This window comes from Quercus lobata, chromosome 6 (assembly GCF_001633185.2).
Source record: "Quercus lobata isolate SW786 chromosome 6, ValleyOak3.0 Primary Assembly, whole genome shotgun sequence".
Lineage (NCBI taxonomy): Eukaryota > Viridiplantae > Streptophyta > Magnoliopsida > Fagales > Fagaceae > Quercus > Quercus lobata.
Window position 1 is genome coordinate 41,835,980 of NC_044909.1, and position 72,089 is coordinate 41,908,068.

The window sequence follows — 72,089 nt, forward strand, 5'->3', positions numbered from 1 at the left end:
AGGTCCTCATATGATTGTTTGAAGTGCTAGACCAAGATATAGTCAATCTCCAATCTGTTCTCAGTAGTATTTCCATCAGGTGTTTGAAGCTGTAAAATCCTATTCGTAGCTCTTCTTTGCTTCACCACTGTCTAGAAGAAGCGTGTATTTCTGTCCCCCAAGACTATCCAGTCACTCCTAGCCTTTTAATCCCACATCACCTCTTCTCTTTGGAGCAAAATCTCCAGTTCCTCTCTAACAATTCTCTCCTCGTGAACATCAACAGTAAAAGAGATGGAATTTTGAATAGCTTGAAGTTGTAGTTGCTTTTGGTATATCTCACAGTCTATCTTTCCAAAAACCTATTTGTTCCAAGTGAGGAATTCATCCCTCACAGTCAAAAGTTTGTGCCTCAACTGAAAAGCTCTAGACCCTGCTGTATGACTATTCTAGGCTTGTTGGACCATACTCTTACAGGTTGGATGAGACAACCACATTCACTCGAATCTAAAAGGTCTTCTTCTGAATGGTTGCAAGTACTTAAAAATCAAGGATGATGGGCCCATAATCTGAGCGAAGTTAGGGTAAGCATTCACCCAATCAACACTGGCAAAGGCCCTATCTAAGATTTCTAAGAGCATAGTTAGGGTAAGCATTCACCCAATCAACACTGGCAAAGGCCCTATCTATCATTTCCATAACAATATCTTCTTCATCCCTTTTATTCATCCATGTAAATTTCTGGCTAGTAGAAGCAAGTTCACACAACGCCAAATTAGAGATCACTTCTTGGAATAACTCTGCTCCTGGGATTGAGCCAAAATTAAAGGAAAACTTATCATCACAGTTGAGGATTTGGTTAAAATCCCCAATACAAAGCCACCTTGGGTTATCTGACAATTTGAGGTTTCTAAGCTTACTCCATACTTCCTCTCTCTTAGAGTGATCAAGATTGCCATAAACAAAAATAATGGCTAGCAAGTTACCTCTGTTATCCAACAAGTCAGTGTGAACATGTTGCTTTGATTTATAAATGATGTGTAGGCTTTGTTTTGGCATCTAGGCAAGCAGGAGACCACCACTAAGACCATCTCTAGGTAACTCCCATCCTTCAAAAAAACCACATTTATCCTAGATTTCCTTTCGCCTGTCTTTCACTAACCGAGTCTCCATAAGAAATAAGATATCAAGCTTGGACTCGAGGGCTTTTTTCTGGCATTATAGAACTGCAGAGAGTTTGTTGAAACCCCTACAGTTCTAGCTGAGAATCCTCATGGTTGTTGGGGAAGCTGATGAGGGCCAACTTCCTATAACCCATTTGTATATATGAATTGTGGTTCATCCTGATTGACCTTAAGTACCTAGAGTTGGTTCTGATTAACACCTCCAACATTAGTAATATTCTTTTGATTGCAAAATAATTAGTATCAAGTTATTACAATGATTTCTTCAATTTAAGTTATTGCAAAAAAGAAAAATTAATGCAATTTTTGTATTAAAGCCTCTATTTCAACAGAAAATTATAAGTTATTGTAACTAATTATTATTAATGTAATAATTTACCACTTTTAAGTTACCATTGCAACAACTTTTAATTTGTAAATGAGATATATATTATGTCTAATACCACTATACTAATTTTGTTATATTAACATTTGATGTAATAGGCTAGTGACTAGTATCTCACAAACAAATATTTCTATGATATTAATATTAATCGATTGGTTTGCAGTTTATATATAATGCATTTCATAATTTTTTTTTCTTTATTATACAACAATAAAATATCTTGTACGTAAACCCACATCTCTGACATCCAGAATATAATTGAATTTTGACCTGCAATTTTAATTATGTTAGATGAAAAATTTTTATAAGATAATGAATTTCTTATAATATTTTATTTATACTGCTAATTGAAAAGGTGCAAAATGTGTTTGTATCAATAAAAGTGTGGCTCCATGTCCATACAATTTGTTTTTTTTAGCTGAGTTCAATAAAGGGAATGAAAATGAAAGGGTGAGACATTTATTTTTTGGAATTAAATTGGACACATTGTACAATTTTAAAAAGGGAAACCAGCTCATTGCCTACATGAAGCAACGATTGGGACATTGGCTGCAATAATTTAACTAGTGCTGTTCGAATTAATACGTAAAATATACATGAAAAGTAAACATTGTGGTGTCTTTAATTATTCCATTTTATATTCTATCACCTCACACTTTTTTTAACAAGACATATGGGTTACGACCTTATTAATTATTGTCAATCTGGGTTATGTCTAAAAATATTAGGATTTAGGAGTAAGATTGGAATAAATTTATTCTATTTATTTATTTGCATTTCTAGGAAGATTGGGGCAAGAGATGATTTATTTAGGGTATTCTATTGTTTTAGAAATAAAACAAGAATGCACATTTGGGAGGGTTCGCCTTTTCTTTTTGAAATAAAACGCTAAAAAGGCAAAAGTGAAAAAGAAAAAAAAAAGATGTATAATTAATCCCAATAATCAAACAAGCTATTCAAATTATGTAGGAGCTAATAGAATTTGCTTCGGCTCCTAACTATCAAATAAATCTAGGATCATCATTTTCATTTTTCTCTTTACTAAATAATGACGCCTAGGTTATTATACTTGAGTTTCCAAGCTAAATTATTATTTATTTATATTGCAATCATTAATAACACGTTTGAATAATTGAAGTATAAGCTTTAATAGCTTTGGGCTCCACCCTTACCAGTTACTTTTACTTATACAAAAACATATTAATTACGAACTCTACCTCAATAATAACCTAATAGTACTTAGGAGGGACATTGGTCTAGAACCCAAGAAATCAAGTCATCTGCAGTATAAGTACTTGTATGTAAATAGTGGGCTTTAGGGTGAACTAATAAAATTCAACTTTTAGTGTCTTTTTTTTTTTTTTAGAAATGGTTTCAACGTATGACATTTACTTATGATAATTATTCCTTATCATTAGAACAAGCACCAATTGGTTTTTTAGTGTAAGTGGGTCCAAACCCGATTACTTGAGATCTCTTATTCGACGACAAGAAAATTTGCTAGTTGAGTTAATTAGTGTCTTAATCTGATAATAAAAAACAATCATAATGAAGTGAGTTATACATACTACCCAAAAAATGAATTTGATGAAGCGATAGAGTGAGACATGGCACACATGGTCATTTAATTTAGGGTCATATTGGCATAACTACTGTTAGGTAAGTGTAGAAATTAATAATGTAGAAAAATATGGATGTCTTTAACATATGCTCGATACACTTGTATCCGTTTGTCGCATGTCACATGGAATTTTTATTTGGACAGTCCAAATAGTAGACAAAGTTGGACCACGGCCATAAAAGTTTCGCTTGTGTCAGTTGTGTGTAATGGATTATAACCGCACTTCAAAGTTGAAAAGTGACCAATACCGTCCAAAATTACCATGCAGAGACGTCGGTAGTTAGATGAGTCCAATTTTCCCAAATAATTGTGGATCAGACTTTTGATATTCATCATAGTTTCTACCTTACGAGACACAATCAATTTTATGGTAGGGTACACAGCAAAATCATCACTAATTATATGTCTTTTAATTAACACGTGCATTCCTTCAATATCTACTACTAGTACGTATAAATCATCACCATTTTTGCAGATTACCAAAGGAGTTCTTACAATGTGACGGACATCAAATAGTGACATGCTTATCTTATAATGGATTGTAAGACCCTCGTTAACTAAATTTTTTGTGAAGCTAACAATTGCGCCAATGCTATAGCTAGAAGAGGTGGTGATTCTAACCAAGATTTTATGATTTTTGATAGTCCACCACTCTGTCTATGGACTTATGTAGTATTATAATAACTCGAGGTTGTTCTATGAAAGGATATGTTGGGTCATGCTAATGAGTATCCTTAAGGGGCAATGGTTAACAATCTATTTTAGGAAAGTTTTAATACCACTTTTATGGAAAATATAAAAAACTGTCAAAATATTAATTACTTTTTTTCTTTTCCTATGAAAATTTTATTTAAATGGATTGTTAACCATTACTTTAAGGGAAAAATTATTAGGTACTTCCGAAGTACCATAAATGCGTACTCCCCCCTCTCATATAAATGGTGGGTCCCACCATGAATTTAATTAGTGGGACCCACCATTCATGTGAGAAGAGGAAGTACGTATTTATGGTACTCCGGGAATACACAATAATTTTTCACTTTAAGGACATCCGTTAGTATTTCCCTTATTAATTTTCTTGCTCTTTAAAGAGGAGAATAAGGAATTAATGGTGTTAGTTATTTTATGAGTAATGCTCAGGACACAAAAAAATGCACAACTTTGTACCACAACTCACCATGTGCTAAGTTGTGATTGGTGTAAGTGTGATGGTGGGTCATGTAGAGATACACCTACACTAATCACAACTCTCCATGTTGCACAAAATTGTACACTTTTCTTTGTCCTGAGCATTACTCCTATTTTATTAGCTTTAAATTCTAGATAGCTGTTGAAAAACAAGCTGTGGGTCCAAAGGTATTGTAGATATTCTCATACATTAAAGACCGAATTAAAGGAAATGACTGAACTTCATTTTCATGCCCATTCAAGTAAAATCAGACAATCAGTGACTGATTCTCAAAAAAAGAAAAAAAGAAAAATAGTAAAATCAGTGACCACGACCCTTCAGCTGCCTTATGTTCAGAAACTTATTGAGAATAGTTCTCGGGAGAGTTCATGAATGGCATTTGCCTAAGCAATGTTTTTTATGATTGAAGATTGTAAAAGAAGGTGCCAGATGAGAAAGTTAGTTGCGATCGATAGCTTCAGTGTCGGCTCATATATGACATTCAATTTCTTCATTAACTACTCTCTCTGTATTTTCCTTAGGTTTTATGACCCATATAAGTGTTAATTTGGTGTCAAAAATTCAAAATCGTGTCATATTATCCAAAAGAAAACCAAGTAAGGCATTGCTTCAGCTTTATTGAAAATTAGGGATGAATGAAAAACTATTTAATTAATACAGGCAAAGATGACAAAAAATAAAAAATAAAATAAAGGACAAATCAATATGTAGTAGGGCCAGCTCTAGTCTTAGGCCACTTTGACATAGGCCTAAGACTCCCATTACAAAAAGTCTCTAACCCTTCGTACAAAAAAGTCACTATCCTTATATTTCAAAAATGTCACAGTTTTATGATAAGTAGTTTTTAAATAGTTCTGTATTGTTTTTTTATGATTGATATTGTAGATATTACAAATTTTACTATGTAAGACTTACAAACTGATGCTACAGATTATAAAAAAGTAATTCAAACATTTATTAATTAGGTTGTTGAAGTTCACTAATCAAATTCATTACCATAATAATTTGTAAACATTTTGTAGTAGTTCTAGGATTTTATTTTTCTCACCCAAAAATACTAGATAAATTTAGAAACCTAACTAAATTGAAACCCTAAACTATTTGAAAAAAAAAATTGTAAATGTGCTCGATTATCAATGATAATTAATTTCCTTACTAGCTTAAGTTTTTTATTTTTGTAAACTAATATCCTACATGGTTTTTCTGTATGGATGAAGGATGTTCCACCATACATTCATAATGTATTTTTGTCCGATGCCGGCTAATTTTCTTTTTATGAGGATTTGTCTTTCTTCTCACAAAAAAAAAAAAAATCCCATTTAAACTAATCACCTTGGTTCTCAAACTATATCAATTTGTTCTTAATTGGTAAGATAAGACTTGATAATCAACAAATTCTATAAATAACATAAAATTAGTAAATAGACAATCATGGTAAATGTCTATTTTCTTTAATTAATTGGACGAAACTGGTCAATATTGCAACTTGCAAGTGTAATACATTAGGTTATATGTACAAGCTCTTGATCTTTGAATCTCTTTTACCGAATGAAGTAGACATCGTAGCAATTCCCATATACTGTAATTTTAGAATCTACGTTTCTCCTGAAAACATTATTACCGGAAATTATATTCTCGCATCATTTTATATTGTACCTTTACGATAAAATTGCCCTTTCATTTTGATGAAGCCACAAAAAATTTGAAGTATCAATATGGATAAAAGAATTGAAGAATCTATGGTACAATTATGGAAAGAGTGCATTTTCAATATTATCCTAATGGAAACGCACAGAGAGAGAGAGAGAGTTTTTTTTTAATGAATAAGAGAAAGAGACTTCCCAACTATAATATGGAACACTTTAATTAGTTCCTAAGTGATACTCAATTATACTGTAAAGAAAGGACAGTAATGAATGTTAATTTGATGTTATTTTTTTCAAATTAAAGGGTCGCTAACATAATGATTCAGGACCCTAAAATCAAAGGATGGAAAGACACATAAAAAAGTAAGATTCCTTGAAGTAAGATAATAAAAAGGCAATGGACAAGTGCACATGGATATTAGGGTCAAGAGGTTGGGCACAGAAAACAAGAACAGATTGGGATTTTCCCAATCTTGCATGAAAATTGGGGCGGCAGAAATGGGAGTCACATAAAGAAAGAGGACCTCCGTCTCCCTCCTTTAGGCTGAAAGTCCTTTTGGTTTGCTTTAAGTTGAACTTATGCACATAGCTACAAAAGGCGATTGAATGATTAAGGGCCTTAAGGGTGTGACCTCACTCAATATTCTACAACTAGCTTACATGTACGTTTTTCCTCCTCAAATTATAATATTTCTTTCTTTATTTTCAAATATGAATGATGCTTGAGTTTACTTTTCTTAGTGATTACAGTACAAGTTAAGAACTTTTGTTATCTTGTTTTTTACCTACATGCAAAAACTCTCGTGCATATGAATCATGCTTATTTTGAATTTAAACAATTTTTATTAATTATAAAGTTGAGAAATTTTTTATTTAAGTTGTTTGTATATAAATGAGGGCAATAAACATTTGATTGGTAGTATATAAATATGAATATATGGAGTACTATTCATTGAAATATGCATCAACTACATGCAATGAAAATTTAATGTATATACAAATGTAGTGGATTTCTTCCTCCCAATTTTTTAAACTTTAAAAAGAAAAAAAGTTTCCCTCTCTTTGTTGTTGGGCTCGGCACAACAAAAGATGGTACTTGAAACTTGAAAGAGTAAAAGAGAAAAAGAAATACAAATTTAATGATAAGCCAACAAGATAGTTTTAAGGCCTTTTATACTTCTTTTTTTTTTAATTAAAAAAAAATCTTAATTTCAATTTTTTACAACAAGAGTTGAAGCGGTGATTTGAATTCTTCTTCTCCTTATAAATGTGTTGATGCTCATTTTGGAAGCCCAGTAGCAGGAAGAAGTCCAGCAATATGAGTAGAGTAGAGTTGGATTAATAGAAAAATCATTAAACCCGAATGGCAAGAACAATGGATTATAAGCCCATAAAGTAAATAAATGGACCTTGAGAAAAGCAAATGGGCCTAAAGGAGCCCAGAGAGAGAAATAGTAAACTCATGGGCATTATGAGATGTAGAAAAGTAAGAATAAGCCGCAGTAAGCCTGAGGTAATGAAGTAAGAAAGTAAGGGATTGGTAGAAAACCCATGAGCCCCAAGAGTGAAGAATAAGGTAATTGGGCCAGGGAAGCCCAAAAGAATTAGTAAAAACCCATGGGAATTAAGAGTTAGAAAATGGGCCAAGGATGACGCCCAAGGAAAGCAAATGGGTCAAGGATGCTCAAGAAGAGAGAAATGGGACAAAAGAGCCCGCACAAGCAATGTAATGGGTTGAGAAAGCCCAAAGTAGCATGAGTATAAATCCAATAACCATATTGAGTCATTGAGAGAAGAACATGCAGCAGGCCCAAAGAGGCCCAGCAATCACGGGTCAAATAACACCACAGCAGGAATAGCAGAGTAGTATTACAGGAATGGCAACAAGACTACGGAAGGAGTAAAGAATGGGCTGAAGAGGGGAAAACTCACAATCCAATAAGGCCTGGCCCTTGAAAGGAGCAAGCTAATAAAGGAGGGAAAATCAGAAAACAGTTCACGCCATAAGAGGTCAAGGATGAGCAGCAAAATGCACAGATGCGCCTCCAAACCATGGCAAACGCATGAGCAGCAGACGAGTTTTTGATGTACACGGGAAGTGAAGCACACACAAGGCTTAGGCACTACCAACCTATATCCAACCAATACAAGAGTGGTGGGTCATAGGCTAGAGGTAAGAGAGGGTATGGTTTGGTGGTGGGGAGAAGGGAAAGCTTATTCTAGGGTTCCCGCTCATATTCTTTTCGGGATGATATCCTGCTGGAATGACATACCACCCAAAAAAAGGAAAGATGAGTTGGAACCACTAGGTGCATGCCATGAGGGATAGCAAGAGAGAATACCCACACTGTAGTGGATAAGAATGTTACAGTGAGCAAGCAAACAAAATAGTCTTATTTGTCTAGTAATGGGGAGTGGCACAGCCAACACAGGTAAGTGGTGGTGGCTGGATAGCTGACAAACCAGTGTGTGATCGGGAAGAATACCCTAAACCAAACAAAAGTGGTTAAAGGCTAAAATGGTAAAAACTAGTCATGGCAGACAGTATATAAAAGGGTCCTTACTGTGCACAGTAACACTAATCACAACAATAGCTACCACTAGAAGAGAATCACAGTATCACCATCACCATAACACTACACAAGTAAGTATTAAGAAAGAAAGAAAAGAGTGGAAAGAATCAAAGTAACAAAACGGAGAGAAAAGATAAAGAAGAGAAATAGAGAGTATAGAATGGCAGGCATGCACCAATAGGCTAATCTCTTCTCTCCCTCTAAAAGCCTACCCTCTGTTGAGGATAAAGAACTCGTTTGGGCACAAGCTATTCAGACCCGTTCCCTCAAAGTGGATAATTTTTACAACAAGATCCTCTTGTGAGATTACTCACGTTGAGGAAATGGTTCCCTCTTTGGCCTTAGCCCCGTAACACAATTGCACACGGCAAACTAATCTTTCATTCTTTGATTTTATCACTTATTGCTACTATTTCCTATTTCGTCCTTGCAATTCTGCCTATAATGTGTTCTTTTTCCCTGTTTTAATTAAGGATCTCTTGCTTGTTTTGCCTAACAGTAACGTATTTCTTTTATCACTATTTTTTATTGCATTTATCTACTATAACTCTTCTATAGCAATTTTTCCTATCATAGGCATGTGATTAAAGTTTCGGCAAATAGGCCATAGTTTGTGTGCAAGTCAGACCAATGTGAGTTGGTCCCAACTCTCTTATCTAGAACACTTTGGGCCCAGTATAGTAGGAGACAGTGCAGCCCAAAATCACAAAAGGCCCACCACAAAATGAGATTAGGTAATGTCATTAAACTATAGGATTCATGGCTTTTGTGCTACATCTCGATGAAAGACGGAAACAGCGACCTGAAAGTAATAATTAAGTATTTAAACCTTAAATTAGGGTGAAAAATGAATATTTATAGAAAATATCATAACTTTCTAATATTACAAAGTGCCACACCTTTTGTTTCTCAACAATCTTAGCATGGTGAAACATAAAATTTTGTGGAAGGAATTTCCCCCCCTCCCCCTCAAAGCAAAGTGCCTGATAGCTGGCCTAGCTATCTGAGGTGAGGCATTGGTTTCAAACTGAGTCTTCCTGGTAAAAAAAAGTGACTAAAAAACCTAGGCTTGGCAAACAGGTGGGGTTCGAGTTGTGTTAATCGGGTTCAGGTCAAAAATTGGTCATCTTAAATTGGTTGCAAATAGGTTGGGTTGATCAAGTTACATGTCAACCTGCATTTTTTCACATGTAAAAAAATGTGTGTGTGTGTGTGTGTGTGTGTGTGTGTGTGTGTGTGTGTGTGTGTGAAATATAACAAAATAGTCAAAAACAAAAGTTCAATAATATATAGATCTTAATTAATTTTACACAATTTAAATTTCACAAATGATATCGTCAGTATAAAAGTTAGGTGATTCGCCATTAAATGCCCAAAACAACATATTTTGGTTTTAAAAATTAATACATTCAAATTTTCATAAAATAAAAATTATAGAAATTTAAAAAAAGGAAAAAAAAAAAAACAATAAGTTATGATTACTTTGGCTGCATTTTTAGGTAACAACGATGCATTTTTTACTCTCTCCTCTCATATACAGATTTTGTTCAACTTGGAAACAGTGAAAGGGATGATAGTTCACTTGCAACAAGTGAGACTAATTTGAAGTGATTTGCTTGCTTATTTGGTCTTTTTTATATAAATTGTTTTTAAAAACGGGTCAAATCGTGAGTCAAATGGATTGACTCATACCTGACCCAAGAAAAAAGGGTCGGGTCTAGGTCTTTTCTTTTTTTTTCTTTTTTCTTTTTTGAGAAATAACTCAGTCATTTGGTTACTAGTAATCTAGTACTACACTACTACGTTATATAAGAGGAGATATTCATTTGTTTGGAGTTTACTTAATTAGATATGTTCTTTTCTTTATTATCTGTTTTTTTTTAAGAAGGGGAGGAGTGATTAGGAGAGGTTTGAGTTTATTTACATATGTTAAACTACTGTGGGGCCGTTACATTTTTTAATTAGCACTAAAAAATGTTAGTATCATAAACAAATGCTAATTAGGGACATAGTGATCATTGTGGGAACATATTCCAATTTCAAAGCCTTTGGTGATTGCAACGTATGATTGAAGATACTCAAGTTTAGGTCAAAACTATAAAATGGTGGTGGATCCAAGACAAATATATAAAAAAAACAAATTAAGAAATGGGAAAAAAGGGACTTGCATGGCTATAATTGTTATACTTTTACATACCATGGTTACGATCCAAAAGGAACAAAGAACTTTAGGTTTTGCTCTCTCTTTATGATGCTAATTGTTAAACAGTGGAAAGATGCGTAATTTATCAGTCTGGCAAAAAAGACATGGAAAAGAAAGAAAGTCAGGGAAAGAAGAAAAGAAAACGTGAAAAAGCGTAATGAAAGGAATCTAAAGAAATAGGAGTAAGGTTGAAGTTATAATATATAATTTCAGAAAACGAAATATATGTGGGTGTTGGTGCATATATATGAGTGGTTTTCAAAGAGGGATTCCTCTCATGTCCAAGACATGTTTTCTTTGCTAGTGCTCAAATGGTCCTCCCATTTCCCAAAAGCCATTCCTTTTTCTTTCCAAAGTCAGGCGTCAGACAATTTTTGGACCCTCCTTCCTTTTTAAAGTGACAGACTTTTGCGGCTTACGTGGTTTCTAAGCTCTTTTCAAACCCATACAAAGACTAGGATCCAGAGCTTATTGGGCACTGTATGGTGGCTACGTTCCCAACATGGTTTTGGTTTTCGAGAATGCGTTGCAATCTTAATTTGATCAAGGTGGAAGCATATCGGCAGCTGTAATTGATCGTGCAATATGACGAACTGGCCCATAACAGAACACAATGTAGTTATAAAAAAATAAAAACATTTTAACTTTAACTAGGGAAACTGATGAGATGTCATATCCATTACAGCCAAATGTGTTCTTAAAGTTTTTGCATAACTGTTAGTGATTGAATGATGAGTAGAAGTATGAGAGAGAAAATGACATGATAGTTTATGTTGTTCATGTTGTTTGGCTTAATGGCTTGCATCCTCAGCATAAAGCCTTTGACGACTGTATATGCCTATTAAGTTTTTTAATTTACAACGAACCTAATATAGGGTTTATATATTAGAGAAGTCTATAACTTTAGATTAACATTAAGCTAACTATAAACTAATCCAAAATTAATTTGCTTATTTCACAAGTATATGTGCCTACAATTGATTTGTGCCACTTAAGTTATAATAAGTCTAACTTGTATAACTTAACTTTCATTTTGTCATTGTAGTCAAACAATCTCAAACCTCCACACCCCTCCACTATAGGTGAGATTTAATTGTAATCAACATCAACAACCTCCATAACTCTTGTGGCCAAATTCACTAAAGAAAATTGTTGTAACTTGCTATTATTTCGTAAGTTGTAACAAAGCCCTAATCCCATGGTGGTTGCAACATGATTGAGATCCTCTAACAATGTAGTCTCATCGTTCTCGTCCAGTCCTTCACAATCTCAAATCTCCACAAGGTTCACTTAGGCTTCAACCACACTACCTAGAAACCCCTACCCTCCCCTTACCTTCTCGACCTTATCGTCATCTCATAATTATACTCCAAATGTGTAAATTTTATTTTAAAAGAAATCGTCAGTTCACTTCACGATTTTAAGTTAGGTCACTCTTTTGACATGTTAACTTAAACATGTAATAAAATAAATTGCATATTCCAAATCGATTTTACATCCATATAGGTGGAAAACATGGGTAGCTTTTTATTTATAGATAAAATGACATAATTCTATTTCTAAATACAAAATAATTACAAGGAAAAACAAATAAAAATACAGGAGTATATGTTGGGAGAGATTAGACTCTCAAAGAAAAATTAAAACCAAAATCATTCCAAAATCTGTTGAGAAAAATCCACACGATCTAGCAAACATTCTTTTGATCTCCAAGACACTTAATCCAATCTGGCAAACATTCCTATGTTCTCCAAGAAGAACATTACTATCTGACCAACTCCAAAGACACCAAACTAGATCTAGAAGAGAAAGTCCACTCCACCGTAAAGATAACGAGGCTTAGTGCAAAAAAGAGGAAAAACATTGATGCCAGGGAACCCATGCAAAGATCTCAATGATTTGGTGCTAAGAAACTTATATCCAAGTCAAAATTGGGCCAAAGACTCACTCCAGGAGCTTCAAAGGGTGGCTCAACTGCCACTAGCGGAGGAGACATAATTGATTTAGGTCAACACATTACCCAAGACAGAGATTGCGAAAGACACCACTAAGGGTAACGAGAGACCCACAAGGGGCCTAAAAAGGCTTATAAATGGGGTTGATGAAGGCTCACGTTAGGAGTAGTGTCTGTACAAGAATCAGGCGCACGTTAGCACAAAAAGCCTCTCTTTCTCTCTCAAAAAGTGTTAGTTTTACAAAAATGAGTTTCTTAAATCAAATCCAAGATTTTCAAATTAAACATCCAACTCGCTCAGACAAAAAGGCAAAAAATTTCCCTATACATTTTTCGTGATTTTTTTTTTTGATGGTGAAATTAAGGTGTGTTTACGTAATCTCTCTCTCTCTCTCAAATTGATGAGAACTTGTTATTCACCTTGATAATTGGTTGGCCGTCTCTCTCTCAAATTGATGAGGACTTGTTATTCACCTTGATAATTGGTTGGCCGTAAGGCATTGTCACAGCCATAAACATATTGGAAAAGACACATTGGAAGAGACCCACACAGGCTGACTGACGAACAATCATATAGACATTTTTTAACGTGCCAACATGGTCTCTCACTATCAACGCAACTGTGGGGGACTGGAATGAAGCAGAGCAGTAGTAGTCGTAGTCGTAGTACGCATCAACCTTCTTCTGAAACGTGGTGTGGGGGCTTCATTGCCATATTGCCAAGAAAATTTTATTGTGGGTCCAGTGGGCCCCACATCCTGGGCCAGGCCTAAGCCTAATGTCAGAGAGACTGGACCTTAAAGTACGTTCTCTTTAGCATCGGATTCCAAAACTTTGTCGTCCGGAGATTGGGATTGAAAAGGACTGGTCTTTTAATTTGGGCATGGGTTTCACTACAGTTTTTACATGGATGGGCTTGTGTCGAAAGCCTAATAATCCAAGCACAAAGTTCATCAGTTTATACGTCACTTGCCTATTCCACCCTCTTAAATAATTGTCCCCTCTCTCTCTCTCTCTCTCTCTCTCTCTTTTCCTTTTTTATATGGTCCATATGGAGTGGATGCTTTGAGTTTATACCCTTTCTTTTTCTGGGTTTTTTGTCTTGTGCAAAGTGGTAGCCTTGATTTGATTGGTTTGTGCTCTAGTGCAATTATACTGTGTGTAATTTATGATTTTTCCATGATAAATTTTTTTTTCTATATGGATTTGCTGCAGGTACTGTTTTGTATAAAACAAACAAAAAATTTATCACTTTGGGGGTTAATTTTAAAGGATAAACCTGTTGACCCACATGATTTTGGCTGGTCCAACTGCATGATGAATGTTGAGTTCATTTTGTGAAACTAGCATTATTTATGTTCCAAACAATCGATCAGATAATGTGAGGAAAGCATTCTGGGTCAAAATGAAATATGGTTTTTTGGTGGACAAAACAGGATTCGTCATATCAATGTGACTTTATAAAATCGAAATTCAATTTTATTCATTTAAAGAATATTAATAAGATTGTTTTTGTCGACTTGCTACGGTTTGTTTGTGAATGGGCTTAATCTTTGAACCCGTTTCAAATGGGGAGCTGAGCCCAATACTCATTATTTGTGAATGGGCTTAATCATCTTATTTTATTTTTAATATGTACTCATGTTAATACTTGCTAGTGGTGAACTGGTGATGGCTAATGCTATGCCTTGGACACATGGATGAAAACAAGATTTTATCTTAGGGAGGCCCTGGATTATGAACAATTTTTTTTCATCATTTAATAATGAGGATTATATAATCTAAAAAAACAAAATTTGTGCCAAGAGCTTTGTTAATTGGTATTTTCAACGAAAACGACTAAGATTCAAATCTCCTCCACTCCCAATTATCAATATATCAAAAGAAAAAAAAAAAAAAAAAACTTGGTGTTTATTCAGTAGTAACAAAATATAAATAAAAGAAAACGCAAGATAATTGTTTCTTAATATATTTCAAGTAAATCATCTATTAATGTGTAATAAATCTTATGGTTTTCCTTCACTCTAAAACTATATACTATACTAAATTCACTTATATGAATAAGATTATGTTGTCATATTGTGCCTAATACGAAATAATAATAAATAAATAAAACATTAAAACTGTCAACTTTGAGAACAAATATACACACATTGATATTTATGACAATAAAATAAAAATATATTTTTGAAAAAAATGAAAAAACTAAACAAATTGTCATGAATATAGCAAATTTAATTTGAATCAATCAAAAATATTTAGCATTATGTTTTATTAAGAATACATTAAAAAAAACATAATTTGTTCCCCATTTTCTTAGCTATATTAACACTCAATAATATATAATAGTTAACTTTTTTTTTTTTTTTGGAGAAAATTATAATAGTTAACTTACATGTTCATTATTTACTTTTTTTTTTTCTTGTAACTGGAAATCATAAATCAAGAGGGGAAAAAAAATAAAGAAAATGAAAAAGATATGATATATTTTTCAACACCAAAGTATGAATATGTTGTAATCAAGAAAGCAAAAATCATTAATAAGATTAATCCAAAAATTATCATTTTTCCAAAATCAATTCAAAGAGGGAGAGAGACCAGGAGATGGGGCTAAGAGCCCTTGTTCTAGCCAATAGCATGGATAAAATTGAGAGAATTTAAAGATATTGGTGATTTGTGGATGAGTTGGTGACACTTCTTAAGATAGCCTTTATTATGATATTGTCACTTGTGTAGGTATTTATTAACTAAAGAGACTTTTTTTTTTTTTTTCTTGGAGAGGGGCCATTTTCATTTTCAGGGTCTTTTTAGGTTAACTTAATACTTGAGAGAAGTTAGATATAAATTAATGAATTAGAAGGAGAAACGGTGAGGGGCGAAGAGAGCTCTACTCGTGTTGCCAAACAAGGTCTAAACTTAGTTAATGCTCCCACCTCCCAGTTGGTCATGCCTTAAATAGAGCCTAAATGCCAAAATCATCCTTTAGAGAATGAAGATGGCTTTTGGTTGCTGAATATTTTTATAGTGTGGCAACCTAGAGTCGTGGGCCTCGTGGCCCGTGGGCTTCATAGGAGATTGAGATTATTTGATTTGATGCCAATCTGGGTAAGTTGATAAGCCAAATTCTTAGTTGGCTTTAATAGAGAAGGGATTGGTCCCTCCAAAAGCTGTTAAATTTAAAATATTATATTAGTTGGTAATTAAATGATGGTAGACAATCGTTCAATGTTCGAAGGCAATTTGAACTAGAATTATGGTAATATAATAGGTATTGGGAGCAGGTTTAGCATATGTAATTGGGTTGCAAGCGCTTGAAGCATTACTTTGAAACATTCTTTTAGAGTTTGCAAAAAATTTCATAACTACTAATATTAGTAATGGACCCATATAATAACTTATAAAAACTTGTCAACATTTTTTTTTTAGAGTTTCAACTTACGACATCCGCTTCTGATGATTATGTTCTTTATTATCAAACTAAGATACCAATTGGTTTTTTATGTAAGCAAAGATTGAACCTTAGATTTTTTATTCAAATATCAAAGACTTTATCAGTTGAGCTAATTGGAACTAAAGCTGTAAACAAGTCAAGCTTTGTTGAGTATTGCATGTTCAAACTTAGCTTGAACTCGTGACAAGCCTAGAAATCATGTTTGAGCTTGAGCTCGTGGAAAAGCCAAAGAGCTTGAGCTTGGCTTGGCTTGGCTTGATTAATTAGTCAAGTAAAGCTCAAACTTAATATCAAGTTCAAACTCAAGCTCAGGTTAAGCTTTTGAGCTTAAGATCTAAGAAAATTACATTATCAAATGCTTAAATCTCTAAAATTAAGAAAAAAAAATAGTATATTCATTTTATCATACGTCTAGTCATACTTATAATTAGCCATTATTCAAATTAAAAATTTGCATAATTTAATTTATTCATTCGTCCTTCCTTGTCTACAATTTAACAATTGTTCAAAATACAATTTTTATGTTCATGTTAGATGGTAAAGAATTAGAAAAATACTAGTTTGTAACTATTATTAATGAAAAAATACTAGCATGTTTCATACCTTTACATTAGATGATTAATAGGGAAGCATCATATGTGATCCATTTAATTAATTTATTTATTTTAAATGTAACTAAAGTATAAAATGGCTCTTGGTCAATTTAGAGAAAAGGAAAAAAAAAATGAAGGTAATAGATAGTGGTCCCATGTTAGCCATGTTATTAAGATATGCGTAACGAGTATATTTAATTAACTCATATAAACTTATAAATGAATGTATACTTGAATTGTTTTGTATCAAGTTTTATAGCTCACGAGCTTGTTTGTGAACAATATTTTTTGCTTGGGCTCAACCTGTTTATTAAACGAACTCAAAATTAAAGTTCAAGCTTGGCTTATTTATAAACAAACAAACATGAATGAGTTTTTTATTGAACCGAACCCGAATTCGGAATTATTCATGATCGGCTTGGTTCATTTATAGTTCTAACTTCTGACAATATTTTATTCAACTATCTTTACTATCAAAGATAGTGTCAAAATATTGTGTATTTGGCATAATTCATTAATAAAACCCTTGTATTTTTTATTTATAACCAAAACTCCAGTTTAAAAAACAGTATTCTTTCTCTATACATTTTTGTTGGGTCAAACACAATTGCTAACGCCATCTCATCTGGGCTTGGGCTTGGTCTTGTTCTTGGCCTTAGTACAATCTATCATGACATGAGGCCTCATCCCACAGGCCTAATTAAATCGAAAAGAAGAAGAAAAACAAGCGAGAAAGAAAGAAAGGGTCTAGTCTAGTCTAGTAGTCCGACTAAAGTTCAAAAGAGAGAGACACACAAAAAATGAAGACCCATTAGCTTGAGGTGGAGAAGGAGAAGGAGAAGGAAGCAAGTAGAAAAAGATAAACAGAGAGAGAGAGAGAGAGAGAGTGAACGAATGATAAGAGGCGCTGCCATGTCTCTGACTCTGAGACCCACTTCCAGAATCCTATCTTCCTTTGTTGGAGACCGCTTCCTTCATTCAACACCACCTCTTCACCAACTCTTCCGCTACAATCCAGGTCCAGTTTCCAAACCCAAAACCCAAAAAAAAACAAAACAAAAAAAAATCAATTTATAGTTATGGTTATGTTGGGTGTTATTGCAGGAAGCAAGCATGTGTCAATGCAGCTATCCAGGACTTTTTCTGGCTTAACCGACCTACTATTCAACAGAAGGTGTGTGTGTAATATGCTATATATCTTTCTTATGTACACAAACACAAGGTGTTCATATTAACTTGATTATACTTGAGAATCGTTTTATGTTACTAATAGAATATATTCACCTTGAATTTATGTTTGCCCTTTCTGGTTGTATTTTTGTATTCTTTTACATATCAAAAACTGACCTTTGGGTAGAACTATGTTCTTTCTACAAATATATTCTGTGCAATATAAAGGATGCGTTATTGAAATCTTAGAATAGTTTAGTGGTTTTCTTTGGGATACTTAAAACTGAGATGTCAAAATACAATTTTGCACCAAGTGGATTCATTATTCATTAATTATTTCATATGACTGCCTTTTGAGCAAAACGTTATTTGATGAAGATTCATATTGCTCAACATGATATGATTCTGGGAGTATGGTTTTCTTTGTATGGTATAGCAGGCTTAACAGCTACGGGGAAGATTTTTTATGGGGTATAAAATCTTATTAAAAGAGGTATTATATTGGTAGAATGGTGTTGTATGTGTAAATGTAGTGGCAAAAAAATGGATCATTTGTTAGTCCATAGTAGAATTGCTTGTAATAGGTGGACATTTTTCCCCCTTTATTTGGAGTTCGTTTGCTGATGTCTAAGAGGAGAGGGTCGCTTTTAAGTTGGAGGAGTTGGTGTTGCAGATAGAGTTGTTCTTTTGTTTGGAATGCAGCTCCTCTTTGCTTAATATGGACTATATGGAGGTAGAGGGATAACCGTACTTTCAATTGTAATTCTTTAGGAAATTCTTGTGCACATGTCCTGTGTACATGAGCTATCTACTCCACTCTAATAAAATGTTATTACTAATAAAAATATAGATTCTAGGCTGGTATTTGGTCACAAATTTTGATGTGTACACAGAATAAGCTCTTGGGTTTGTATTTCCTGGTTCTTGATCTGGTCATGGTCACGCTTTGGGAATTATGCTGTAGGATTGAGGATTGGATTTCATCAACTATGAAATTTCACATCTTCTTTGGCCTTATACACATGACACAAAATTTCAGAAATAGGTATTTGACTGCCTTCCTGTTGAAATTAGCAGAAATGATGGATTGCCAAATACCACTCGTAAAAGACTAAAGCCTGGAAAATTGTCTCCTTGTCGGCCTGTTCCGGGTCATATAGAAAGGCCTCCTTATGTCAAATCTAAGCAACCACCTGGAATTGCAAGTGGACCTGAAGTGCATGATGAGAAGGGGATAGAATGCATGAGAGCATCTGGACGGCTTGCAGCCCAGGTTCTTGAATATGCTGGGACTTTAGTCAAGGTGACATTGTGATTCTTTGGTTTGCTATTCCTTGAGAACAGTTTTTAATTTGTAGTCTATTGTTCAATTTAAGACCATAAGGTTGTTGCCAGGCCCCTGAGTATGTATTCTAATAGACTTTTGATGATATATTTCATTTATCAAGAGCCGCCTGTCTTCTAATTCTTTCCTGTTCCTCACCCCCACCCCCCAAATCTCTCTCTCTCTCTCTCTTCCTTCTTGTTAGGATTGAACTTGAGTATCAAGTTGGGTTTGCCAGCAAGACATGAGTTTTGAAAATTTTCATTATTTTTTTTCTTATTTATTATTTTCAGTTTTCCTTCCCTGAACTAGGAAAATAGTTTACACTTTCTGGAATTAGTTTTGTTGTAGCTGATGAGGAAACTAGTTAGAGATGAAGTGTAGATTGTAATTGTACATGTTGGAGGTGAGCACCTTACTTTATATTAAAGTTTTAATTGTTGCTTCTGTTGGCAGCCAGGCATAACGACAGATGAAATTGACCGAGCTGTTCATCAAATGATAATTGATAATGGGGCCTACCCCTCTCCTCTTGGCTATGGTGGGTTTCCAAAGAGTGTATGTACATCAGTGAATGAATGTATTTGCCACGGAATACCAGATTCCCGTGCACTTGAGGTCCTCTCCATTTAAATTCTTTAGTTTCTTAACCCTGTATTTCTGATTGTTTAAATTTAAATTGAAGATATGTGTTTATTTGCAGGATGGCGACATTATCAACATTGATGTTACAGTTTATCTAAATGTAAGCATGTTTGGTGTTGGGCATGTTTAGTTCAAAGCAAGGGAAAGGGTGTATATGGATTTAGACTAAAGGAGTTGAGATAAATTTTATACATATTCTTGACTTTATACATGAGTTTCTTCGCTATTTCCATTGTTTCTTTGATTATTTCCCATACATTGGTGTTGCTGGGTTATAGGTCTCAGGTAGTGTTTTGAGCTTCTTTTTGTGTGTGTGTGTGTGTGGGGTCATTTTTATAAGCTAGTGAAGTGGTTTTTGGGAGGAGCTCTCTAGGACCAGGGCAAAGAGTCCAACGTTTTGAGAGAACACTAATACCTTAACCATTTTCATTGTTTCTTAAGTTCGTGGTGATCTTTCTTGTAATTTGATAGTATTCACAATGGTTAACATGCTATAACAGTGATTTATTACTGAATTTGTTGCAAGTATAGATAAAACAATTTCACCTTCATCTCTATGTTTCTAGTTTTAATGAACTTGACGCAGGAGCATAACCAAAAGTTATTTCAATATTTCATTTTTAGATTTTCAGTGGATAATTTCATATTGTCACGTAGTTATTTGTTTAGTTTGGATTAGTAGCTGAATTTGGTTAGGATTAGTTTTTTATCTTTAGTATTGGATTAGTATTTGAGATTGTTTAGAATTATTAAATTAGTATTTGATATTGTTTAGGATTTGTTTAGAAGAGTTTATCTTTATCATTGTAATTTCAGGAAGCTGCATATAAAGCTCCAGATGATTTCTTTCGTATTTTCAGACTATGATTATTATTATTTAGATTATTTGCAAAAATTGCATTGCTTTTGTTTGGTGGTGAATCCAAACACCTTAGGTGGGAAGCCTAAGGTCTACTGTGGGACTAATCTAGGTGGGAAGCCTAGGTTGTCCTGCATCAGAACTCTTTTTGTTTTGTTCTTTCTCCAAAACCTCCCCCCACCCTCTCTCTTTTTCACTGCCAAAATTTCTCCATTGGCTAAAATGTTAGAATATTTCTCTGATAGACCTTGTAACTTCAGCCTCTTGCAATTACAGTTGTAATTCAGATTCTTTGATTTGCATTTTTTAGCCTAACTATTTGCAAACTTGTAAACTTACTGTGATTTGTAGGGGTATCATGGTGATACATCGGCAACATTCTTCTGCGGAAATGTTGATGATGAGGGCAGACAGCTAGTTCAGGTAGCTATCTTGGACTTTAATTGTGGCATAGCTTTCTTTACATTCATGATAGCCAGAAATAAGTCTCTTAAAATCACGTTCTTCACTAAGTAGGTGAGTTGTTATGAAATTAAACTCTTTATTGGTTCAGTAAATAAGTACAAAATCTTGCCATTGTAATTGCACTGAAGCATAATTGTGTATCCGTTTTGAATTTAGTGATGTAAATAACCTAGGTTCTTGTGAGATTGGGGATTATGATTTGAGCTTTACCGTGATAAGCTTGAAATTCTTAGTTAATTTCAGATCATGTTTAATCAATATTTGACCTTTACTTTTACCTGATATCTTCTCATATGCCATTAAAAGATCTATATGAGAAGGTAACTGGCATGTTATAATAGAGCTACTCGTTAAGGACACTCCGGATCTCTCCATCTTTGCTCTCTTAGACTTCTTGAGTCCATTTGTGTGACTATAATTGCACCTTCCTCCAGTCTTTCTGCAGATTATCATCTTTAGTATCTCTGTTGGTTACCAACTGTTGTGTTTGTGTATTGTTAAAATGTTATATGATCAAAGCCTCCACAAATTTCTAATACTAAATGATGGCATAGTACATATAATATCAAATGTATGAGTAAGGAAGCTGAGTTTTAACTGCCTAGGCTCAAAGAATCCTTGTTGCATTAGATGACCTTGAGTTCTTGAAAGCCAGTCAGTGCAATCTGTTTCCAATTATATCAGTAGATAAGCACAATAATTAGCTCTCTGAAATACTGAAGCATGGTAACTGTATCCACCAATTGTGACCTACTGTTTGAGATTACTCCCATATTTTCCATGTATACCAACAACTGACAGGATGAACATAATTTTGGGTTTGTTCATTAGGTTTCATTGTTAGAAATTCATGAGAAACAAGCCAAAAAAGAAAGCAGCTTAGACTGCTTAGGCACTGCATAGATTCTGATCAAATGCAGAATAGTAATTGAATGGAAGACAAATAGCTCAGCTATGCGTTTTTGAAACTAAATGTTATCTGAATTTCTTATGAGCGAACAATATATTGGTCTGCAAAAAGTATGGCCCTAGATTGGATGGATATTGATGCTCTAACGTCACTACATGCCAAATGTAAATTAGGGATGAACCATTAACTGGTCCAAATTGAGATTGGCCATTAATTATAACTTACAATCATTTTATTTATCACCTTTTGTGCACTTTTTTTCTTTGTTGATGGTTTTATTTGAAAATCTTAGCCCAAAGTTTTGGAATTAAGGATTTGTTGTTGTTTCATTTGACATTCTTAGGAAGCGTGTCTTGATGATGTTGGTCCTGAAGAAGATCCTTTAACATCTTGCAATGTTCTTCTTTATCTTGGTTATATTAATTGAAATGATTTCTTGGAATATATGCTTCAGGTGACTAAAGAATGTCTTGATAAAGCAATATCCATATGTGCACCAGGAGTGGAGTTCAAGAAAATTGGCAAAACAATTCAGTGAGGCTCACTTATATTTTTATTTCTTAATTCTGTGGCTTCCATTCTCCCCTCTATAACTTCCAACTCTGTGGTTATGTTGATGAATGATTTTTTTTTTTTTTTTTTTTTGGAATTACAGAATTGTACTTTTCCTATTTGCCATTCTTTTGCTGTATCCATTTCCCTAGGCTTAGCTTACATTCTGCTCCCCACCTCATGAACTCATTTTAATTTGGTAATTTGAGGAAAAAACTTGTAATGTTGACTCTTAAATTTGATGAATCAATACATCATTAATTGCTGACTTGGTACTTTGTTTGTTTGATATAGTCATATTTGCACTGACTACTTGGTACTTGAAAGTTCTTTCACTTTGTATACTAGATGCTGAAAGATTAGGATGATCTTTTGTCTTTGAGTCTGTTTGGGTGAGATTATTTTCATTGGCTTATTTCCTTTTAAAAAGTTGTGTAAAATTACAGTTGTACCTAGAAAAAGTAAGGCTTTAAAATAGCTGCATATGAGCGGGGAGTGAAAATGAACTGCAATATTAAATTAAACAAGCATATCCTTAGTAAAATTTATAATAACATATTGCATTACCATTTTTATTGTCCTGTACATAATTATTTTTGGCTAAAAGTTCTATCTATCAAAAAAAAAAAAAAAAAAATTGGCTAAAAAGTTCTGTATATGAATGTTAGATGTTAGGTCTCAATTTTATAACGACTTATAATTAACGGTGTGTGTTCATATTTTTCTCCCCTTCAGAGATCATGCAGATAAATTTCGCTACGGTGTCGTTCAACAATTCGTTGGCCATGGGGTTGGACGTGTTTTTCATGCTGATCCAGTTATTCTACACTTCAGTAATTTTTCTGAGCTTTTATGTTGCTTCTTTCTTTCTTGTCCGTATATTTTTTAGGCTGTTGTTTCAACGCCATCTTGACTTTAGTTTGTGTTATCTTTTTTCAAATCTATTAATTTATTTTATTTTATTGTTCCTTATCTCTATTTAAGTCATGCAAATTGTTGACTGATATCAAAGGTATATCAACATTGAGAAGACCATCCAGAACATAGAAAGACATGTACTTATCAAAAAACATAGAAAGACATGCCATTTGACCTAAATGTGACTGGCTATACTAGTATAAGATCCAAATTTATGTCACTTTGATAGTCCTGTATTCCGAAATGGAAAAAAAATTATAATATGGAGTTCCAATAATTTTAGCATTACATTTTTTCATTAAGAATTATAATAACAATTTTTATTATTAGTACTAGGACTACTTTATTGATAAAAGAGGAATCCCAACTATACATAAGGCTTCTCCAAGGAATTACAATCTTAAGTTTAAAGAATCAATGTAGTGTATGCATAAAAAAATTAAAGAATCAATGAAGTTTACAAAAGAAATGAAAGAACCGTTGCCAAAAGCCCTAGACCACTCAAATAGGGAACGTAGTGTTATAAATTTATAATAACAATCTCTCCTTCACAAGATGGCTTCTCTCTCTCTCTCTCTCTCTGCATCAGTATGTACATTTTCTGGAGAGTTTCGACATATTCTGTATTTGATCATTTTTATTTTTTCAGGGAATAATGATACTGGATGCATGCTGTTGAATCAAACCTTCACAATTGGTTAGTGAATTTCCATTAGTATAATGAATTTCCCTTACTAGAATTTACCTTAAGTTGCTGCTAATTGTCATGCTAACTAATGTAGTTTCATTTCATTTTTTTTTTTATACGAAGTAGTTTAACTTCAATTATTTCAGAAGTCCCACCCCCCCCCCCCCTCTTTCTCCCTCCTCAATGAAGCATTTCAGGGTTAATACTTGTAATCAATGACTCAAACTTTATAATTTTGATTTGACTTGGAAAGCCTTTAGATTGATGGCTGGTATGGTTTGGGAGAATCATAGCTTCATGTGACTAGATAGTAGATACAGCAAGATAACTAGACTCTAAAATAATGCATTAGTGATTTGCACATATTGGTGTGCACTTACACAACCGTAACTCAAATTATGGAAAATTATGGCGGCTAGGATGGGATATACACAGCCATACGATTTCAGTTCATTGCCTCTGTTATTTTATGTAAATTATTTGATAGTTTTTTCTTATGTGTTACAATAATTAATGATTGAAATATTTCTATTTCTATACGTATTATTGATTATTATAAAATGCATGTGCATAATGGTCAATTTTGCAGAACCAATGCTGACAGTAGGTAGCTTTAATCCTGTAATGTGGGATGATAACTGGACGATTGTTACCGAAGATGGGAGCCTGTCAGCACAATTTGAACACACGATTTTAATAACCGAAGATGGGGCTGAGATATTGACCAAGAGTTAAACATTGTTTGAACTTTGAATTTGATTCTTAGTCAAAAATTTTGGCATCAATCTAAATCTTGTTTTTATCTTTGATTTTGGTCATTACCTTTGACATCTGTTATTCTTTGGTTCTCTCCTTGTTTGTGTGTTCTTTGACCCTCTCTCCCCAGCTTCTAGTTTCATCTGATATTTCTCCTTCTATACCATAAATAAGTTGGTGTGAAGAATTGTGAATATATATATAAAGATTTTATTGAAATAAAAACAGACCCAAGTACACAAGTACACCGGAAATGTACTATGGGTCAAGATCCCAAAAAAATAATGGTCAATCAAAATAGAAAGAGAAGAAAATGAAATTTTTTGTAAAGCTAAGCTCCATTCATATGTTAAAAATTTGTTTTGAATGAATATCTATATATTAATTGAATTCCAAGAAGTTTAAAATACTATTTTGTTTAAACTATGTAACATAAGGTAAATATTGAGTTCTCTCTTTACATGATTAAGGGTTCATTCGGTTAGGTGGATTTTAGGGAAGATGGAAGAGAGAGAAACCAAAATGGTTTTTGTGGGTGTTTGGTTAGAAAGATGAGAGGAGGGAAAACTAGTGGGACCACCAGCATATTCACACTCACTAGTTTGAAAGGCACAAAGCCGTAGGCATGAGAATTAGGGACATGGGATGATGCATCCTGCGCATGGTAGCTAGGTGTTTTATTTCTTCTACTTTTTTTTTTTCTTTTTTTTTTTGTGTTTTTGTTTTTGTTAATAATATTAATTGACAAATAATACAAAAATGTAACATAATTAATTAATTATTAAAAAATAAAATAATAGTTTGTATTTTAATCTTTAAGTCGCTAGCATCTAATTTAACACATTTTTATTTTAGAATAGATCTCTACCCAAAAAAAAAAAAAAAAACTTATCAATTGTTGAGGGAAGTCTAATTAAATTAAATCATTTATTCTTAATTATGTTGTAAAAAATAATATATAAATAAAATGTTATAACATTGTTATTATTTTTGTAATGGTAATTTGATTGACTGTTTAATGTTTATACTTACCAATTTCTTATCCATTTAATTTAAGGTATGAAAACTTATTTAAAATTGTTTATATTTATTTGAATATATTTTGTAAATGATATAATGATTTATTACATATTTCACTGATTTGGTTTTTAGAATCATGTTATTTTTTCTCCGGGCCACTAAAAATCAATCCCCAAATTGGAGAGATTTATGGAGAGGAAATTGAAGTGGGAGAAGATAGATGGAAAATGACTCATCTACCCCTACTGTGCACATGTTGGTTGGCTGCTTATAAAAAAAAAAAATATATATATATATATATATATATCAAATTGTCAGATTTTGTTTTTTGTTTTATTAGTCTTTGTTGCTTACACCCTACCATCCTACAGGCTACAGTGAACCTGATGTTGTTTAGGTTCCTTTTTTTTTTTTTTTTTTTTTTTTAATATCAAATGGCAACTTTTATTATTATTATTATTATTATTATTAGTTTTTCTTTTGATAGATGTTTTATTAGTTGTGTTAGTTTGTAAGTTTGTAGTAATTAAAATTTTTAATTTTAATAAATTATTTAAAAAAATTTTTTAAATGTATTAGAGGCATTATAATAAATTTATGCAAATTATATTTTCTATTCTCTTACTTTTCTACTCAACCAAATCCACTTTTTCACTCCCTCAGCCACACACGTACACTGAGAGAAAACTAAAATTTTTTCTATTCCCCCACTTTTCCACCCCACCCTATTTTCTATTCTCCCAATCAAATGGAGATTCTTGACAAATAGTGTATAGAAAATAGATGGGAAGTTAATTGGGTTTGTTATGGACAATGTGAGAATAAGGAATTGCATATCAATGTGTCCTTCTTCAAGAATAACATAAACTTAAATCAAAGTTTAGGAATAAAGTTAGTAAATTAAGTAAATGCATTGTCTTCAAAATGTTTATTCGTACCAATCAAGGTAAAACTTTGTGTGACACGACTCTTTGGTCGAACAACTCCAAGATTAAACTATAACGTCTACCTTCGTGTTGGACACACTTTCACATACAAAGGTTAAATAACAACATTTTATATGAGTCTTTCCACACAAAGAGAGAGAGAGAGAGAGAGGAAAAAGTTTTTGGTTGAGAGATGTAATCTACGAGCTAAGAAGAAGCCAACTCTAAATTGTTCTATTTGTGTATTTGAGTAGAGAGGAAGCTAAAAAGCATAATTGGTTTGGTAGTATGGCAAGTAAACCACTAACTTGATCAAAATAATAAAAAAAACAATTAAAAACAGTCGCAGTTAACACAAACACACACACACATATATTACCTAGTTAGTAACGTACCATACCGTATATATTTATAATATTACACAAAAGGACTTATAAATTAAAATTATTTTTAATTACACAAAAAAATGATTCATAAATTAAAATTATTCAAACTCTCTTTTCTTCTAATTATATATATAAAATTGATATGATTATTAGATTACTAAGAAAGGTAACCAACCAACCATTACGATAAAATAGGCCAAAGCAAAATTAACTAAATTCACGCACACGAACTCAAATAAAAAGCCAAGTGTTGGAAAGCACACATAAAAAATTGCATTAAATACATGGTCTAATACTAGAATTCATAATAAATTAATTAAATTTTATGTTGGCCATCAGCTTATCATAACTCTTGTTTATAACTCCAGTTTACAACTACAAAGATTAGGTCATTTTGTAGTTGTACTTTGGTTATGTAATGTATTATAAACTCGGTTTAAAACACTATTTTCGTGTATGTTTTAATTGTTTACTTTAAAAAAAAAAAAAAAAAAGGCTTATCTTTTTGTCCAACTTGAAACTAGTTATAAACAATATACATGACACTGAATACAAACACGAGCACGAGCATGAGCATGAGCATGAGCGAAATTATGGTCTAATACTAGTATCCAAATAAAAAATTAATCCAAATAATTGATCACTTTAAGCAGTTCAATATGGAACAAAAGTAAAGTATGGCCTTATTTCAGTTCATTTTAGACTACTAGACCTTAAATTGATTCTTTTTTTGCTTAAAAATTCATTTTTTTTTCCTTAATTTTTGGGTTGAAAAGTATGATATTTTATTTTTTTAGGCCAACTCTTTAGTCTTGGCTAAAAAATTCAAACAAAATCGCCATTAGAAATTAGAGATATGGACATTAAAAAAACAATAAAAATGATAAAAATATTCAAAAGGTTAACTTAAAATTCAAGTTTTAATAATATAAGCATTATACTTATATTTGAAAAGAAAAAACAAAATGCTACCATTCTAAACTTAAATAATAGTTTTTATAAAAAAAACTTAAATAATAATTTAAATTTAATGTAACATATTACATTTGTTCCATGAAATATAAGTATACATTTTTTTTTTAATATTCTCCATTTATATAAATACATTATGTATTCCATTATATAAAACTTATAAAAATATAAATTAATTTTAAATAAAAAAATGCACTATTTAACTCACAAATTTTACATTGTATTAAATTTTTTCACAGATCGCGTGAGTTTGCGACTAATCATTCATTAAACTGTTGTGCTTTGGAATTGCTTGATGTCCAGGAGAATAATTTCCAAATCCCAACCATACCCGACTGCAACCACAACAGATTTTGCACACGTGTGGAGTTGGATAGGTTTTTATTTATTTATTTGATTATTGAAGGAAGTGATTTGAGGATTTGAACCATAACATCACAATTGTAACACTAAATATGCTAATTGAACTAAGTAATACTTAGGAGGCGTTTGGTTCGTTGTGATGTGTCCTTAATATGATACACATTATGATGATGTGATATTAAATTTTTTGGTTTATTTTTTTTCTAACATTACTTTAATTTGAAATTACAAAATATATCACATCATCTTAATCTCATCACCTTCTTAAACAATGTAATGTTGTATTATTGTATTAAGATTACATTAATATAAGATTACAATAACGTAATATTATGAAGTAATGTAACATCACAGCGAATCAAACACTCTCTTAGTTAAAATTTATGACATGTCTTTGTTAAGGTGTTTAGTTCCTTTCATCCTTGTAAGGAACAATTGTTTTTTAAATGAACCATTTTCGAACTTATTCTGATGTATATACAACCTCTTAAAACATTTTTATTTTTAATCAGTTTAATTTTTAAGCAAAAACAAGTAAGTGAAAATAAGTTTATCCAAATAACTATCCCAGAAGTTTCATTAGCATATCATTAATAATTTTATTTGCATTTTTCTTGTCTTCATACCTATTACGGTGAAAAGGTTAAAAAAAGGCCTCTTCAGCTTCAAACATCGACTTAATAGAGTCACAAAATTAGCATTAGGGAGAGGAAGGGGGCAAGCCATTTGGCAATGCATGATCTCAAAAAGTTTTTTTTTTTTTAGAATACTATGTATTTTAACACACACACATAAGGAGAGATGAGAGAAGGTTTTAAATAAACTAACAATAGTGTATATCTAAAAGAATCTAATTCTTGGATACACAGCACAGACTTTAAATGTCTATAACTCAGATTCATTTTCCAATGTGGGATTAACCTTTGTATGTGTGTTAAAATACATAGTATTCTAAAAAAGTAGAATGATATGAAAAAACAAATCTTACCAAATGGACAATTAATGAAGTGCAAAATTATGGATTAATGCTTGTTCCAATAATTTTCTCCTCTTATATTTCTGTGAATCATTATTTTCAGTTTTATATTTTGAGTCCTCCAAAAGTTAAATAAATAAAATCATCCTCTCTCACAAAATAAAAGAATAAATAAATAAATATATATATATATATATATATATATATATATATAGACACACACATATTGATATATGTGAAGGCGACAACAATTGCTTTTACGTCTCCAATTATTAAACCAAAAGAAGTATTTTGTAACAAAACTTATTACAACATTATAAAAGGAAATTAACAACCTTCCTTACTATCAAGAAATTATAATTTGTTAGGGGTAGTACTTCTTTAGAAAGGAGGAAGGAAAAAAAAAAAGGCCTATGGGAAAAAAATTATTACAATGCATTCTTTCACCTATAAATAACTATATAAATTTGGTAAACTATTTTTTGATATTTGCTATTTAGAAAATTAATAACTTTTCAAAAGTAATTTTTGGAAAACCATCTCATTTTCCTATACTTGATAACAACCTTTAAATGAGTTTGAAATTATCATTTTACCTCCTTTATTTAGCTTGACATGAAATAGAATTGTTTTCTATAAAATTTTAGTGGAAAACAATTCTATCTCATGCTAAGTTATATAAAAGAAGTCAAAAAATAGTTTTTCTATAATCCTCTTTTTTTAATGATATTACCAAGCATAAGAAAACACAAATTATCTTTACATAAAGTTTTTTATCGAAACAAATAGAGTGTATAAATCATGTAACCTACGTACCATAAATGTTAAACGTTATCCCCCAAACTTGAAGTTCATGTTACGATAATTAAATCGTCTTAAAAAACTCGTGCATCATGATAATAATCATACATTCTGAACACTCAATAAAGTTTGATCGTTTAAAACCTTTTTGGGATTTTTTTATTTTATAAAATGTTTGGCATTTTGTTTTTTCTTTAAAATACCATATTAGTAAAGAAATAAAATATCATATATGATTTATTTGTTCTTATTTCCATAATTTTATCTTTTAAATATATGGAATTATAATCCATAAAATTATAAAAACTTAATTTATTTTTGTAAGGACTAGAATTGAGTCTCTAGCCCAAAAAATGGATGGACTTCGATCCAAAAAATCCAAAACAATGAATTTGTAAAATGTGGGTTGGAAAGCTGGGCTAAAATTAGCTAGATAACAAATAAAGTAGGCTTAAATGATTAGAACAAGAACATATATTGATTCAAAGTAAAGAAAACTATCATTGGTACGATCCGAGGAGATCAGTTCTTATATATTTCTCACAAGTTTGATTACAAATTTGATTCCTGATTGTTACGGTGTTTCTCTTTTGATTTCTCGATCCCCCCCCCCCTCCATGAAGGGTCTCTTACATTATATTGTTCCCTTTGAATGATCTTGGCCCTACACTTGTTGATCATCTAAGCTACTACTTGAGTGTTTGTCCCATCGGACACCCTCTCAAGCCCTCTGTGAGTTAGGGTAGCCAAGACAGTACTGTTCAGGGGTCTTCTCCACGTTAATGCAGCTAAAAAGTTAGTTGCAAAACATTTAATGCGGCGGTAGCAGCCTTTCCTTAAATATTTATGAGCTTCCATTCCTCCTGTACGTTCATAATGCACGTCCTTATCAGTGGGATTTCTTGAAAGGTTACTTTGAATGATAGGATATACATTTGGTCTGTGCTTCGTTTATCCAAAGAGATACTCCTTCTCGGACCACCTACCCCAACCTTTCCATTTGCAACATACTCATGGGATTCTAAACTTGACACTCTCACTATTGCTTATTCGCCCTTAGATCAATCAATGTCCTTTGCCAAGCCCCAATATATATTTTTGGGTCCTTATCCCTACAATTTTCATTTCAAATTCTTTGGGCTTTTCTTTTCCCCTCATATTTGTCCTTAAACAAATTACTTATATAGTTATACTTTTATTTTTATTGATTTTTTTTTTTTAAATATAGATGTGTGTGCTTTTTTTTTTCTTTTTACTTTTTTTACCGTTCCTTTGATAATAAGCTAACCCTTTATTTTCTATGAATAATCATGTATGTTTTTGTTTATACATTGTGATTTAAGGATTTTATTATTCAAATCTTTGTAAAAAAAATATTGTTGATCTCTCTTTCTAGTTTGCCTTGCACAAAGATAGCTTAACAATTAATATTGTATCAAGTATGTTATAACATGTTCCATAAAAAAAGTATGTTATTATATGTTTATATATTTTATTTTAAATATGTAATAATTTTCTTTTCAATGAGTTATCAATTTGGAAACTTTTTTATATAAACATTCTTCCTTTTATTTAATTTTTAATTAAACTAGAGGTATATATATATATATATATATATATATACACGTGCTATGCATGGTTTAATTAAAATTCATATGAAACCTTAAAGAAAATATAACAAATATTTAAGAAAAATAAATATGATAATTAATAAAATAAAAATAAAAATGATCTTAAGTTATCTGACATGAGCCTATCGTTTTATTTTTTTAAATCAAGAATTAAAATTTATAATAGAAGAATAAAATAATTTAAAATTTTAATAACATTTAATTGATTTTTAAAACTTCCCAAATTTTAATAATAAAATTTTAATTGAAAAAAATAATTTAAATTTTATAAAATTTTGATTACTCAAAATTTTTTTTTGATATGAAATTTATTATTATTTTTTATAACACAAGTGAAAGTGCTTTTGTTATATATACGGTACTAGAGAAGATTATCACAACTACACTTTTAAAACCTTAACTGTTACTAGCCTTTGAGCACGCACTCATGCGCGTGCTCAGAGGCTCTTCTATTTTTTGAGTAAAAATTAATAATTTGTATTTATTATAATTCGAGATTTCTACTTTTTCCAATCACAAAAAAAAAAAATATATATATATATATATATATATATATGGGGTGAGTTTTGTAGATTGGAGGAGTTTTAAAACTAACAAAAGATTGATCCTATTTTGTAGGGAGTTAGAAAGTAGAAGTATGAATTTTTTTTTTTTTTGCTAATGAAATTAGAAGTAGGAATTTAAATTAACATAAAATGAGAAGTTTATTAGAAGCAGTAAGATATTTCAACGTAGAAGTAGGAATTTATTATTGTTGTCAATTTATTATTTTAACCCCATTTTTAAGTTTTAGGTAGGGGTATTTTTGACAGTAAAAAAAACAATAACTAACTTTCTTTTGCCAATTTACTATTTTAACCATATTTTTGAGTTGTTGGTTAATTAATTTAAGGGTATTTTTGACAAAAAAAAACAATAACTAGGGTATTTTTGACAGGAAAAAAAACAATAACTAACTTTTTGAATTCCCTTAATATATATAATAATAATAATATAATATATATAGAATATAGATTATTATTATTATTATTATTATTATATAATAAATAAATGTATGATCAATGGCTCAACCAATAACATAAAACATACACTATATAGGGAAGATTATCCATTTATCACGCCCACACTTTTTAAAACCTAGATTTTAGTATATAATAAATAAATATAAGATCATTGGTTCAATAACATAATATACTCTCCCAATATTTAGGACCTTTTGGATATATACTACTATAAGTTTCTTTAAAAAACTTTCTCCCCTCTCCCCTTGTGTATGTTAAAAATACATAGTATTCTAAAAAAAAAAAAAATTTATAAAACCTAACTTTTATTATGCAATAAATAAATATATGATCAATTGCTCGACCAATAATACAAAACATGCCATTCTTCCGTTTGAAACTATTTATAAAAAGGAAAAGGCTTTATAAAAAGAAGCTATTATTCAAAAATTAATTAATTATGGTCTCAATTAGTGCCATACAATGAATAGTGATTCTTTTTAAAATAAGAAACAATATGATACACCAATTACATATATATCCAATAAAAGTTTTATAATCAATCGACATCCCGTGATGTTTTTAATATAGAAGTTGAAATACTTTTTTCCTCAATTATCGAATTATTAAAAAAATATCATCTCACACGTTAGAAAGAGCTTACACAAAAACCAATTATCAACAATCCAGGAAAAAAAAAGAAAAAAAAAAGAAAAGAAAAGAAAGGAGAAGATAATCAACGATCAATTATTAATGAACAATTATTATTCGATAGTTGCACTTCCACGTCGCCGTCATTGAAATAGAAATTTCACACAGCAGGTGGTTTACCCAAAGCTTCTCATCCAATTTAAAAACACCTGTCACCTATATAAAGTCCAATTTCCTTTCCATTTTTTATTATTTAATTTTTATGTTTTTACCCCTCTCAAAAAAAAAAAAAATTTATGTTTTTACCTCACATTTCAGATTTCACATATATTTAATCACAAATGACAAATAAATAATATAATAGCCGCCTTTCTGGCTTTCTTTCTCTCCGAGAATTTTATATCCTCACGGAACCGAACAGAAAGATTTTTTAATTTTCTCCCTCACTCTCTCGCATACTCTCAATTCTCACAAATTTTCGCGAGAAAATTTGCAGAAGAAAAATAAAAAGAAAAGCGAGCGATATGGATTCGACGCCGGTGAATTGGGAAGCTCTGGACGCTCTAGTAATCGATTTCGCCAAATCAGAGAAGCTCATCGAAGACTCATTCTCTTCCTCTCCACCTCCCCCTCCTTCTTCTTCGATTTCCTCTTCGTCTTACCATTCGAGATTGATCATCTGGAGGATCAGACGGTCGTTGGAGGCCGGTGACATTGATATCGCCATGGATCTCCTACGCTCCCACGCGCCTTTCATTCTCGATGATCATCGCCTTCTCTTCCGCTTACACAAACAGGTGAGTGTCTTATGCTCCGCTTGGTTGCCGATAAAATGCTGGAGGCATATATACAATTTGAATTCTATTTAATATTCTTGTTTGTTTCCTTGCTTTTCCGGGGCAACCAAACGCTGCGTTTTGTTATCTGTTTTAAATATTTGATTAAATTTCTGAATTTTGTTTGGTTTGGCCAAAATTTTGGTGAAGAAATTCATAGAGCTGTTGAGGAAAGGGACCGTCGAAGATCGCGACTCTGCAATTGCTTGTCTGAGGACAGCTCTCGCGCCTTGTGCTCTTGATGCCTATCCGGTAATTTCAATTCCATTGTTTTTTGCATTCTCTATTTTTCTTTCAATTTCATTATATATACGGTAATTCTTATTTCCTAGTGTAGGAATTGTGTTAGCCATGAATGCATATATCAAACTTGCTTTGGGAATAGGAAAGGGATGTGTAAATAAACTAGGTTTGATTCAAAATTGATTTTCCTCAAATGGCACTTCCCTCTTCCATAAAGAATGGAATGGAGAGTGAGGACTATGTGGAACACTAGCTGTTCTTTTTTTCTTTTGTGGATGATAATTACACAAGAGAACACTATTTTTGAGACTGGCACTTCCCATGCCACTGATACCGGCCTTTCCTAAGTTCAATCTCAGATTTTGGAAAAATACAAATAATTCCAAACTGCAAGAGTAGTATTCCCCAATGTTGGTGCAAGCATGAGGCACACTTAGGTGCAAAGGTTTTTTTAATGGATTTTTTTTTTTTTTTTTTTAAAGTAAAGTACACACCTAATTGATGTAAAGTTCACATTAACATTTTCACAATGAATTCTAGGTGGTAAGTTATTATTGATTCTAATCTGGATCCACCACTAACATCACTTTTTTACTCACTAATAACAACTTGCCAAGTAAGATTTGTTGTGAAAATGTTGTGGACGTAGTATTACTCAATTTGAAAACAATTATTGATAGACAATATGAGTATTAAGTCATCAACTAATGATATATAATTTTCTTGTGCTTTACAAGATATACATAACCATGATCAAAATAAAGTGCATGGTTAAATAATAAAAAACCAATGCAAATCAATCCTAAATCACTAGCCTCATCATCCTCATTAATTATAGGACTGTCGTCATTAAGATCACACCTTCATCATATTACCCATATGTACTTCATCTAAATTAAAAGTCTCTTTGATATAGGATAAATCCAAATCGAAAGCAATAACAAAATTGAAGAACTGAAAAAATAAAAATAAAAATATCCTAGGAATGAGCACATAGGCTTGGATTCATCACCATGCAAGAAAAAAAAATCATGAATTAACACTTGGGGTTGGCTGAAATCAATAACAGACCATTGAGAGAATTTCAATGGAAATTTTATTGATCAAGTAGACGGTTTCGTTGGAGTACACAGTTAGCCCTAATTTTAGTTGATTTAGGAAAGCCCAATTATTGAATTAGAAAAATATACTTGAGCCTAGTAAATTAAATTAAATACTAATAACCTGATGAACTAATATGACTTAAAATAAAATCCAATGTACAAGTAGTAAACATACAAGTTACTTATAAAATTAAACAAAAATTAATTAAAATAATTTTTCTTCGGGCTGCTTGCATCATTGTCCTTTGGTTGGGAAAAAAAAAAAACTTGTGCTTGAGTTTTGAAGTGTTGAATGATAAGAACTCTCGCATGTCGTATTTGTACTACCTCTTGAAGCACCTTTAGCAATACTAAGAACAAAGTAGCTTTCTGTTTCACCATATCTTTAAATTTTTTTGGACTGATAAAATGAATGGGTGGAATCAATGTTGCAAACAATATAGCTTTGTCTTGATCTATAGGAAGCACCATTGTATCGAGCATTTCCACTTCATGCACTATGGAAGGTTGATGAGTAGCAGATGCATCAAAGTTATTTTTCACATTTGCACCCTCTAATTCTTTGCTCTCTTGTTGAATTTTCCCTTTATCAAGTAGTGGGAAATCTTTCTTAGCAGTGGTAAGCATTTTGCTTGACTTTTCAACAGGCTTTATCAAGTTTTTTTACCCATGGTTTAGTTATTTCAGCTTGCTGTTTAGACTTTGTGGTATGCTCTTCTTGCTGCACTGGTGATATAGAAACATATGTTGACAATATGTATGGAAGACCATGAGGTTTAATATGGTGTGCTAGTGCAACTTGTTCTTTCACTAAAGTTGCTAGTTTTTGTTCCATGATAATAAAAAAACTGTGTGCCTGATTCGGGTACATGTTAAATTTGGCTCTGGTACCAAACTTTGGTGTAGGACAACCAAAAGTAAAATAAATTCTAGGAATCAACACCTAGCCTTACCTGGAAGCAGCACTATAAGTAAGAAGAAACAAAATTTAGGAATCAGCACTTTTGGTTAGTTGGAACCTAAGAAGCATGGGTACATTTTCAGGTATGGTACAATATGGGATACTGTGATATGACAATTTCTGGAAACATAGGATACAATACAGTGGGGATACTTGTTTTAATTAAAATTAAAATATATTTTTATTTATATTTGTTATATTGTTAAGCATATATCAATTTAAGTGCAATAATGGATAATAAAGTGAATCCATGACTATTAAATGATGTTTATAATACAAACCAAGATCCAAAAGAGTAAATAAAATATAACTAGAATTCAACATTGAACCAGTATATATAAAATATAAATTAAAATCCTCATAAATTTGGGCTCTCTCTCACTATCGGGGTGTTGGGTTACGACCATATCCGGGCCGTATCAAGGACTATCATGGGTGTATCCTAGACGTATTGACACTTAAAAAAAAAAAAAAAAAAAATTTGGGACACGCATGCAGAGGTATCTGGTATGGATACATATTAGATACCAGTACTTGAGCAAAAATGGAGTATCTCTGTATCTGTGCTTCCTAGGTTGGTATTAGCAACAGAACATTGTGAAAATTTCAACGAAATTTTTTTTTAATCAAGCAAACAGTCTTCCTTGGATCATAATTGCATGCTTATTATAGACTACTATAACTCAACCCTAATTCTATTTTGTTGATTTGGGAAAACCCAATCAACGAATTACAAAAGTACTTGACTTTGAGAAAGTAAATAAAATACGAATAACCTAATTATTTAATAATACCTAAATAAAATCCAATGGGAAAATTGTAAAAATACAATTGATTTTTAAAATTAAATAAGACTAAATTAAAATAAAATTGTCTCCACATTCTTTGCATCACTTTCTCTCATTAGGAGTATGTTGTGAACAAGAACATGAACCTATTGCCCTATTAGTTACCTCACTCTTGATTTCATGTTGAATCTTTCTTCTTCAACTTCAGCAGCTCTAGCACTCTGGTCCACTCTGTGTGGTGAGATAGCTTGGTCACTAGATATTTTTAATGTCTTCTTGAATTTGTGACTAGGGATTGAAAGGTAGGCTTATGTGTATTCTATTAGACCATAAGATTGGTTTTTCTATAGCAAATCAAGGGCCTATATCAATAACATTAAGATACATTAGGATCTAACAGTTAAATTTACTGAGTGATTTATTTTTAATAAATAAATTTAAAAAAGCGCTTTTTTGTGCTTTGGGCTTATTAGAAAAGCTCACTAAAGTGCCCTTTTCCAAAGACGCTTGCTTGTGCAAAAAGTGCATTTAACTTGGGTTTTGCACTTTAAGCATGCTTCAACACACTTTTACCAACACTAGTAATCCTTGCAACTCTCTTTCTACCAAGCAATGAAGTAAAAGATAATCCATTGATTTTTCCATTTACCCTAAACTTGGGGCACTAATTTGGGCCAAATTAGCTCTCTCTCAAATTATTATCTGGCTGTATTGAGGAAAAAATTGACCTCAGGAGGCACAAATTTACTCTATTACCCTTACAAGGGAACCTTTATGTTCTACCCCTTAAGGACCTTATGGTAGGACTTAGCCTTACTTGAGTTCCTAATAGTGCAGTGCCATTTTAAAACATCCCCCAATTGAACCCATGAATATATGCACTTTAGAAAAATTTGGAAGAAGATAGATGTTTCAAATGGTGCCAGTAGGCTTTATTATTAAGAAATGGAAATTAGCATGCTTGGAGTCAGCACTCATTTCTTAGAATTTTATTGGGAGCATTAATGCCAATATATATATATATATATATATATGGGTTGAGTTCAAGTTACACCTGGTGTAACTCTAAATAATGTTACACCTTTGTTTGTTTTTTGGGATGTTATATATAGAGTCTCATTTAGAGGTATTGGTGAGGATAAGATGTGTTGGACACGAGTAAGGGCTTTGAGGTAAGCAGTTATTATCAGGCTTTGTTGGGAGTATGTACTCAGTCCTTCCCTTGGAGAAGTATTTGGAAGCAGAATGTTCTTTCCAAAGTCGTGTTTTTTGTTTGGACTACAACCTTAGGAACTATCTTGACTATTGATAATTTACGTAAGAAGAAGGTGTTGATTCTAGATTGGTGTTATATGTGCAAAAGTAATAGAGAATCGGTAGACCATCTTTTATAACATTGTCCTATTGTTTATGAGTTGTGGTCTATGGTGTTCACTTTTTTTGGTATCTATTGGGCAATGCCAAATATTGTGGTTGAGTTCCTTGCATGTTGGCAAGGAAATTTTAGTCGTCATCGTAATGGTGTTATTGGGATGGCTGTCCCTTATTGTTTAATGTGTTGCATCTGGCGGGAGAGAAACAACCAGTGTTTTGAAGATTCTGAAAGGACTATAGCTGATTTAAAACTCTATCGGATTGGATGTCTATAATAGGAAGTCATTCTATTTTTTGGGTCTATGATTTGATGGATGCTTGTAATTTATGTATTTGATTATTTTGGTCCTCTGCTGTACACTTCCTGTATACTTGGGTGACTCATTATTATGTTTAAATAAAATTTTCCTTACTTATTAAAAAAAAAAAATATATATATATATACTTGTTATGGAATTTATATTTTGGAAATTTTGCCATTGAATTACATGTTCTATATGTTCTTAATACTCATGTCAATTGGATATTATTTACCATTCGATCTATAAACTCATTTTTTAGGCATTATTTTAAACTACAAAAACTTGAATATAAACAATTGATTGATGACATGGCTATTAATCTTTCATCATCTTGAAATTTTGTAAGCATGAAGAATATACAAATATAATGTAATTTAGTAGTGGATTTGTCAAAATTCGCATCCAATTAAAAAATATTGAGTGATGTAACATCGCTTAAAGTTACACCAGGTGTAACTTGAACCCAACCTTATATATATATATATATATATATATATAAATGCCCATTGGTCTGAAACTTTGTAGGCATATTACTTGCAAACATTCATAAAGTGGAATTATTTGGTGGGAGAGGAATGCTTGAGCTTTTGAGGGTTATGAAAGATCTATTTATTACTAAAGTTTTTATTCCTCAATACTTTGTTTGAGTGGATAAATGCTTCTGGGCTGTTTTCCTTTACTGCTTTGCTTGAGTTGCTAGATCAATGTACTTAATAGCATTTAATTTTGGAGTATTGTTTTACGCTCCCTATGTACATGGGTGGTGCCTTTTTAGTCTTTTCTTTTAATGAAATTTTACTTATAAAAACAAAAATCATGTGAAGTGGAACTTGAAATCATATGAAATGTTGCAAGCTTATTGTTTTTTTCAATTCCTCCCATTGATTGAGGCATCTTTTCTTTCTTGCTCTCTCTGTCTCTGTCTCTGTTCATTTTCTTTTGTTGCATCATTTGGAATTTACAACTGTATTTGAGCACATTTAATTTCTCTATTCTTTAAATAAGAGGGTTATCATCATAGAGGATGATTAGTTGAATTGCTACCTTTTATCATGTGATTGGAAGATCACTCCTTCAACCTGTCACTGGGTCTTATGAGGAATCCAATATGACCTTCTGGATATCTAAATTGCTAGCTTTCATTCATTGTCACCTAATGTATCTGTAAGGGCATTGAAAAAGCAATCAGAGCAGATTCCATCTTCAAGGCTATTTTAGATTAGTGAATTATATCTTGAACCCACTGTGGTTACATGTGTTGTAGACCCTACAAATAAAATCCTGAAAGCTTAAACTATTTGGTTTTAGGATTTTCCTTCTTGTTGAAGATTGATTTTAAAATGTTGTTTTGACCACGTAAACTTTATGAACTTTGTGTTGTTAGTAGCTCTAATACATGGAATTGGATTGTAGTTTATTATGTGTCATAAGTATGTTATTATGACTAAGAAGTTGGCTCATGTTTTTAGTGTACACTAATCTGCCAAATTAGAATAATTATTTAACCTTATAGGTTGAGGTGCTATTTTAGAACTCTACCCAGTTTTTGTATTGGCTTTGCCCCTTGTTTCCAGCTCTGCTTCTTCAGCCAATATGCCTACATTGAAGCACCCTCTTGGAGTTGAATAATTTTTTAGCCTTGTTTGATGTTTTTTGGAAAAGAAACCAAAGAGCAAGAGTTCTCAATATCTTGGATCAGTAATTCATAAAGATGGAGAGACTGAAGAAGATATGAATCATAGGATGAAATCAAGTGGATGGAGTAGAGAAGTGCACTACAAGAATTGCGTGATAGTAGAATATCTATTTAGTTAAAGGGAAAATTTTATAAAACATCTTCCCCAATGTACTTGGGTTAAATAAAAGTATTCGTTACCTATCAATTTTTTTTTTAATAAAACATCTGTAAAGATCAGCTATTCTCTATGGTATTTTAATGTTGGGCTGTTTAGGAGAAACATTTATATAAATTAAGTGTAACTGAAATCAGAATGTTAATATAAATAAGTGGAAATACAAGGAAATATAAGGTTCGGATAAGGGGGAGTTGCTTAAGATGGTTTGTTTCATGTGAAAGTTAGAAATTAATGCACTACTGAGGAAGAGTGAGTTGAATCAAGTTGAGGGAATGAAAAACGGTAGAGGAAGGCCTACAACAACATTAGTAGAAGTAGGAAAAAAGGACATGTCAATTTAGGAGGTAACAAAGAGTTTGACTTTCTGTAGAATAGATTAGTCTATTGAGGATCTAAAGCTGACCAAATATTTTGAGACTAAGCTTGGGTTGTTGTTTGCTGTGGTTTGGATTTATTTTTTTATAACAAATTTTTTGAACCTATTAAGTTGAATTTAATAGTTCTCTTGTTTAGTAGTGAATTCTGACAGAGGTCTGTATTTGTATTTAAGGAAGCATATGAGGAGTTCAAACATGTTCTTCTGGCCTTTATATATGACAAAGCTGATCAAACTTCTCCAGTGGCAAATGAGGTGCGATGTATTTGATATTTTTATGGATTTCTTTTACTTTTTGTTGTTTTTGTAGACAGTTGTAACTCTTTGATTTATCTGTTATTTGTTTATATTTGTGTTAGACCTTATTTATCAAGATCAATTGGTTGAGTCACCTATTAATCACATGATATTGTAATTCATATCAATTCTGTTTTTTCTTCCCTCTTCCAAATATAAATATCCACCAAAAATGTGGATACAGTGTGACTTGCGATGCGTTCAACAATCTTGAAAGCTTTACAATAATAATGGTGTTCTAGAATTTGTTGCATGTAAAATGTTTATAAATAGTGATTGCATATTTGTTTTTCTCACCAACTTGTCAAGTACCAAGATGAGAGATTGTTTAGAATATCATGGTAATAAGTGAAGAAAGAGGTACTTTTGTGCAGTTGGTTCTTTGGTTTCAATTGTTCTTTATTTTTGCTGCTAAGTCTACCTAGGCTTGCGGAAGAATTTAATTTTTGAATTGTAGATTTTGTTATTTGCTTTATGATTCCACAATTTAGTGTGGGTGGTTGTTAAAGTGATTCTGTGTTTGCTGGTCTTTTCTCTTCCACAAAAATGATAGGGATCTTAGATAATAATAATGAATGTTAAGTGAGCATATGATGTTCTTTTTCCTTAGCAATTCCTTGGATTCCTTGAATTTGGCTAATGTGATTCTTTATGACGTTTTGAAGCAAATACTTAACCAAACTTATGTGCGATGTGGAAGGCACAAGTTTTTTTTCCATACATTTGCTGCGTCAATTTGTGGCTTGTATTTGTATCTTTGTGTACATATCCCATAAGTTATTTAATTTTCGGCATGATTGCTTTTGCTTCAACATTACTAAATACTCAAAACTGTTCTTTCTCTTCCAATTAATTTCTAGACGACGTTTATAATCATATGATGTTTTAGTTGAGAGATGAAGTTTGGTATTGCCATTAAAAGTGTACATTATATTCATATATTAAGCTTTTAATAGACAGTATATGTGTTAGATGTATAAACTTTCATCCTTTATTTTTTCAGTGGTCAGAGAGGAAGAGATTTGACATTGCAGGATTGATGTCATCTGTCTTAAGAGCTCATTTACATGCATATGATCCAGTCTTTTCCATGACATTGAGATATTTGATAAGGTTATCATTGAGCTTTATTCTTAATTCACTTTCACTTTATTACTATTATTTCCTCAGATGCATGTGTTCTTGTGATGCATGTGGTAGATTGACTCTATATTTTTCAATTTTCTCTGTGTTATGCAGCATACACAAAGTATATTGCTTTCGTCAAGGAATTGTATCACCCATTTCAGATCTTACTCAGAGGTTGCTTCTTGAGGAACGTGATCCCCCTGCAACCCCACATGAGAGTCTGTATGAAGCACCTCCTTTTGATGAGGTGAGGTTTTGAAATTACAGCTAATTGTCCTTGGTTCCAAATCACAGCTATTTGTCCATAGATGTTAGATAGAGGTAAAATGTGGATTATCTTATAATGTTAGCGTCTTAATGGGCTGACACATTGAGAACAGTATTGAGTTTGCATGTTTGATTTTATTATTATTAAGTTTGTTAATTTGCGTGTTTGATTTTAAAAACCAGGTGGACATTCAAGCTCTCGCACATGCTGTAGAGCTCACAAGACAGGGGGCAATTGATAGCTTGAGATTTTCGAAGGGTGATTTATTTCTGGCATTTCAGGTTATCTAATATTAGTCTATCTAGACTTTATTTCATCATATCCTGAATTTTCATCTATATTTTACTACCCTGATCCTGAGGCTTAATAATGTCTTTTACCCACAATAGAATGGCTAATTGATTTCACTAAGAGGTTGTTGACTCCAAATGTTTGTACTTGTGGCTCTCTTTGGAGCACCCTGTGAGGAGGCATGGGAGAGGCATATATATTATGATCTAATACTAGTTGTGCATTTTGAGAATTAAATCAAACTTTTCCATCATCAGTTTTTACCATGTTTCCTCTCTCTCTCTCTCTCTTGTTTATTAATAATTGAGTCATCTACAGAGGTGTTCCTAATTTGCCTAGCCTTTATTCAAAGGTTGAGCCAATAGAAACATAGTAGTCAAGCTCCCTAGGAGATATCTGTAAAGCTTCTTCTTTCAAAATTCCTTTCCTAGAGATCACGTTCAATCCTATCCCAGCATTACCCTTAGTTTTACCTGTAATTTTAAGATGAGCATCTTAACATTTCTGGAGGTCTTTTTTTATTGAAAAAATGACAATATGACCTACCAATGCTAAAATTGTATATATTTGTTTAATACCTGGAAAAGGACACATATACTATCCGAGCAACCAAAGAAGAAGAAACAAAAAGGGCAAGCTGGAAATGTTTATTTCATCTACTCATATCTATTTGAGTTGTATGTTTGCTGTTCCTCTGCATTTAAATCTTTTAACGCAAACATTTTTTGTTTTATATCATTTTAAACAATGTGCTTTCATTATGCTCTTTAAATCAATTAGTAGACTTCTAGGTTTCTTGTTGGGAGGTGGGACTACCTTATTTTTGATAGGGAGGCTGGTCTATGTTGAGCCTGAAAGATGTTATTATTGTCTCTTTTTGTTGCAGAATGAATTATGTACGATGAGTTTGGATGTTTCCATGCTTGATGAGCTTGTTTGTGAGTATTGTGTTTATAGGGGAATTGTGGATTCTAGCCTGGCATCCACTTCAGGTAAAAATCAAATTTTGATGCTTTTTTATTCTTATTCTTTTTCCAATACTCTGATTATTTCCTACCAACCTATTTATCATGATTTCAGCATCAGACATGCAAACAGTTTCCGAACATAAAGTTAATCAACCAGAGCCTGGGTATTGTTCATCAAGAAATTGTTCTCTTGAAGCGGATTCTGGTGCCAATAAACATTCTGACGGTGAGACCTCCATTAATAATACTCACATGGATGCTTCTCCTGAAAATAATGCTGATGTGAGTAGTAGGCAAGGAGTGGATGTTGAATTACGGTATGCTTGTGAGCCAACGCGCAACCATGAAGACTGTAGCACCAGTGGGTTGCATCAGCCTGAAAATCCAAGAGTTCTGCAGAGACATAGAACCCATGGAACTGGAGAAAGGAGTAAACGCAAGCGTTGGAGGGGAAGACATGATGACCAAGGTTTAATATATGGTGTTCCTTTTGACCTATGCAGCAAGCAAGAGCTTAGCACGACTACCCTGTTTTCCAGCACATATATCTCAAATGGACAAGAGGTACTTGCGTGATAATTTTTCTTATTCCTTGTGTTAAGTGTTAAGTTTATTATTGACAGAATACTGTTCTGTAGGGCTCAGGGAGACCCTCCATGTTAGATATTAGTAGCAGGGAGGATAAGTACGATATTGTGCTATGGATGAAGGAACTAGCTAGCAAGGGAATGGCTGCAGAGGTTGTGGAAGAAGTTAATGCTATGGATCCAAACTTTTTTGAGCAAAATCCTATGCTGTTGTTCCAACTTAAGCAGGTTAGTGGATACCATATGACCTATGGCTTCTATGAAAGAAATATTTTCCACTAATATAAAGTTTAGGCTAAAGTTGATTTTACAGTTTACACCCTTCAAGTTTGTGGTAATTATCATTTTAGTCCCTGAAGTTTCAATTTTTTCTGCCAAGTTTGCCACTGTTGTCAATGTGGCCATTGCAATTAGAAAATTTTCTGATAGTGACATTAAAAGGATGTAGTTTTAATTTTGTATGATTTCTATTCATTACAAAATGTTTTCCAAAATTTATAATATTTAGGAAATGAAATAAAAAAATTATTTTTTAGCCCATTCAAACCTAGCCCCTCTTCTCTTCCTTGCCGCTCCGCCATTACTGCTCTTCTCTTCCCTATTGCCACCTAAAGCAACATGCTGCTCCACCTTCACCCAAGCTCGTTGCCCTAAAACAATTGGATCCTTTGATCAAAGGCTCCTCTTTTATCATCCTTGAAGCCAAAACCCATTTGGGGCTTTCCTTGAACACTTTTTCCCAGCCGTCCTTTCCTTCGCATCTCAACCCCAAGGCCAGACCAAGCAATACCAACCCATTTTTTCACTCCTCCCCTTAAGACTCCCGAATGGTTGACTTTCCCAACACTACTGCCCCTTGTGACTACCTTTTCATCACGATCCATCCCTTCTCTAACACACTAACCAAACAACTGACCCCACTCCATGAACCCACCTCACACTGCGGATTTGTGTATGTGAGTGGCTTTATGTATGTGTTGTGGCTTCAATTGGTGCAGAAAATGGGTTATGGTTATATCATTTGTGGATCTTGTGGCTTTGATTGGTGTGTGGATCTTAGGAGTTTCGGGGGATTATGGCTGTGTGCTATGGGTGGTGTTTTGACCATGGGTGTTAATGTTGGGTACTATTGGTGGTGTTGGAGTTTTAGATATCAGGTCTTTGGGGGATGGGTTTGGTCACGGGAAGAGGGGTTGCTTTGGCATGGGGATGGTTAACTGGGAAGGGGGTGGTTTTCTGTTGCTTTGGGGTGGTTCATGGAATGAGTTGGGGTGATTTTCGTTTTTTTTTTTTTTTTTTGGATACAATCAATAGTTGTATCTAATGCACAAAACTCACACTTTTGCAAGGTCTTAGAGATGATTGGTAGACAGCTTTACCCCTAATTGCTTTGAGAAAATCCAGTGCACAAAGCTCACATAATATAGATGGAGTGGCCACAATGATAATGATTGTAAACTTAGAGGACCAAATTGATAAAATTTAAACTTGAAGTCCAAATGACAATTGATCCAAACGTAAAGGGTGTAAAATGAATTTTGTCCTTATGTTTATATATGTTTATATGAAATTTCTATGAGTTCTAGCTAAAATGGCATCTCCTCTCGTTGAGGGTGAGGTTGTGTTACTTACCAATAAAATGTAACTGTTTGCTCTATTTGCTGCTTTAGGTTGAGGTTGTGTTACTTACCAATAAAATGTAACTGTTTGCTCTATTTGCTGCTTTAGGTTGAATTCCTTAAGCTGGTCAGCTTTGGTGACAATTCTAGTGCTCTGAGGGTTGCATGCTCCCATTTAGGTCCTTTAGCTGCTCGTGACCCTGCCTTGCTGAAGCCCTTGAAGGAGACATTGTTGGCATTTCTCCAACCTAACGAAGATGCACTTGGGAAAGGCTTGCCTTTGCATGCCCTTTCAACTTCACTCCAGGTATGGTTTGATTTGCAGAACTAATTCATTTCTCTTTAGCATTGATGCATTGTTCAGCCTTAATGATGTCTAGGAAATAGTTTGATAGAGTTTTGATACAAATGAACTCTAGCTCAAATTAAATATTCTCTCATTTGCAAGAACAGAGTGCATGGTATTGTCATGGGTTCAAGATCCACTAGGCACATCTAACTTACCAATCAAAAGATATAGATAGAATTCTGATAATATACTGTGATTAGTTTTTTTTTTTTTTTAATGACTTTTTCTTGATCATATTGTGAATAAGTGTCCTTAGGTTTTATTTATAGTTTGTATTTTTTTCAGCTATGCATTACAACCAAAGGCACAGGTGGAAATATTGAGGGAATTCATACTTCTATTTTGGCAATCTATTACGAGTCCTTTGCAATTTCAGCAAAATGTCAGTCTATTAGTGATAGTTCTCTTTGATATGGGGAAGGTCTGGGATTCATCATCTGTAAATGCGATCAGACAATTGGCATTTTCCATTTTTGTAATGACAAACCTCTGATCTTTTGAATTTTAACAACTGATTGGGGGTAAATGTTTGTGGTTTGTATTATTGACAATGACAACAACCAAGCCTTGTTCCCAAAGTTTTGGGGTCAGCTATGGAACCTCAACAGGCTAGTTAGGGTCGGCCACATTGACTAGAAATATTTAAGTATAAAGAGATTAGATTAACCATGGAGTTGCATTGTGGAAGTTTGAATTTTTTATTTTTTATTTTGTGGGACATTTGTGGCAAAAAGTTGTAGGTTTTATTATGTTTTGCATGAATTTAAAATTTTTGCAGATTATTGCTCTGTTATAGATCTTCCTTGGCTTGCTTTTAAACATAGTCAAATTTTAATATATTTTTATGTGGGAATAACCTTGGCAAGTGATGCTATGAATGTACTTATTTATCCTCAGCATAAGTACGAATTTAAATGCTATTTTTTTTTCTTATAAATCTTGGATAGGTTGCAATTGGTAGAAGGCTTGGTATTGAAGAACCCCGGCTAATGAAAATAATGAAAGCAACACTTTTCACTCATAATGAGTGGTTTAAACTTCAAATGTGTAAAGATCGATTTGAAAGCCATTTGAAAATTGATTCCTTGAAAGAAGTTAACACTGCCTTGCTCACTGCTGCTGCTATGTCGAATTCAAATGCTGACAGTTCTGCCCTTGGATCTTCTCAAGTTACAATATCTTCAAGCACTAAGATTTCAGAAGATGGTAGCAGTCCAACTCAAGTATCATCTAGAGATGTTGTTTGTGATGAAAATGCCATTCTTAAAGTAATGGTGAGTTGTGGATATATTTTACTGGTTAATAATGTGAAGTCTAAATAATTTTTTCTTCTGCAAGCTCATTTAATGACACTAGAAAATTTCATCATGACTTCCTTTCCATTCTACAACTTAGTAGTGCAACTGTGCAAGGGCAAAAGGTTATGGAGCTTTCTTTTTCAGAGTCAAAAAGGATTCTCTTTTCTACACAAAAAATTTTAACGCTGCACATATGTAGGAATAATTCAATTACTATCATCATCCGAAAGCATTAGTGTGTTCTTGACATCAGGGCCTATGCCTGCGCTCGATTTTTTCACATCTTTGTGGTGGTTCTAGTTCTGAACCACTTTGTCTTTAAACCTCTATTTTTAACTACATTGAGGTTTTTCTAAGTGCTTTCATCTTTTTTTAATTCACATAATTGACCCCCTGCCCCTCCTTTTTCTAAACTTAAATTAGCATCTTTTGTCAGAAATTTGTTTCTTACAAGATTTTCTCATATTTTGGTTGCAGGAGTTTTTAGCTTTGCCAAGGGCAGACGCTATTCATCTTCTTGCACAGTACAATGGAAATGCTGAGATGGTCATTCAGCAAATATTTGCGTAGTCTGGAGTGTAAAGGAGTACTATATCTGAAATATATTTGTTAATATTATTTTGTAAATATTATTTGATTCAATTTGAGCCATACATTTCCATTTTGCGGAAGTAGTTGAAAGGGCAAGCCTCGCATTATATAACCTCGGTTAAATTGCATTTTTGGCTCTCCAAATTTCATTAATGTTCATTTTTGTACACTACCATACGGTGTTGATCTAGTTTGAAAAGTCTGCCACTGATGAAATGAATAGATGATTGATTCAAGTGTTTAATGGGATTGTGATTCCTTTTGTGTAGCTACTTGCAGAACTGGTCTAATCTGAGTCATATTATAATAATTATTTGCAGGCTTGCACTAGTATTTGTTATGCAGATTCATGGAACCACTGCCCTTGATATTATCACCCGGATAAAGGGCCACAGATTGGCGGATGATCAACAGTCCTTGGGAATGGCTCCATCTATTGTGTTTTGTGAAGTATTTGCTTCTCATTTCAACTAGGCTCCTGAAGTGGAAATATAAACCAATACCATCTAAGACAGGAGGGGCTGATTGCATCTTTAGAGATGGTAGGAGATGTACCATTGGGCTTAAATAATTGTAATATTTATTCATATTGCGTCCAAGGAGATGTCAAGTGTTTTCAACTGAGACGTCCCCGGTGCAAAGCCCTCTTCCCCCAACTATATATATATATATATATATAAATATATATTTATATATATATATATATAAATATATATTTATATATATATATATATATATATATATTCATATTTCATGGAGTTTGATCTTTGCATGAAAACCTTCTGCACATATTTTATGGGTTGCAATAGAAGATTGAAAAACATCTAACACTATGGATTCCATTCCCAGGCCTCACTATTCTCTTTAAGGAATCAAAAGCTCCCTAATGTCGCGGCACAGTTAAGGGAAAAGGAAATTGTCAAATATGTTACTCGTGTATCTCAAGAAATAGGCTCTCTTTCTAAATGAATAAATAAAAATAGCTTCTTTTAAATCATTGGTCTTTCTGAGATACCAGAAAATGAAAAATAGGAGAATGTCAATTGTCGAGCATGCATGTTGATGCTGGGAGTGGGGGAAGGGGAAGCATATTAGGAGTAAACTAGTGCAACAGATTGATTTTCTTAGCCTGGGCATTAAGCCCTAGACGGCCGGAGAGAAGTGCTACTTATTGTAAATCCCTAGTATCATTATTGTCTGTAATTCTTGCTTAGCAATTAAAAAATTGCAAATTATTCTGATCCATCAGTTTATGACTGAAGTAAACAACAAATCAATTTATAACTTTTATTCGTCCCATTTGTAGCATAAAAGAAACGGAGATCACTAATTTGCGCCTTTGTTGCTTTGTGATTTTGAATCTCGGACTTTCTTCTCATCCGAAAGTGATTTTGCAAACCTGCAAGCATTGAACCCGATGCTTAGAAAATCAGTATAAGAGATGGATGCTACATGCTTGGCTGGTTTGCTTGTTCAACGTTTATGATCAATTCAACTAGCCAAAACCCTAGTATCAACTAAATTAATAAATTATGGTCAGTTCTATATGTCCCTTTTTCAGCTAATTGATGTCTACTTTCAAGTATGAATCATGGAATATGGATCCTTAATTTATAGAAAAACTTAAAAAGGTCAACAAAAGGAAAGTGTTACCACCTTTTTAGGGCTGCCTCATTGGTTCCACCATTTTCAACCGGTTCATAGCGACCAGTATCCAAATTTAGGCGAGTAACTGGATTCTCTAGCAACTGTTCGCCCACCTTCACTAGATTTCCCAAGTTCTCCTTCGTAGATACATCAACAGAAGACAAATTACCGTGTAACGTATCGATCTGGTCTAGCATTCAAGAAGAAAGTCACTAGTTACTCATATGTCATAGTATGTGAAATTAGAAAAAGTAGTACTTCAATAAGAAAACAGATAATTTTTTGAGAGTTTCTCCCTCTCTCTATATTGACTGATTTGTGTGAATATCTTTATTCTAATCTATGATCAAACAAGGGCACACCTATTGTCATCGTTATTATTACTTTATCATTGATCTCAAGTCAATGAAAGAGCGAGGTCTACTCTTTAGGGACATAGGGGAAGTTCACCTATCAAAAAAACAAAAATGCTAAGACTATACTTTTGTTACAATTTGTCACGTACGCAAATTGTGTGGAGTAAAAGTGGTGGGTCTATATGAGTACACAATTCTACAAATCACAACTCACCATATAAACAAGTTGAGATAAAGTTGTGTCAAAAGTTATGATCCTAACACTACTTATAAAATAGGTTGAGAAATAAAACCATCCATGCCAGACATTAAAAAAAAAAAAAAAAAAACCCAACGAATATGCTAATTGAGAAAATTGTTTCTTTTAGAAGTAAGAAGTTAAGTTTTCAAAGTATGACTAACTGTTCGTTGACATTCGTATGTGCTCATTTTGACATTATATGCTTATTTATTTAGTAATTATGATGATGTAGAGATTTTTTTTTTTCAAAGAGCATATAAAGGAACAAAGAAAATAATTAAAAGTTTATGACTTTACTCTAAATATAATACCGATTAAATCTCTTGGCAAATTCAAAAATAAATAAAAGACTTCATAATAGTCAATATATGTAAAAATATATATATATATATATATTTGGAATTAATTCACCCAAAAACAAATATACAAATTTGAACCATTCGAAAGATAAATTTAATACTATACATACAATAAACATATTTTGAGGTATTGGGACAATTTTATATATCAATGAACAGTTTGGGGAGGCCATATTATGTATTGGCTACAGGGAATTTTAAAACCATAAAACTTACAAGGGAGTTTTTCAAAACTCTCAGGAGTAGGTAGGAGGGTCATTGTGGCTCGGCCACTAACTAAATTATTATTATATGTTCATAATCTTCTTATTGGAGTGTACATTAATTCACAGACTTGCTATAAATTTTGGCTTGATTGCCTGTCTAGCTATCACCTATACACCCTTTCCTTGTCAAGGATTTAATTTTCTCTTGGAATTTTTGTCCCTATTGAATGAGTGATATGGATTTTTTTGGGTTAATAATCGCCATCAAAAAGCAAGATGCACTTGTTCAACTAAATACAAAAGGAATAATTCTATCCTTGTCGCAAGATATCATTCACACAAACTTTAATATTCACCATTGATTTTAATTTCAAGATTAAAAATAATGGTTTTTGTGAACGAGAGTTTGCAACAATAGCATTATTATCCATGCAAGAGAGAATATAAATGCTGACTTACATCTATTCGAAGGTAGTTATTTTCAGAATGAAGAGCTTGAAAAATCACACTATTGTGGTAATCAACCATATCCTTGCTTGAATCACTGTAACAATCTATCAATGGACTATCTCCATCTTCATATAACCAAGATATCACACCCCACTTTGAAGCAGTTTTAGAATTGTATTTTTGTTCACTCGTGTCTGAGCCCGTCCCTATTGAGATCACAAGCAATTGATCATAGGCCATGGGCTTAATTGGCAAGAAATCTGGGTTCTTGTTAATAATCTGTTTGGTCACTTCACTGATGGCGATCAGTGTCTTAACTCAGCACAAAACCGAGAATATTAGTTTCATGATTGATAAGTAATTATGCATGCAGGAATTTGATTCTTGTCAAAAAAAAAGATTTTACCGGATTATTGGCAGCCACACCACCATCAACAAGGTTGAAATCTCGCACGCTTCCATGTGTATCTTGGTTACTAAAATAGTGGGCAGGAAAAAAAGTTGGGGCTGCTGAGGTGCCTATACATATGTCTGATAATGCAGCGTCTAAGATTGGATGGTTTGTCAACTGCATGAAAATTTTGCAATTCTATCAGGTTGCGTACAAGGATTTGAAGGAAGAAATTTAGATTTAAATTTAAAGTAGTGCTAGAAGAGGTTTGAAATATGCACATATTGTTTATGTTAATTTCATGAAGGGAGTGCTAATGACTTTTAGGTCTTTATTTTTAGTGTATCCAATAGAGACTTATAAGGGTCAAATCTTTCCTCTCCAATTAAAATGTTGAAAATAAAATCATGAACAATATGATCCCTTTGAAATATGTGTAATTGAAATTATGGAAAATCTTATTATACGCTCATTTTACGTACTTCAAACTCACTCTTTTGAAATCATGTTTAAAATTGTGAAATTATGTTTTTAAAACATGAATTCCTAATCTTAATTGAAATCATGTTTTCGATTCATATGACAAACTAATAATATGTGTATGTTGATTGATAAGTGAATAATAAAAAGTATGTGAATATCATTATTTTTAATGTAATTAAGTAGAACGTGGTATAATGGTATTTCAAATTCACCTTTAATCTTTTTTTTTAATAGGCCTGGATAACTTCTAAAACTTATGCCATTTTGCTAAAACTTCATTAAAGCAATTTGTAGAACGGACTACAACACATAACCAACTATAATGGTTGAAGTCTTTTCTTAATATGCTAAGCAATAAACAATAAACACAACAAAAAACCATTAAAAAAACAAACAAACAAAACATAGAAACCACCACAACCTGAAATGAGGAAAAAATAGTAGGCTGAAGTTTCTTGATGTCAAATGTTGGAACAACTAGATTTGTCAAGGTTTGGTGAAACTTCGTATCCCCTAATTCCTTTCTTATGAGCTTGTGAAGATACTTTCCATCATATTTGGGTCCCGTTAAAATTTTCACTAGATTCACAATTGACGCACATATTCCACTGTGTTCACAAAAACCCAAGAGCAAAACATCCTTAGTCAATATATATAAATATGATTTGCATGGTACAAAACTTTGACCTAGATACTAATTAGCACAATATGAATGAATAATCCATTTCAAAATTTACCTTGCCTGCGGGAAGATTTTGGGACAGTTATCAAGGTAAAATGGTACTATATCTTTGCCAGCATATAAAGGTCGATTATTTTCATTTGGTGCTACCAACATGCCTGCAATGAGACCACCTGTACTTGTCCCAGCAACTACATCAAAGTAATCGGCAAGCCTTACTTCCTCGCCATCTAGCTCCTACGACCACAAAACCCATAGAGTTACTTGATTAGAACCAAATATACAATAAGCCTTAATGGTCTTAGAATTTCTCAAATGTACTAACTTGGGAAATTCCATGAAATCTTAAGAATTATTACCTGAAGTTGAGACTCGAGGTAAGCAAGAATGACTCCAGGAATGATCCCTCTAACACCTCCTCCATCAATACTAAGAATTGTAACAAGATTTCCATGTGATGGAGGTTGAATTTTGAAGGATGATGATGATGATGCAGTTTTGTCCATTACTAATTTGTTGAAGTTTGGAGACAAAATATTCGTAGAAAAGGAGTATGTATGATAAAGAAAAATGCAAAGGATTTGCTGAGGCAAGAAAACGAAGAGCTTATAGAAGTTTATCACCCCAAGTAGTAAAGTATATATAATGTAATGCTTGTTTGAGTGTACATTGTTTAGTCTATTTAATTGGTTTACGACTATTGACCTGAATGCAATTGTGCTAATGAGAGCCTGAGGCTGTTGTGATTCAATTTCTTGTTACCATTATTAGTACGTAGTTTGTTTAGTCAAAGCAAAATTCTAAGTAAACAAAAAGGAAAATCCAGCTGACTTTGTCTGTGTCTCTTTCAGAGATCGAGGATAGGTTGCTGATTGCCGAAGCTTTGATCTGGTTTGATTTTGGGTTTTGAAAATCTTGGTAAGGAAAATTATCTCACATGGATGTGTATATACTCTGGCATATCTATGACACAGTAATTAACATGGAGAAATAGTTTCTCATGAGAACGTTGTTTTCTTAATAATCTTCTCATGTAGTCTTATATAGCTAGGCCTACGTACGCACCTAGACCTTATAATCACTGACCACATCTTTGTACATTTTAGAGGCAAAGTTAAATTGAGGAGTCTTTACTAGCTCTAAGTTATTTTCTTCTTTGACATCTTGTCCAGTAAGTCTAATGACAACATAATTCACAACTGTCTAAGGTGACATGTTGTTATAATGGTGGATAATAAAATTGTATCAATGATGAACCCATATAAATTAAAATTAATAATAATTTGTCGACTTAAAAATTGTGAAATTTGTTGTGAAAATTATTATGTTTGTAACATTATCCATAATATATATTTGACATCAATTGTGAGCTAGGTCATGTTTGAAATCATTGTTCCTTCATGCTTGCAATAGCCTCTCATTGGTCCTTTGAAATGCATGGTCATGTATGTTTTAGGATATTTAGGGTCTGTTTGATAGAGGAGTTTGAGTAATGTTGTTTGTATTTTTTTTAAATATATGTGGGTGAAAAAGTGTATAAAAATGCGTGTAATGTTGTTTAAAAACTGAAAACATGTGTTTAAGATGCTCTATCAAATGAGCCCTTAGTTTCAAATAGTGGCATAGCATTTCACTAGATTCCTTACTCTCACACTGACCTAATTAACTTCGCTGCAGCGGCAATAATCCAGTGTATTTGACAAAAATAAAAAAACAATTTGAAGAAACAACCCTTCTTCATTATATTAGTTGTTCAAATGGTAAGACCCTATGAAAATAGGGCTTTTGTTCTTCTCGCTATCTTGTGCATCTTAGGCATGAACAGAACGGTCAGGCTATTAAATTATTAATGACAGAAGAATTGATTTGCGAATTTATATGTGTGGCTTTAATCTAATAATAACTCACATCTTTGTTCTTATTGTTCTACTTTATATTCCATTAATTTCCTCATAAAATACTTAAGTTCATAATAACACATAACATATATTGTAATTTGTTGAGTGTAAAGTGGAATATAAAGACTTGTTCAGTTTAATCAACATAAAGCCATTATCTTCTCAAAACAACAACAACAACAAAACATAAAGCTATCACATTCCTCTGGGATTATTTATTTAACTCAACATAAATTAAATTAATATCCTTAATTGAGTGGTAGAATTTCCCAAAAATGGTATAATATTGTTGTAGTTGTTGTTAGTCTTTCAGGGATGGCCGCAGCCACCTAACATTAAGTAGATTGTATTTTTATATATCTTTTCCAGTTCTACAAGAAATGTTATGTTAGGATTAGGCTGAAATGAGATTATAAAAAACGTTGAAAATTCCAGTACCCTATGACGTCACACCATTCATCATTCCACACTGAGAATATGACAGGCATGAGTTGCCAACTGTACTAGTTCAAGTTATTGAATAATTAGGATAGGTTTCTATATTGAAATGATGATTGTTTGAGAATAAAAATAAGTATTATAAAGAATATTAGATTTTGTAATGAAATAAATATTCCTAAACATTTGTTTAGTGATAACAATGAAATAAAATTCTGAATGAATCTCATTATTTTTATGATTGAATAAGAATCAAATAGCAATCTAATTGCCTAAAATATATATAATTATATTTATACTTTTTGTAGGTCTCGCATAACATTAATTCTATCGTGCATGCATAATGCAATGTCCTAGTCTTTTGTTCAAAATTGCTATATCTCCATATATGTATCTTAAATATTAAATTCTAATAAATGATAATAAAATAGGTTTGAATTTTTTTAAAAAAAAATTCATTAAAAAATAATACATATTTGTTTGTTTAAAAATATATATATTTTTCATTAAAATAAGTTTGTAATTTGTTAGTTTGTTATATATTAAAGTTCAAACCATGTATAATTTAACTAGGCTTATACCTATCCACGTTTTTTTAATTAAATTATTACAATCAAGAGATTCTTAAAAAAAAAGAGTCACAATCAATAATTATAAATGTTACCTTTTATTGAAAAAAAAAATTAAATATATATATATTATGAAATGAGAAAGAGAGAGAGAGAGAGAGGGGGGGCCAAGGATGGTTTTTGAGATTTATTTATAGCTATTACATTATTTAAGAAATATCTTAGTAAAGAATAGTTATTCTTTAAATAATAACTCTACAATGAAAACATGACTGAATAATAATTATAAAAGAATAGTCACTTCATTGCTAGGTCTAAGTCCCATATCAAATAATTATTACTAGGTGTTCTAATTGTAACTTGACTAATTTTTTTGGGTATAAGCATATATACAGCTACCGCCTAACGCTTTTCTCGAGTCATTATAAATAATGTTAGGCCAAACTTAACAATATCATCATGTGATTGGGGGCATTGTAGCACAACGTGGACCCTTATAAGAACAACAAAAACCTAGTAATGGAAAACTATGATACCCACAACTAAATGATGATTGTAATGAAATAACTACTCTATTCATAAATTTATTCATACGCAATCACATTGGTTTCTTAGTTTATTCACTTTATTGTGTTAATTATGGTTGCTTATTTCATTGAATATTTAGGTCTTCCTACCTAATTCCATCCAAGTAAAGAGAACCCTCTCTCTCTCTCTCTCTCTCTCTCTCTCATCCTTGGGTGAGAAAAGGCCAATGCTGACTAGCTCCTTGATTTTACTATTTTAGTCCAATTTGCTTAATTAGATCACGTCTTGCGTAGGTAAGAATTAATTACATTTGACGTCAACATTACCTAGCTGATGCACATGCACAGGGGCATAGTTAGGAATTTTTATATGGGGGGCCGATTCAAACCATGAAGGTTGAAATCGACGACGATGAGTATCATCGTTGTATGGATAGTCTATATTTTTAGATTGATATGGACCTTCTTTGAGATAAGCTCGTTGGATTTCATCTTGTTTGTTGATAGGGAATTCACATATTTGTTTATGTGATCTTGGATCACGATCTATCTCTTCAGATTGAATTCTTGAACATTTGGAGGGGTCAGGGTGTTCATCAAGCATTGAAGTATCAACATTTGTTTCTACAGCCACAGGTGTCCTAATTTTTCAATTGCTAACATCTTTTTTTCTTAAAGAATGCATCAATTTTTTTTCGTTTGCTCATAATTCTTTTAGCTTTAAGAATATGACTCAAAAATTAACCTGAAAAGAAGTTTAAAAAATAAAATTTTAATTAGAAATTTTTATTTAGTTATATGGATGTTATTCATACTCAAGAAAAAACAAAATTTCCACTATAATTTAAACATACAATCCATTTTTAATACAAATTTAATTAATAATAAGCCCTCAAACAAAAACAAAAATTAAACATACAAGTATTGATACACAACATAAACCAAACAATTTAACAATATCCACAGCCACATCTACAGCCATATGATATCTAACTAATAAAAAATAGGTAATAAATCAAAACAATTTTACCTTAGAAACTTTGCCTTCACAAAGTGCAAAGATGGGTCACCCGTGTGGCAATGCCTACTGCCTCTGCCTGACTGCCTCCAACTTTAGATCTTCCCTTCAACTCATCACAAACAATCTCCCCATGCCTTCAATCATGTCTTTCTCTAAAAATCTATGAAAATAGAAAGAGCATGTGAATTTTTAGGTGTAGATAATTGAGAAAAAAAGGCACTAAAAAGAGATGAATGTCTAATGCTTAAGAAAGAGAAGAAAACTCACCAGTCACCAAGTTCCAAAACTAAAGCTGATGAAGAAAGAAAAAATTGGTCATGATTTTTTTTTTCTTTTTCGAACTGTGAGTATAGAGGATTGGAGTTTTGGGGGCTGGTAGGTAGGCAACAGTACCAGTGGAAATGAAAGTGTATCAAAGAAGACAAAACAAAAGAATAAGAAGTAAAGAAAGGGTTCCGTGGGTCAGTGGGTGAATTTTTTGAGATGAAGAGAAAGTGAAGTTTTGTTTTTTGTATTTGGACTTGAGCGGGCCAGCTTGTTTTATTTGGAGTACATAAGGTGATAAGACCTAAAACTAAAGTCAGGCTTGAGAGAATATTTGAGCTGGGCTTGAGAGAATAGTTGAGAGTGGGCCATGGGGGGGCCAGCTGTCCAATATTGGGGGGCTCAAATTTTTTTTTTCTACCTACTCTAATGGGAAAAAAAAAAAAAAAAATTTTGCAGGGGCCGGGGCCCCCCAAGCCACTATGTGGCTCCGCCGACACATGCATGCGTTAATGGCTTATAATTATAAGAATCAATGTCAATGATTCTTTTTTTTTCACTAAACTAATGTACGGTTGCACAAATGACTACATATTCTACACAAAAACTTCCCAATTTCCCAGTTCCTTGCTTTAGTTAGAAAGTAAATTATCCCCCTGTAGGCTCCATATTTCTTGTGAGAGGAGGAAAGACAATTTCCATGAAGAATTTTTCGTACGGCATATTCTGCTAGACAAAACCAAATCAACGTGACAATTGTGTTACAAAATATTTTAATGCTCTTATTATATAGTCCTAAATTTGAAACGAACGTGATGGATAGATAGCAAGAGTACTCCATCTTAGAATGGAGAAAGAAGGAGACCTGAATGGGGGCCATAAAATATTTAAATTATATAAATATGGAGAGGTCCCACCTCATTATATTTTGGGAATGAAAGTTTCTCACTCTTCTTTGCTTCTCAGCATTAACATATTACATATACCAAAAATATAATAGAATTAACCAAAGATAATTAATTATAGAAATTTGATAAATGAGTTAAGCAATCAAATTCAATATCCTTAAGAAACTCTTTTTCCATTATTTTGAAAACCATTTCTATCTTCTTTGTTTATAAATCTAAACACCCCACCGCCCCCCATAAAAAAAAAAAAAAAAAAAAAAAAAAAAAAAAAAAAAAAAAACTCTTTTTCCATTATTTTCAAGGTTGTCAAAATCGGTTTACATAGGATCGTTGAAGGTAAGTAGGATCGTAGATCGTAGGATCGAATCGTGAATTGTAAGATCCTACATATTTCAAATTTAAAGCAAAAAACACATTAATAATGACTTTGGATGTTGAATAATCACGTAAATTATAAATTCATCAGTAAAAATAAATAAATAAAACTAAGATTTGCATCATATGATGTAATTTGCATGTCATACATCGCTAAATTTATTCTAATGAAACAAATATATTTAAATTTTGATCCAATATATCTAAAAAGTTCAATAAATGTTTAATTAGCAACCAAATACCAAAATATTTATCAAAACATATAAAAAATATTTTCCAAGTTCTAAGTTCCAAGTTTGAAATCCAAAATAAGTTAGCAAATGGAAACTAACTAACTACAATATAAAATTTGAAAGCAAGATGAATATTAAAGTGAAATGAACATTTAATTATTCTCATTTTAAAATTCTTATAACCACTGTCCTAAATTTCTAATCATTATCATCCATTTGATCATCTATGTAAACATTATATAATTGTATACTAGAGATACAAAAGACATCAAGATACAATTTCACACTCAACTATTCAAGTTATACCACTTAGCAACATGCTCAAAAAAATCAATCAATTAATATACAAATACAAGTATAACTGATAAAATTATATATAAACAAATATTTTAGTAATATTATAACACAAATTAGTATATTGATTAAACAAATTTAACAACATTATAGCTTAAAAGATAGCAAAGCCAACATCAAATTCTTCATTTAGAAATGATGAAGCATTCCTTCATTTTGATTACAAGTGAACTAGTAACTAAAAAATATCTGCTTAGGTTAACATAATTTTATAAAAATAAAATAAAAAGTCATATAATTATAATATGAAAAAATAAAAACCCTTAAAATTTCATCAAAACAAAAAATTTATCCCATAAAAAAAAAAAAAAAAAAAAACCAAAATTTATGTTTTTGGTAGGATCGGTAGGATCCTACGATCCTACATACGATCTTATCATTTTTACAATCCTAGTGCGATCCTAAACGTTTTGGTGAGGTGGAATCGTAAAATCTTGCAATCCTACAATCCAGATCGCGATTTTGACAACCATGATTATTTTAAAATCTATTTCTATCTTCTTTGTTTATAAATTTAAACATCCCACAACCTCCCATATAAAAAGACAAAGACTAGTATTTTCTTTTTCTTTTTTCAAATTAATATTCTTAGGTGCTTAAACCATACTCGCTCATTGAAAAAAAAATTGCAGATTGTTCAAAATAAAACTACTTAGAGTATTACCTTTCACAATAATTGTGGGTCTCAAACTTGTACTTAGAGGAGAGAGGACTTGTCATAAAAGAGTGAATAATTTCTCCTCTTTTTTCAACCAAACAATATTTTGCTCAAGAAAAATTATTCTAGACAAAAATTTACAAAATGAATTTCCAATAGCACCAATTAAAAAAAAAAAAAAAAGGCATTCAATAGTATTATTAAAAAAAAAAGAAGATTTTAATAGTTAGAGAAAAAAAGTACAATTAAAATAAATAAATATCAACGTATACGTACCATTTTCATTTTTTCCAAAACTTTTATTTTTTTTAATGGAGGCCCAACAAGGTGTCAATTAGCATAACCACATACGAGACTTGTCACTTTCTGATCGCCAAAAAGGCCCAGAATAACGAGCCCAACTTAAGCTTTTAATTGGATAAACAAACCTAATTTGTACTATCTTGGAAATGGAGCCCAACATATACGTATATACAAAATAGTTGAATTGTTTTCTCCATGAAACATTTGGCTGTTACTGTGCTCAGCTGAAGTTATTGTTCTGGGCTTCATGAGTATCATTTCTTCAACGAGAGGCCTTTACACTGTTGGACAATGGAGAGCAAAGACAATTACATATTGGGGTGTTTAGTTTGTGTTTTCAAACAACAATTTTGAATTTTTAAACAATATTACATGTATTTTTATATATTTTTTCACCTACACATATTGTAGGAGCACAATTTGGGGCCCAAACTCCTATTTTATAAGTCTTGGTCCAAAGAGTCCAACACAATGAATTTTTTGTAGAGTATGGATCAAAGAACTAGGTTTTAATAAGTTAAACAGGGTATTGCATGAAATAAAGTAACACATGAATAAGAACAAAAGCCATCACATTGAAAGATCACACCCTCTGATAAGACTAGAAACTTAATTTGCGTATATAGATCAATGCAGTGGGATTCCTTTGCATGCTACAGTACTCTCTCCTCCTTTTCTTTTCTCCACCTTTTTCTTTCTTTTATGGGGGCTTCTACACATTATATAGGCCTTTTCTTATCATTTGGGTTTCACACTTGTCGATCATCCACACCTCCACTTGAGCATCTGTCAAATCAGACATCTCTTTCAGTTCTTTGTGAGTTGCGGTAGCCAAAGTAGCATTGTTCATGGGTCTTCTCCACATTAATGCGGCCAGGAAAGTAACTGTAGTGCATTCAATGTGGTGGTGGCAGTTTTTGATTAGATATTTTGTGTTTCCTTCCTTTTCACGTATTTAGGGAATGGGCTTTAGTGGCTTAGATGCCCTTTCGCTCCGGATTTTCAGTGTCCGAGGAGAAATTCCTCCTCGGACCTATTTTCTTTGTTTCCAGTGATGTTTAGCATGGATTGCTTAAGCCACGTTAACTCCTCGGATGGGCTGGTGTCCTCGAACGGGCCCAAGACCCAACTTGTTACTTTGGGCCATAGTCCCCACAATAGCCTCTCAAAACTCCGGTTTTTATCTCCTTCCGAGGAGAAAAGCGGGGTTTTGACTTTCCAAGGGATAAGATCAATTAGTTTCCGGTTCGCACGTGTGGGGGCAGTTGCTTCTGACGCGTTACGATTTACAAGGCACGACTTATTACTCCAGGCGACTTTATGTCTCCCTCATCGAATGGTGAAGCGCAGATCTAACGGCTGACATTCTTCCTAGAATTTTGAGCGGGAATGGCCTTCCCTTCTCTCTCTTGCTATATAAGGTCTTGAAGAAACTCTTTCTGCTTTTCTTTTATACTAACGCTCCAACTTGCTAGAGAATCTCAGCACCCAGTCCTTCATTAACGTTCTAGGCTTTCAAATTTCCGTGATTACTTCAGTGAGAAACTTTTCCCTGAGGAAATCTCTAAGAGTTTCAGAGATTGTCATAAGGATACTTGTAAGTTCTACTTCCCCTTTGTAACCTCAATTTTCACCTCGGCCTTCCTTCTCGACCCACCAGTTTGACTAGATGGGTAGATTCAAGTATCTAGTAGATACTCCGGCCGCCATGGAGGCTTTTAGGGCAAAATATCGCATTCCATAGGAGGTAGTTTTGGAGTATTATCCTCTAAAAGGAGTGCATACCGATAGGGAAGTGGGTCAAGTCGTCATTTCCATGATCACTTTTATAGAAAGAGGAATGACACTTCCCATGCGTAGGATTACCCGGGACTACTTGTTTAACCATAAACTGACACCGCATCAGTGTGCTTCCAACATGTTTAGGGTCTTAGGCAGCATAGATGTCCTGAACGAGCGGATGGGTCTAGGCCTTACATGGCATGACGTAGTTCACATGTACGAATGCCACCATCTTGACAGGCAGGATACTATCTTAAATCTCGGTCCGAGATCGTTAGGCTAATCTCCTGTCTTCCTAAATCCAATAAGGGTATGAAAGATGACTTCTTTATTGCCTCAGGGGAGTGGAGCGACGGTCTTCATTGTCCAACTCGGGCAGGAGATCTAGGTGCGGTGCCTTTAGGATCGATCCCCTGGGAAGGGGGGTTCAGCCCTTTAGTTTTATTTTCTTTTGATCGAAGATTAAAATTTTTTGTAACCTAACTAAAATTTCCTTCTCGGCTATTTTGTAGATAGATCACACGTCGCTCCTTGACTCAGCCACGTAAACGTTCAGGCCTTGAACTACCTTTTGAGGTCAGAGATCTACGTCAACGAGAACGGACAATTACGAGCGACTCATCTGGTTTTGGGTTACGAACCCTTGTCCTGCGTGTTCCAAGACATCGGCCAATCCATAAGAGCCAGTAGTCCTAGGTTGGCTAGGATCGACATGTCAAAGCCAAGGTTTTTAGCTCGAAACAATCTCAGGCCGGTTGTTTTGCCTACTGTTCAGAATCCTCAGTCAGTTGCACAACCACTTCCACAGGACAGTCCTGAAGTTGTAACACCTGTTGAGGAAGAGACTGAATCATCTCGTCTTCCTCTTGAGGAGGTGATAGACAAGTTCTATTTTGAGGAAGATATCCCAAAACTCCTTTAATCGAGCTTTCAGACCCTAAAGAAGAACCGGATAGGAATTCCGTGGTCGGTGTTCCTCTAGTTATTGCCTACTCAGACAATTCTTCAGACGAGGAGGTGGACAACATGGCTTCTAACAAAGGGAAGAGTTTGCGAGAGCTGATGGCTTCCCGAGGCAAAGGGCAATCATCAAAGGTGCCCTCCAAGTCCCAGACACCTATCCTTCCTCCCGTTGCTCCACAACTCCCTGTCGATCTCGGCTTAAAAGTTAATCCCGACTCGAAGAAGAAAAGGCCGGCTGAGTCCCTTGAAGAAGGCGAGGTGGGCCCTTGCCAGGGAGGCAAATAGCAAAAAATGACTCGAGAGCAAAGGGACAGAAGGGCTCCATCTGTAGAGAGCCGTGACAAGATGGAGCGGGTTGAAGTACGCGTTACTTCGCGTACTTGAAGCCCGAAACTCGAAGTGGACGGAGTCGCCATTCCCTATACTGCTTCGGTCCAAGAGTACAACGAAGGCCGAGTAGGGTATATAGCTGAAGCCCTAGAGCAGCCCGTGCTCCTTCCCAAGGACATGGAGGCTTACTGGCGATTTTCACAGCCCGAGCTCTTCCTATCCTTGAAGAGAGATCTTGCTATGGTAAGGCAATTCATCTTCTCCTCGGTAAGATCATTAGATCCTATCATGTTTTAATACATTACTTTGTCATTTCTTGGACAGATTACTCAGCAAGTGTTTGTAGCCAATGAGTATTGCTGCAACAATCGCAAATTAGCTGACGTCAAGGCTCTCTCTCGTGCTGAGGTGGAGAAGTCTTTAGGAACCTTTAAGCAGGAGCATTATGAGCTATCTGAAAAGCTCAAAGAGGTTGAGAAAGGTCGTAGGAGTGCTAAGGCTGGCTTGAAGAACGTTGAGAGTCAAGCCGAAGACCAACGTTAAAAACTGTCTGTGACTGAGACCAACCTTGCCACTAAAAAGCAAACTGTGTTGGATCTCAAGGCCGCGTTGCAAAAAGCCCAAGAAGAGGCCCGGCTTGCAAAGAAAGCGGCTCAGCTAGCCAAGGAAGCATCTAAGGCCAAAAAAAAGGCTTCCTACCAGCTGGGGGCGGAGGAGACTGAGGCTAGACTTTCCAAGGAGTTGTCGGAAGTATGTAGGGATTACTACAGTATTTCATGGGCTCAAGCTCTTAATGCTGCAGGGATCCCTGGAGATTCTGCCTTGAGATTGCCCGAGAGTGTCTTCTTCCCTCCAGAGATCCAGGAGATCCCTACCGACACTACTGAAGCTTCTGAGTAGCCTACAGCCGTTCTTGATGCCATTCCCTTAGCTGAAGTTGCTGGGGGTTCTGGCCAGGTCGAGGGTGTGGAGGAAGAGAAAGGTAGGGGCATGGGTAAGGGAAAGAAAGCCTCCTTCAAAGCAAAGGATCCCGCTAAGAAGGCAATCACTAAGGCTAAAGACCATGGGGCAGATTCACAAGCCAAGGATGCTCCTCCTCCCCAACCAGAGCAAAAGTGTGATCCTCCTGCTGAGGCTTCGTTCCTAGGGTTTTTACTATTAATATTATCTTTTTTGTTTCGAACGAAAGTTGTACTGCCTTTGGCCTTTTGCATAGACCTCTTGTACTATTTTTGGTTATCAATACAAGTACTCTTTTCTTCATTTTTTATGATTGATGTTGATGGAATTTTATTATATTGTTCCGAGTTAATGTTATTGTTTCTTTAGTTGATGTTTGCAACCCTACCAAAATAAATAAATGCGAAGAAACATAACTGTGTAATGAACTTAGAACAATAAATGCTATCACACCTGACTATGAACATACCTTAGAATGGGATAGAAGTCCTGAGTTGTTAATTTCCCCTAAGTCTGTGGTCCGAGAATCCATGCAAGACTTAGATTCTGTTTAAAACTTGTATAGATGCCATAAATTGTTAATTTCCCCTAAGTCTGTGGTCCGAGAAGTCATGCAGGACTTAGGTTCTGTTTAAAACTTATATAGATGCCGTAAGTTATTAATTTCCCCTAAGTCTGTGGTTCAAGGAGCCATGCAGGACTTTAGGTTCTGTTTAAAACTTATATAGATGCCGTAAGTTGTTAATTTCCCCTAAGTCTGTGGTCCGAGAAGCTATGCAGGACTTAGGTTCTGTATAACACTTATATAGATGTCGTAAGTTGTTAATTTCCCCTAAGTCTGTGGTCCAAGGAGCCCTGCAGGACTTTAGGTTCTGTTTAAAACTTATATAGATGCTGTAAGTTGTTAATTTCCCCTAAGTCTGTGGTCCAAGGAGCTATGCAGGACTTTAGGTTCTATTTAAAACTTATATAGATGTCGTAAGTTGTTAATTTCCCCTAAGTTTGTGGTCCAAAGATTCATGCAGGACTTAGGTTCTATTTAAAACTTATATAGATGCCGTAAGTTGTTAATTTCCTCTAAGTCTATCGTTCGAGGAGCCATGTAGGACTTTAGGTTTTGTTTAAAACTTATATAGATGCTGTAAGTTGTTAATTTCCCCTAAGTCTATCGTCCGAGAAGCCATGTAGGACTTTAGGTTCTGTTTAAAACTTATATAGATGCTGTAAATTGTTAATTTCCCCTAAGTCTGTGGTCCGAGGAGTCATGCAGGACTTAGGTTCTGTTTAAAACTTATATAAATAGAAGTGAGTCGACAAATGCGCGATAATCACAGGATGCAACACAGGCATAACTGTTTTCGTTAATAATAATATCTTTTCAAATTGTTTACATTCCATGGGCGAGGTACAGTTTTCTCATTTAGATCTTTCAGATAATAAGCACCTATTCCTGCCACTAAGGTGATGCGATATGGTCCTTCACAGTTAGGTCCTAGCTTTCCCTAGGAAGGGTTCTTGGCGCTGCCAAAAATTCTTCTCATCACGAGGTCGCCGCCCTAGTGGCCTTAGTTTTACATTAGTATCATAGCCTTACTTCAGCTTTTGCTGGTAATAGGCCAATTGGATCGTTGCCCTTTCTCTTTTCTCCTCGACTAAATCTAGTCTCCTCGACTAAATCTAAGCTCCTCCCTAGCAATTTGTTATTATTCCTTGGGGTAAAAGTGCTGGATCTCAACGTTGGGAAGCTAGTTTCCAAGGGAAGCACAGCTTCGGCCCCATAAGTCATTGAAAAGGGAGTTTCTCCTGTTGACTGACGCGGTGTGGTTCGGTAGATCCATAAGACATGTGGTAGCTCCTCCACCCATCTTCCCTTTGCATCATCCAGCCTCTTTTTCAGCCTGCTCACGATGACCTTATTTACAGCTTCGGCTTGCCATTTCCTTGGGGGTAAGCTGGAGTGGAATATCGGTTTGTGATCCTGAAGTCGCAACAGTATTTCCTGAAGGTTTTACTATCAAATTGAAGGCCGTTGTTCGAGATGAGGGTGTGAGGGGTTCCAAAGCGCGTAATAATGTTTTTCCATATGAACTTCTTTGCATCCACGTCCCTGATGTTGGCTAAAGGCTCAGCTTCTACCCATTTAGTGAAATAATCAGTGCTGACTATTAAGTATCGCCTGTTCCCTGCTACTTTCGAGAAAGGGCCGACAATATCAAGACCCCACTGAGCAAACGGCCAAGGACTGGAGAGGGGGTTGAGGACTCCCCTGGGCTGGTGGATATTTGAGGCAAATCTCTGGCATTGATCACACTTCTTTGCATATTCTTGGGCTTCTCTCTGCAGGTTCGGCTACCAGTACCGCTGGGTGGGTGCTCTGTGGACTAGCGATCTTCCTCCCGTATGACTCTCACAAATTCCCTCATGCAGTTCTTCAAGCAATGATTCTGATACCTCTGGGTGTATGCACAGTAAATATGGCCCAAAATATGAGCGCTGATATAACTTGTGGTCCTCTAACAACCAAAACCGAGGAGCATTCCTCTGTATCTTCTCAACCACCAATTTCCCTTTGGGTAATGTATCATCTTTGAGGAAGTTAACTATGGGATCCATCCAGCTCGAATTCCTTCTGATTTGATGGATCCGAACTGTATCCCTTTCGATTGTGCCTGTTTTGCATAAATCCTCCACAAGGATCATTTGTGGTAGATCCTGCGCAGAAGACGTAGCAAGAGTGGCCAGTGAATCCGCATGGGTGTTCCCGCTTCTAGAGACATGCGTCAAATTAAAAAATTCAAAGTTTGATTGTAAGCGTTTGACTTGACCGAGGTATTCCTGCATTCTCGCATCTCTAGCCTCCAATTCGCCCCTTACCTGGCCAACGACCAGTTTGGAATCTGAGAAAGCTTCCATTGTTTTTCCACCCATTTTCTGCACCATAATCATTCCTTGCAGCAAAGCCTCATACTCGGCCTCATTGTTTGTAGCCGAGAACCCAAGTCTTAATGATTTTTCAATGGTAATATTCTCGGGAGATACTAGAACTAGCCCTACCCCGGATCCTTTTTGGTTTGAAGCGCCATCCATATAGACCTTCCATTACGAGGCTCCTTGTGCAGAGATTGTTCCAACCGATTTTCAATCCATGTTTTCCTCCTCGGTTACTGCTTCTACAGGGGGTTCAGCGAATTCAGCCACTAGGTCTACGAGGACTTGTCCCTTGATAGAGGTTCTAGGCATATATTTAATATCAAAAGCCCCTAGAAGTGTTCTCCACATGGCGATTCTTCCCGTGCAATCGGCGCTTCGGAGCACCGATTAGAGGGGGAGTTGAGTCAGGATAATGACCGTGTATGCCTGAAAGTAGTGGGGTAGTTTTCGCGTGGCATGCACTACTGCAAGAATTGCCTTTTCCAGTGGTAAGTAGCATACTTCAGTGCTATGTAACGATTTACTTATGTAATAAACCGGTCGCTGTATCCCATTATCAATTCGTATTAGTACCAAGCTTACAGCGTGAGAGGCCACTACTATGTATGCAAACAAAACCTCGTCGGTCTCAGGGCTGGACATGATAGGTGGCTGGGACAGGTATTCTTTAAGTTGTTGAAAGGCTATGACACAGTCCTCTGACCATTCGAATCCCTTCCACTTATTCACCAAGAGGTAGAAAGGTCGGCATCGGTCTGCAAATCGGAGATAAACCGATTCAACGCTGTGATCATTTCGGTGAGTTTTTGTACTAACCGATTCAACGCTGTGATCATTTCGGTGAGTTTTTGTACTTCTTTCGGGTTTTGAGGAGTTTGTAGGCTATTAATCGCTTTGATTTGGTTCGGGATTACCTCTATTCCTCTGTGGATTACCATATAGCCCAGAAATTTCCCAGACCCGACCCCAAATGAACACCTGGAAGCATTGAGGCGCAGTTTATGCTCCCTTAAGATGCCAAAGATAACTTCAAGGTCTTTCATTTGTTCGGACACCACTTTACTTTTTACTACCATATCGTCTATGTAGACTTCAATAACCTTGCCCAACTATGGTTCGAACATTCTGGTCATCATCCTTTGGTAGGTTGACCCCGCATTCTTTAGACCGAAAGGCATCACCTTATAGTGGTAGTTTCCAACAGGTGTCATGAACGCTGTTTTTTCCTAATCTTCTAGAGCTAGCGGTATTTGATGATAACCTTGGAAGGCATCCAGGAAGCTCATTCTGGGATGGCCTACAATCGCATCTACCAATCGGTCTATTCGAGGCAACGAGAACGGGTCCTTCGGGCACGCTTTGTTTAGGTCTATGAAGTCTACGCAGACTCGCCACTTCCCAGTCTTCTTTTTTATCACCACTGTATTTGCCAACCATTCGGGGTAAAAGACTTAGTTGATAGCCCCTGCCTTTTTCAGCTTCATCACTTCATCTCTAACAGCGTCGGCATGCTCTTTTAACGGGTGTCGGGTGGTTGCTTCTTTGGAATAGTGGACAGGTTAACGTTCAGGTAGTGAGAAATGAGACTAGGGTCAACCCCCGGGGCATTGTAGGCGTCCCATGTAAATACGTCGACGTTCTTCCTTAAAAACCCGACCAATTTCTCTTTTTCTTGAAAAGGTAGTTCCAAGCCGATTTGGAAAAATCTTTCTGGATTATTATCAAAGACAACCCTTTCTAAACTTTCACATTTTATTTCCTCGGCTAGTTCGCTGACTTGTGCTGCCGAGGCGGGTGATTTCTATAAGTTCACAGAAGCTGAGGACTCAGCATTGGATCGACATGAGATGGCGGCCACCATGCATTGCCTAGCCATGGCCTGATCTCCATTAATCTTTTCTACCTGGCCCCCAGACGGGTATTTTACCTTTTGGTGAAGTGTAGAAGACACGGCTCCCAGGGCTGGAGCCACGGTCTAGCTATTATGGCTGTGTAGGGTGAGTAAGCATTGGCCACGATAAAATCCACCTCCATCACCTTTGATCCTGTCTGTATAAGTATTCTGATTTGCCCTTTTGGTATGACAGTCTTCCCTTCAAAACTTATAAGAGGAGAGTCATAAGCTGTTAAGCCCTCAGGCCTTACGTTTAGCCCCTTGTACAGATCAGGGTACATTACTTCCATTGCACTGCCCGGATCTACTAATACCCTCTTTATGTTGAAACCTCCAATCCTCAATGTAACCACTAAAGCATCGTCATGGGGTTGGATAGTTCCCCCCTTATCCTCGTCCGAGAACCCCAATATTAATGAGTTTCCAGTTTTAGATCTTTTGGACTCCCTCTCACTATCCTTGGCAGAGAGCCAAGCCACAAACAGCACCCTAGAAGGAAAAGAGCCGGTTCTTCCTAGGGTAGCGAGGATAACGTGCATCATCCCTGTGAAAGGTCTCAAAGATACATCTTTCCAAGTTTCTTGTACTGCTTGGCTCAGATAACCACTAGAGGGGTGTAAAAGGTGACGTAACTTTCATTCTCGAACCAACTGGTCCAAGTGATTCCATAGATTCCTATAATCCTCAGTGGTATGCCCATGGCCTTGATGATAATGACAATACAGGTTCTGGTTGCGCTTGGAGGGGTCTCCAGCCATTTTACTCGGCCATTTGAAGAAAGGCTTATTCTTGACCCTCTCCGGAATTTGTTACACCGGCTCTCTGAATATGGCATTAACCATTTGCATGTTGGTCTGTCCAGCCTATCTTGAAAAATCCCTCCTCGGCTGGTTACTGTTATATCGTTTTGACTTGTAATCATTTCCTTTGGGAGGGATGATCTTCTCCTTTCCCTTCTCTTGTAGTTGGTCCTCTTCCACTCTTTTGTGTTTGTCAATCATGTCCATCAGTTGGCGAACACTCGTGACGGGTTTACCAGTTAAAGATTTCCTTAAGCCGTGCTCGGTGGGGAGACCACTTTTGAACGTGCTGATGGCGACGTCATCGTGGCTTTCGTTCATCTCGTTATACATCTCTCAATATCTGTCTGAATACGCCTTCAAGGTTTCCCCCTCATGCATAGACAAAGATAATAACGAACTTAGGGGTCGTGAGACTCTGCTGTTTGTAATAAAGCGAGATCAAAAAGCCTGAGTGAGCTGCCTATAGGAGTCTATGGAATTCGTCTTCAAGCTGTTGAACCATCTCATCGCTACTGGTCCTAGGCTGGATAGAAAAACTCTGCACATCAGAGCCTCATTTTGGGAATGGATAGCCATTCTCTAGTTAAACTGGCTCACGTGCTCCATGGGGTCTGCTCGGCCGTTATAAATAGCGAACGTAGGTTGATTGAAATGCCGAGGCAATTTAGCCCCCTCTATCCTGTGTGCGAAGGATGATTTGGAGACCTGATCCAGTGCCTTATTCATGGCATCATTACCCAAACCCTTACCAGGTGCGCTCTTACATCTCCGTTCAGGGCGCGACTCCTTCTCGTAAGAAAAGGTTTCATTTGGGGGAGTTCTTGACCTCCGCCTGTAACTGACATCCTCCTCCTCGTTAGAGGATGAATCTGAGCTGGAACGGGACTACTTTTGCTGTGCACGGCACAGCTTCCTTTTTAGGTCGTCTATCTCTCGCTGCATGGCCTGATAGTTGTTTTGCCTCTGGGATATGCGACTACCTACTTAAGAGTGGCTTTGGCTCGTCTGAGTAGTATGTACCCTTCCCTCTCGGTTG

General features: G+C 34.1%; 3 protein-coding genes across 3 annotated transcripts; 2 read left to right on the top strand and 1 right to left on the bottom strand.

The window, feature by feature from the left end:
- Window positions 1–17,518: 17,518 nt before the first annotated feature.
- On the top strand, window positions 17,519–25,146 carry LOC115995454 (methionine aminopeptidase 1D, chloroplastic/mitochondrial). Its single transcript, XM_031120026.1, has 10 exons — window positions 17,519–17,796; window positions 17,883–17,952; window positions 19,026–19,251; window positions 19,729–19,890; window positions 19,976–20,017; window positions 21,128–21,199; window positions 22,606–22,685; window positions 23,439–23,536; window positions 24,271–24,318; window positions 24,899–25,146. Exons 1-10 carry the CDS (start codon window positions 17,673–17,675, stop codon window positions 25,042–25,044), a joined length of 1,068 nt encoding a protein of 355 aa, XP_030975886.1. The 5' UTR covers window positions 17,519–17,672; the 3' UTR covers window positions 25,045–25,146.
- A 9,000-nt stretch (window positions 25,147–34,146) lies between these two features.
- Window positions 34,147–49,204, top strand: LOC115994709. The gene is made up of 12 exons (XM_031118941.1): window positions 34,147–34,589; window positions 34,779–34,880; window positions 41,806–41,886; window positions 42,932–43,041; window positions 43,168–43,303; window positions 43,507–43,605; window positions 44,502–44,607; window positions 44,696–45,147; window positions 45,222–45,398; window positions 46,899–47,096; window positions 48,086–48,412; window positions 48,914–49,204. The coding sequence occupies exons 1-12, from the start codon at window positions 34,317–34,319 to the stop codon at window positions 49,004–49,006; spliced, it is 2,154 nt and encodes a 717-aa protein (XP_030974801.1). The 5' UTR covers window positions 34,147–34,316; the 3' UTR covers window positions 49,007–49,204.
- Window positions 49,205–50,298: 1,094 nt separating this feature from the next.
- Window positions 50,299–54,416, bottom strand: LOC115994710 (patatin-like protein 1). Its single transcript, XM_031118942.1, has 7 exons — window positions 54,202–54,416; window positions 53,898–54,079; window positions 53,582–53,768; window positions 52,693–52,854; window positions 52,296–52,598; window positions 50,684–50,859; window positions 50,299–50,426 (listed from the first exon to the last, which is right to left on the bottom strand). The coding sequence occupies exons 1-7, from the start codon at window positions 54,346–54,348 to the stop codon at window positions 50,354–50,356; spliced, it is 1,230 nt and encodes a 409-aa protein (XP_030974802.1). The 5' UTR covers window positions 54,349–54,416; the 3' UTR covers window positions 50,299–50,353.
- Between the last annotated feature and the right edge of the window lie 17,673 nt (window positions 54,417–72,089).

What these genes read in the sequence shown, in the direction of transcription:
- LOC115995454 (XM_031120026.1), top strand. Translation starts at nt 17,673, where the DNA reads ATGATAAGAGGCGCTGCCATGTCTCTGACTCTGAGACCCACTTCCAGA. An exon ending in TCCAGTTATTCTACACTTCA is followed by an intron (nt 23,537 to 24,270) that starts GTAATTTTTCTG and finishes TTATTTTTTCAG; the next exon opens with GGAATAATGATACTGGATGC. An exon ending in GAATCAAACCTTCACAATTG is followed by an intron (nt 24,319 to 24,898) that starts GTTAGTGAATTT and finishes TCAATTTTGCAG; the next exon opens with AACCAATGCTGACAGTAGGT.
- LOC115994709 (XM_031118941.1), top strand. Translation starts at nt 34,317, where the DNA reads ATGGATTCGACGCCGGTGAATTGGGAAGCTCTGGACGCTCTAGTAATC. An exon ending in TAGCCTGGCATCCACTTCAG is followed by an intron (nt 44,608 to 44,695) that starts GTAAAAATCAAA and finishes TCATGATTTCAG; the next exon opens with CATCAGACATGCAAACAGTT. An exon ending in ATGCCATTCTTAAAGTAATG is followed by an intron (nt 48,413 to 48,913) that starts GTGAGTTGTGGA and finishes TTTTGGTTGCAG; the next exon opens with GAGTTTTTAGCTTTGCCAAG.
- LOC115994710 (XM_031118942.1), bottom strand. Translation starts at nt 54,348, where the DNA reads ATGGACAAAACTGCATCATCATCATCATCCTTCAAAATTCAACCTCCA. An exon ending in ACCTCGAGTCTCAACTTCAG is followed by an intron (nt 54,080 to 54,201) that starts GTAATAATTCTT and finishes TTGTGGTCGTAG; the next exon opens with GAGCTAGATGGCGAGGAAGT. An exon ending in AAAATCTTCCCGCAGGCAAG is followed by an intron (nt 53,769 to 53,897) that starts GTAAATTTTGAA and finishes TTGTGAACACAG; the next exon opens with TGGAATATGTGCGTCAATTG.